This window comes from Xyrauchen texanus, chromosome 8 (assembly GCF_025860055.1).
Source record: "Xyrauchen texanus isolate HMW12.3.18 chromosome 8, RBS_HiC_50CHRs, whole genome shotgun sequence".
NCBI classification, from domain to species: domain Eukaryota; kingdom Metazoa; phylum Chordata; class Actinopteri; order Cypriniformes; family Catostomidae; genus Xyrauchen; species Xyrauchen texanus.
The window spans coordinates 633,535-705,623 of NC_068283.1; the positions used below are offsets into that span (position 1 = coordinate 633,535).

General features: G+C 43.1%; 1 pseudogene; it reads right to left on the reverse strand.

Annotated features, from left to right (window-relative positions):
• Window positions 1–4,321: 4,321 nt before the first annotated feature.
• On the reverse strand, window positions 4,322–33,355 carry LOC127647481 (ras-related C3 botulinum toxin substrate 1-like; annotated as a pseudogene).
• Between the last annotated feature and the right edge of the window lie 38,734 nt (window positions 33,356–72,089).

Below are 72,089 nucleotides of genomic sequence, written 5' to 3' on the forward strand. Positions count from 1 at the left end.
TTAGACTCAGTCTCAATGTCCGCACGTCTCACCAACGAGCGTGCGCAGTCGGTGCTGAAATGCCTCGCCAAATTCAGGCCAGGCACAACGGTCCCTTTAAAACTCTTCCAGAGGCTCCTGGGGCATATAGCATCCTCCGCCGCAACCACGCCACTGGGGTTGATGCATATGAGACCGATTCAGCACTTGCTTCAGACTCGAGTCCCGAGACGAGCATGGCGCCACGGCACGCACCGTGTGACGATCACCCCCGCCTGCCGAAAAACACTACAACCCTGGACAGACCTCACAGGGACACCTGTGCCCCTGCAGCAGGTGTCCCGACGCGTCCTGGTCACTACCGACACCTCCAGATTGGGTTGGGGCGCCGTGTGCAAGGGGCACGCAGCCGCGGGCCGTTGGAGAGGGGCCGCACTGCGCTGGCATATCAATTGCCTAGAGTTGTTGACTGTCTTCTTTACCCTGCGGCGGTTTCTCCCGTTAATTAGAGACAAACACGTCCTAATCAGGTCAGACAGCACCACTGCGGTAGCGTACATAAATCGCCAAGGCGGCGTACGCTCCCGCCACATTTCACGACTCACCCGTCGTCTCCTCCTTTGGAGCCAGCAGTGACTCCGGTCGCTGCGTGCCACTCACATCCCCGGCAAGCTCAATGTGGTAGCGGACGCACTGTCACGACAGAGCTTACCCTGTGGAGAGTGGAGGCTCCACCCCCAGTCGGTCCAGCTGATTTGGGAACGGTTCGGCAGAGCCCAGGTAGACCTGCTTGCCTCCCGAGAGACCTCCCACTGCCCGCTCTGGTACGGCCTAACAGAGGCTCCCCTTGGGACAGACACGCTGGCACACAGCTGGCCCGCGGGGCTACGCAAGTATACTTTTCCCCCAGTGAGCCTTCTTGCACAGGTGCTGTGCAAGGTCAGGGAGGACGAGGAACAAGTCACACTAGTGGCTCCCTACTGGCCCAACCGGGCCTGGTTCTCGGACCTTGTGCTCCTCGCGACAGCCCCCCCTGGCGAATTCCCCTGAGGAAGGACCTTCTTTCTCAGGGGCAGGGCACGCTCTGGCATCCGCATCCAGACCTCTGGGAACTCCACGTCTGGCCCTGGACGGGACGCGGAAGATCTAGCCGGTCTACCACCTACCGTCGTAGACACGATCAACCAGGCCAGAGCCCCTTCTACCAGGCAGCTTTACGCCCAGAAGTGGCGCCTGTTCGCAGATTGGTGTTCTTCCAGGGCCGAAGACCCACAGAGGTGCGCAGTTAGGTCAGTGCTCTTGTTCCTGCAGGAGAGGCTGGAGGGGAGGCTGTCCCCTTCCACCCTAAAGGTGTATGTCGCTGCTATCGCAGCTCACCACAACGCAGTAGACGGTAAGTCTCTTGGTAAGCACGACTTAATCATCAGGTTCCTAAGAGGCGCCCGGAGGTTAAATCCCTCCCGGCCAAGCCTGTTCCCCTCCTGGGACCTCTCGGTAGTCCTCGCGGGCCTCCAGAGACCTCCCTTCGAGCCGCTAGAATCAGTTGGACTCAGGGCCCTCTCCCTTAAGACGGCCCTGCTGATCGCGCTCACTTCCATCAAGAGGGTCGGGGACCTGCAAGCGTTCTCTGTCAGCGACACTTGCCTGGAGTTCGGTCCGGCAGACACTCATGTGATCCTAAGACCGCGACCGGGCTATGTGCCCAAGGTTCCTACCACGCCCTTCAGAGACCAGGTAGTGAACCTGCAAGCGCTGCCTCGGGAGGAGGCAGACCCAGCCCCTTCGTTGCTGTGTCCGGTACGTGCTTTGCGTACCTACCTGGACCGCACGCAGAGCTTTAGACGCTCTGAGCAGCTCTTTGTATGCTTTGGGGGACAGCGGAAAGGAAACGCTGTCTCCAAACAGAGGCTTTCCCACTGGGTTGTAGATGCCATTTCATTGGCTTATCACACCCAGGCGTGCCCCCACTCTTGCAGGTCAGAGCTCACTCGACAAGGGGTGTTGCGTCCTCGTGGGCACTGGCTAAGGGTACCTCCCTGGCAGACATTTGTAGAGCAGCGGGTTGGGCGACACCCAACACCTTTGCGAGATACTACAATCTCAGGGTTGAGTCAGTTTCGTCCCGTGTTTTCTCAGGTCCGAGCCAGTAGAACTCGGTAACACGCTGATGTGCTGGCCGGGTGAATCGCTTGCGTATATGCCCTTTCCCTCGCTTGAGGTAAAACAGTGCGTCTTTTTTCCCAGGAGACTCCACTCAACGTGAATCCCTGGTCGATTCCTCCATAGCCCTCATGGGTCCGCACTTCGGCGGAGGAACTTGCCGACCCAATCCACTGTGGGTACTCAGATCTACCCTGTACTGGAATAGGTGCTCCACAGAGTAAGGGCCTCCTACGCGGACTCCCCCTGTGTGTATTTTCCGCGATACGGTCCCCTTACGAGCAGACCCGCATTTTCCTTGGGTAAGTTTCGGCTGCCCCCCGGTCGCCGTGTGTAGCAACTCCACCCTCGCTGAGGCTGGATCTGCCACCGCACCACTTCCACGTGTCGCCTAAAAACACATGTGACGTATTCACCACCATACCTCCCCAGTTGGGCAGGGGTCGTCTCCGCGGGTCTTTCCCCCCCCTGAAAGATGGGAAGTTGGGAAAGACCCCCTTCCCTCAGTGCGTGTAAGGGCCCCGGATGTCTATTGCTCTATGCAAGAAACATAGAGAGAAAAGAGGCCCAGCCAGGCTTGGCCCGTTCCCAGGTTGGCAAGCGTCGCCTTGTTCCCCTGCCTAGGGTAACCAAAAGGATCCCGACGACTTTTTTGGGGCATTGGGGAAGGGTACGTGCCCTGGAACAGCTGGTCATTTGGCACGTAACAAATACCTGCCCGCTCCTGTGTCAGCAGAACACGTACACGGCTCAGCGCATGGCGGATTTAAATTGGACCCCTAGTGTCGCTTCTCCGACACAACGTGGAGAGAGCGACAGATGGGGAACGTCTAGGTTATGGATGTAACCTCCATTCCCTGATGGAGGGAACGAGACGTTGTGTCTTCCCGGCCACGTCGCTGAGCCGAACCGCTGTAGTGGCCAGAACCATTTCCGGCTCCTCAGAAAAATCCTGAATGAACTCTAGTATTTGCCTCGCCTTTATACCCATATGTCCGGGGGCGGGGTATGCAAATACTGACTGCCAACTTCTCATTGGCCTTTTTTCAATGGATCAGGGGCATATTCGGCGCTCAAGAGAGACCCCTAGTGTCGTTTCTCCGACACAACGTCTCGTTCCCTCCATCGGGGAAAGGAGGTTACATCCGTAACCTAGACGTTTTTTTAAGTAAAACACAATACTTTCAAGTACATTCAGAACATTGGAAACCCTGACTATTACAAAACATCTCTCTGTTGCTTCAGAGGCCATAACAGACCAAAAGTCCAACTCTCAATAACCTTGGCCAAAACAATAAAGAGTTCAACATAAAGTGCCAGTTGCACCAACAACATAATACATAGTTCAACATAAAGTGTCCTTGTACTCGGAGTCGGGCTAACATTATTTCAGGATTTGGTTTACAATATAGGGGGTTGTAAGTAAACCTTTGAAACTTGTAATTGAGTAGGTCATTTGATGTTTACAAAGAATACACATACTTTGCATACAGCATATGGTTCCTGGGAGACACCTGGGAGGGGCATGCCCCTGATAGAATACAGTATTTTACTAAGTTCTTAAATCTTACTTCTGAAAGGGAATGAGACCCTTTTACCATTTGCACTAAACCTCTTGAATGATCCCAAACATGTATGATCATAAAACCTTTACATTACAGAACAGGATAAGTTATAACTTAGTTTTTGATGACTCTAAAATGACCTGAGGTGTGAGAGAGGGAGTAGATGTGATTTGCATTTTATGGTCCTTACTCAGTAGGGTGTGTTGTCTCAGGTGGAGATGCTCTTCTGTGTGAGAGTTTTATGACATTCTTTGACTTTTACCGGAAATGGCGCCTTTTGAGCGTAGACATCCTGGTGCCAGCCTTACACAGTGCTGCGTTTTCCTATTGTAGTGCTATTTGGTAAGATCTTCATTCCTTTCAATCAAAGACTGTAAAAAAACATAATGGGTTCTAAAAGGAAGGAACCAACTTCAGGACTTTGTTAACCTTCTCCATAAGTCAAAGGCTGCAGGTAGTCTAATAATGTCTGTCTAAGGGACATGGGTTGAGAATCCAAAAGTTTGTGAACATAAAGGTGTACTGGTAGTTACATGGAAGGAACTGAAAAATGAAAACATGGTCTGACTTTTAACTTTTCCCCCTTAAATACAGTTTGGATGACAGCAATGTTTCCTCTAGAGCAGGGAGCACCTCCTCTTTCTCTGTTTACCAGGAGAACAACACAGTGCGGCCTCGTCAAACACTGCCATGCTGTGTGAGTGCTGAGCACTCAAGATACTTCACAGCCCCTGAGAGATGAAGACAAGTGTCATTTAGCACAACATTGACACAATTCTAATCTTTTTGGCTCTATACACCTATACATCTATACAATTTGATAAAAAATAACTTTTTTCAAATAGTGATGGTGCTGTTTTTTACATCAGTAATGTCCTGACTATACTTTGTGATCAGTCGAATGCCACTTTGCTGAATTAAAGTACCAATTTCCTTCCGAAACAGCTAAATCTGTACATTATTCCAAACTTTTGGCCACCAGTGTATGTGTGTAAAATATACAGTCAGGTCCATAAATATTGGGACATCGACACAATTCTATACACCTGTAAAATATGATCTCTTATTTTTTTAATGATTTTGAAACTAAATGTGGCCCGGGCATGTTTACGTGAGATTCCCCCATATAAATCAGGAAACAACAAGTTTTTAAAGCGGGAAACAACACAAACCAATCTTTTTAGCCATGGCCAGCCCTTGAGGGTAAGTGATGGGTGTGAGCTTCTTCTCCGTCATTTTTTCTAAAGTGTCTTTTTCATCTCTCAGGTCCAGCTTGGTTCCCACCAGGATGATGGGAGTGTTTGGACAGTGCTGTCTCACTTCTGGTTTCCACTGCACACACACACAACACAATCAACACTTAACCATTCATGAAAACATCAAGTGCAAGTGGATCTGCAACTTCATGCGTGCACTCAACTTGAAGTTGTGAACTTGAGTTACATGAAGTAAAGCTAAAAGGGCACCTATTATGGCATTTAAAATGTTCCTAATATTGATTTAGGAGTCCCCAACAACGGTTTTACATGCATGCAATGACAAAAAACACTTTTGTTGTCTTATAATATGCATTTATGTTTACCTGATTTGCTCACCGACTCCCAAATGATTCGTTCAATGACTCATTTTTCCAAACCCCTCCTTTGCGTGACGCTAATCTGCGGTGATTGGTCAGATGACCCAGTCAGTTGTGATTGGTATACTCTGTGCAGAGATTGTCGGAAACGGAATGCCCATCACCGCTTTGTAGTAAAAAAATCAAAATCAGAGAAGGAATTTGAGTTGATTTATGTTAGCGATCATAGTCCAAAGTTCGGTGGTAAACACCCAATCAGTTATTGTTTGCGTTAGCCCAACGCATAAACATATTGATAAAGCACTGCATTACTACAAGTTATTGCTCTATTCTTTATGACAACTCCAATAACATCGACAAACATTTCACATATTTAAAAAAAATTGACATTGGAGACCTAGAAGCTGCGCTGAGCGTAACGTACACAACACACACAAATACTTATTAAGCATGCTAAAAAACACATAAAAGCAACAATTATTAATAATACTTACAGGTTGTGATTCGGAGGAGGAAGCTGATCCAAATAAACTTGGTACTGAAACTTCCTTCAGTATCAACCGGCTCACGAATCCACACTTGAAAGCATTCATGTTCGTAAAGCAATCATCATTAAAATGACGCAAACACAGCACAAGGTTCGGGCTATACTTGTGTTGTATAGTTGTAAATATAAACTCTAGCCACTGATTCTTCACATGCTCGTCCCTGGGCAGTGGAAAAAAAGGTCGCTTTTGATACGCACTTCAGAACACAGCGTCTTGTTGTCGACATGATGTTTTCAAGTTTTCCCTGGTGTCTGCGCGCGCAATGAGTGGGCGTGGCCAATTTGATAATTTTTCGTCTTGACGTCACAACGAAAAGGAAAATGACTCGTTGGAAAAACGATTCATTACATTGACTCAGAGTCGACTCCTACTTTTGAGAGACAATAACTTTTTTTACGGTGAACTTTAATATATAAAACTTTGCAGGATGTTTTTGTTCACTTAAATCTATGTTACACACTACATGAAAGGTAATTTTCAAAATTCCATAATAGGTGCCCTTTAAATCGATGTATGTTTGCAGAGACTGATGTGATCTTAATAAAGACAGCTCACCTTCGCACGAATATTCTGGAAAGAGGCAGGACTCACAAGGCAGAAGCAGAAAAGAAACACATCCTATCAGACAAAAATAGTTATGATGTAACAATAGTGATATAAAGGTGTTTACACACTATTTACACAGCATCAGCTCCTCCTGATTGTAGCATGGACTGCACTCAGTACTTTTTTCCCCATTAAAATAGTTTTACTCTCAGTAACCATTTTGTTATTGGACACTCACTCTTTGATCAAATTAATCATGGCTGATTGTGAATTTCTACAATGGCATCAGTAACTGAAATCTATTGATTTTGAATGATGCTGCATCTACACCACTAAGTGTCACTGTAAGTCCAAGATAAAACACCAACAAAAAGTTACTGAGAGCACCTTTAAGTAATAAATTCAAAGGGTTTTGTCATTTTACCATGTTTCTGGTTTTCCGCTTTTTTACTGTTTCATCTGTGTGTATTTTACCTGTTGCTGCTGGCACATAGCTCGAGTCTGTGTTTGTAGCCTGCTAGCTTTAGCATTGTTTTCTATCTGTTTTCAGCCTTTAATCCTTAACATCTGCCATTTTTCAGCACGTATTAGGTTTTCCCCCATATTATTCTCTTATCGCGATTCAGCCGCGTGCATTTTCCACGTGCATCTGCTTTCTATTTTTATCACGATTAAACTGCGTGCATTTTAGTGTACACACACCCATTTTCTCCTCTATGTTACACGGATTATTGCATCGATCTCAAAGCACCGCTTATCAAGTACAACCATAACAACAAATAATTGCATGAGTTATTCACATCGATCTCAAACTCTCACTGCTCAAGAACAATCAACAACAGCAACAATCTGCAGTAAGTCATGGCATATGCTCATGTTATTTCTTCCTGCATGTCACATGTATACAATAGCCTCTTCGGTCAGCAGTGAGGGATTCACATGTGATAAATGTAAGGAATTAATCATGCTGATGGAGAAGGTTAATGAGTTAGAGACACACATCCGAACGCTAGTGGAGTTCAGTGAGAAAGAGAAGCCGGTAGATACTTTTTCGGATGCGGAGAGTACAGAGAGCAACACACACACTTTAGTTCCGGCTGTAAACCCCCCACAGCAGGGCGTTTGGGTGATGTCTCGGTGGCATACTCGCTCAGCAAAGCGACACCACTCTCCAGTTCTGTTAGGAATAAACTTGGATCTCGTTGTTGTAGTTCAACACGTCTGCCATCAAGACTTCCCCTGTAGGGATAAACTTGGATCTCGTTGTTGTAGTTCAACACGTCTGCCATCAAGACTTCCCCTGTAGGGATAAACTTGGATCTCGTTGTTGTAGTTCAACACGTCTGCCTTCAAGACTTCCCCTGTAGGTATAAACCTGGATCTCGTTGTAGACTAGAATACAACACTTCTGCCATCAAGAATTCCTCGGTCCCTTTCATTGCATGTCCAGCTATGTGCAGTCAGGAGTCCGTGTATCTGAAGACTTCATGAAGGAAGTAGAAAGAACGCCAACACACAGTTGCTTCTGTTCAATCTACTCAAAGTTTATTACAGCAAGCATAATATTTATACCTTTCATAGAACAAAGAACAACCAACAGCCAATAGTATAGTGTCAGCAAAGCTTGCGAGACAGCCAAGGACAATAAATGTTGACCGGAATAGTACGGGAATGGTAATCATATGAGGTCAAGCAGTCCTAGATATTTGTTATGTCCGACTGAGATATTTAGCTCACAAAAAGGAGTATGTGCTCGTTGGAGCACAGAACATTCCAAGAAAGGATAAGATGAGAGAAACTAACAGCATCTATGAAGGTCATCAACTCTTCTGTGGTTAGCACAGACACATACAGAGTTAGATGTCAAACTAAAGACAGCATGTACAATTTATATTTCTCACACGTTCATTTTAGGGTTTCCAATCGATTCTTCCCACTCATTGATGTACCCACTGAGAATCATGACGAAAGAGCCCTTGTTATTGGCGATTCTATTGTAAGGAACGTGGAAATGGAGACTCTAGACACTATTATTAAATACATTTCCTGTGCCAGAATATCTGACATCAGATCAAATTTACAATTATTGGCTAACGCTAAATGTAGATTTTCTAAAATTATTATTCATGTCGGCACTAATTATGTCTGGCTTCACAGTCAGAGATCAATAGAGATAATGTTAAAGAGGTGTTTGAATTGACAAAATCTATGCTATGGTCCCCTCCCTGCTCGTCATGGCGATGAGGTTTATAGTAGATTAATGTCACTGAATGGCTGGATGTCTGAGTGATGTCTGAAGAATAAAATAGGATTTATAGACAATTGGAAGAGTTTTTGGGGTAGACCTGACCTGCTAAAGAGAGACGGACTCCATCCCTCCAGGGAAGGTGCTGCTCTCCTCTCTATTAATTTGGCTCATAGTCTTAAAAGTGATAGTATTTGACTAACTGGGGCCCAGGTCAGGAAGCAGACAAACTCTTTAATCCGAACATCTGCTAGCTGCCTTAAGACGTCACACAGGTCACATAAACTACAACACATAGAGACAGTATCTCCTAGATATCATATAGAGACTGTGTCTGTGTTCCCCGAACTACCATACACAAAACCCTCACTAAATCATTTAAAAATTTGATTAAGGTCAAACTTGAACAAAACAAAAAAATTAAAGATGAACATTATAAACACCAAATTAATATATTATTTTAAATGAATCTACTCCCCAGATTATTTTTATAAACATGAGCCTCGTCTGAAGGGTCAAGGAGGAGGTGTTGCTACAATTTACAGTAACGTTTTTGGTGTTACTAAGAGGACAGGATATAAATTTAAGTCTTTTGAACTAATGATGCTTAATTTGCATAGCTGAATTTGCAAATTTTATAACAGATCTTGTAGTTACTGTAGATAGAGCTTTAATTGTTGGTGACTTCAACATTTGCAAAAATAATGAAAATGACACATTGGACATTTTCATATTTGAAAAAAGCCCTGCACCATGGTGCAATGATCACACTCATGTTCTCAAGAGAGCAGCTCATAAACACAAGTGGAAAAATACAAAATTAGAGGTATTTTGCTATGCATGGAAGGATAGTGTCTGTAGCTACAGACAGGCACTAAAAGTTGCCAGGTCAGCATATTTTAGCAAACTCATAGAAAATAACCACAACAATCCTAGGTGTTTATTCAGAATTGTGGCAAAATTGCCACAACAGAAAAATATATTTTGTATAAGAGTAATGACTTGATAAAATTGAAATAATCAGAAATAAAATTGGAATTATGCAATCATCTGTCTCAGTACCTCAGACAACAGTGTCTAATAATTTTCCTCAAGTGCAACTTCCATCCTTCTCTGTCATAGGTCATGAAGAGCTAACAAAACTTATCGAAACATCAAAAGCCACAACATGTAAGGTAGATCCAATATCAACCAAGATCTTAAAAGATGTATTCCCTGTAATCTCAGAACATCTTCTTAATATCATTAACTCCTCGCTCGCCTTAGGACATGTCCCAAGAAACTTTAAAATGGCAGTTATCAAACCACTTATTAAGAAGCCACAACTTGATCTTGGAGAACTGGCTGATTACAGACTGATTTCAAATCTCCTGTTTATGTTGAAAATTCTAGAAAAGGCAGTATCCTCCCAAATATGTTCATTTCTACAGAGAAAAAGTATATATGAACAATTTGTAACACTCTCCAATATTAAAGTGGAGTTTACACAATTATGGGATCTTCCGTACCGTTTCTAAAGATAGGAAATGGTGTGGAGAAAATAAATAGCAACACTGATGAAAAATCAATAAACCCAAGTGTATTAACAAAACCAATAATATTTACAATAATAACAAACAAGGTGTATATACAAGTAAAAGTGAAGTCCAGAGTGCACAGAGTTATTTACAGTGTTCAGATCAGCCTCACCGGGTGTTTGTATAGTCCGTGAGCACGATCAAGTGATGAAGTGATGAAGTGATGAAGTGATGAATGACCAAATGTCCTCTGATAAAAAGTAATCCTGGCAGCGAGCCAAACGAAAATACTTCCAAAGAGGAACGGCGTCTCAGCGCTCCCAGGTCAGTCACCAGCGTAATCCAATGTGTATGTATATATGGTGTGAGCGTACTCGCAAATGAGCGCCGACAACCGGCATAGCGGTTCTTTAAATAGAAACTGAAAGTTACTTCCTGTTTACGTGGCAGGAAAACACGTAAGATGAATTCACGCGAAGATCTCGCGTGAACAGAGATCGGGGATAAACACACAACAGCTGAGGGATATAACAGGTTACAGGGGAAAGCAATACAACTAATAGGCAAAACATGACTAAACATAATTAGTTTGATGTCATTGAACCATATATAAAACATCCCCTTATGTGGCCACGCTACATAGATCCCCCAGCCTTCGGCATAGGAGGAGATCGTCCGTACCAGCGTTTCAGGTTAACCACATTTAAAATGTCTGTTTTACATGGGTCTCCCCAGCGAACGGTGTAATTTATTGGCCCCATTTTTTTTATTACTTCAGCTGGACCCTCCCACTTGGGCTTAGCTTAGCAGAGTATTTATTCGAGGAAGACGAGAGAGGGTGAGTTTTAACCCAGACTAGATCACCCGGCTGGAACTGCGCATCTTTCCGTCGGGCATTATAGTATCTAGCTTGTCTAGATTGTTGTACACCTACTCGGTGCTTTACCTCCTCTGCCATAATGGTCTGTCTTTCAACTATATTATATGAGGTTTGGTCAGGAGTGGGGTTTTTGAAGATTAACCTCTCTAGTGGACCATGTAGCTGTCTGCCCATCATTAATTCAGCAGGTGCTCTACCTGTAGTTTCTTGATGTGCTGTGTTGATAGCGAATCTTAATTCAGGCAACCACTGGTCCCATCTCTCATGATGTTGTCCCACATATGACGCAATCATTGTTTTTAACGTCCTGTTTACTCTTTCTGTCAGGTTTGTCTGAGGATGATAGCTGGTAGTAAGTTTTTGGATGCTTCCCCAGGACCTGCATAGCTCTGCGAGCACATTGGAGGTGAATTGGGCTCCCGGTCAGAAATGAGGTACTTTGGCACCCCCATCGGGTAAAGATCTCTTCCCTGAGAATTTTGACAATCCTAGGGTCTTACTATCTCGAAGGGAAACAACTCTACCCACTTGGTGTAATAATCGACTAACACCAGTAAGTAAGCGTTTTGTTTCTTACTGGTCGGGAAAGGTCCCATGAAATCCATCCCCAAGTGTGACCTGGTTCTGTCACTTGTGTATGCTGTAGGAAACCACTTGGTTTGGTATTTTCGTGTTTATATTTTTGACAGGTATCGCATCCTTTGACATTCTGCCAGACATCCTTACGGACAGTAGGCCACCACGCCACCTCCAAGAGCCTCAGCAGTGTTTTTAGTCGTCCCAGATGTCCTCCCAGTGGGTTATCATGAAAGTAATGTAAGAAACCAGGAATTAATGCCTGAGGAACAACCAGTTGGAATTTATTTCCATTGTTCTTGACAGGAACCCGGCGATATAGCACCCCCCGGTGGACCTCAAAGGTTATTTGGTTTTCTTGAACCTTTCTGGTTTTTTGGGCCAGTTGGAGGAGAGACACCGTATTGTCATGTCTTTGTGCTTGTGAGATTTCCTCTAACGTGTGGGGTATGTCAGATGCAAGTTTTGATGTTGTTATGGCCATACAGTGCACACTTTCACTTTCTTGAGATTCACAGGCTCGTGACAAGGCGTCTGGTCCCAGGTTCAGACATCCTCTTCTGTGATGTACTTGGAAGATGAATTGCTGTAACCTAAGAGTCCACCGGGTCAGCCGAGAGGAGGTTTTAGGACTATTGAAGGCCCAAGTTAAGGCAGCATGGTCACTATAGATGTCGAACTGTCTTCCTTCCAGGTAATGTCTCCATTTTTCCACCGCCCAGACCACCGCCAGACACTGTTTTTCAGCCGTTGAATAATTCAGTTCAGGTCCACGCAATGTTCGTGATGCGTAAGCTATTACCCGTTCCCCCTCAGGAGTTTGCTGGGTAATGATGGCTCCTAAGCCCAAATCACTGGCGTCTGTATGAACCTGGAAAGGTTGATTGAGGTCAGGTTGCATCAATACTGGGGGGTTCTGTAATATTTGTTTTATATTCTCCAGGCTGGTTTGGCACTCAGGCATCCAATCCCATTTAACTCCTTTCTTTTTTAGATTGTTTAAGGGAGCTGTGATGTCGGCAAAATGGGGAATGAACTTGTGGTACCACCCGGCTAATCCCAAGAAGCGTTCGAGGGCTTTAATGTCTTTGGGAGGAGGATAGTCAGCAACCGCTCTGGTCTTTTCAGGATTGACCTCCACTCCTTTCTCTGAGACTATATGTCCAAGAAACTTCAGCTGCTTCTTAAAGAAGTGACACTTCTTCATTTTCAGAGTAAGTGATGCTTGGTTTAGTCGTTGCAGGATGGTGTTCAGATGTTGTACATGTTCTGATAAAGACCTTGAGTAGATTATGATGTCATCAATGTACACGAAACAAAACTTCCCTCTCAACTCTGCTAGGACCTTCTCCATCAGCCTCTGGAAGGTGGCAGCGGCATTCCGTAATCCATAAGGCATGGAGCGGAACTGGAATAGACCTTGGGAGGTGATGAAGGCTGTTTTGGCTTTACTACCTCCCTCCATTTCAACCTGCCAGTACCCTGACTGCAGATCCAATGTACTAAACCAGGAGGCGCCTTCCATGGATTCCAAGATGTCGTGGATAATTGGCATTGGATAAGCGTCAGGTACGGTCTTACTATTAAGCCTCCTATAGTCCACACAGAACCTGTAGGAACCATCAGGTTTGGGGACCAGGACTACAGGTGATGACCAGGGAGAGAAAGAAGGCTCGATGATATGGTCTCGTAGCATTTGTTCCACTTGTGCATCAATAATCTTCTTCTTGAATGGGGAGACCCTATAAGCTCTGGATCTCATGGGCATTTCATCGGACAGTGTAATTTTGTGCTGTTCCACAGATGTTTTTCCCAGGACTTGAGAGGTGGTATGAGGCCAATTTTCCATCAGCTTTTTCAATTCCTCCTGATTGTCGGAGGGCCAGCTGGGAACAACTTGTGTGGGTAAGTCAAATGTGGGTGGATTCCAGGTTGGAGGTAAGGCATAATATAGACTCACCGCAGCGGTCGTACCTATGTTTTCACCCATCGGATGTGAAGACAGCATCGGATTTATAAGTGCAGTTAGGAATGGATGATAAACATATCCTTTGCCCATTTTCAGACCATATCTCCAGTGTCCCACGTCCACTATGGCTTCAGCGGCTCTCAGGAAGTCCAGACCAGCTATAAGGGGAAAGGCCAGGTGAGCATCCTTCATAACATAGGTGTCCAACCTGCATATCTTGTCATGCCACTCATAACAGACTGTCTTCCTGTTGATCGCCTGGTGCATTTTTCCATCAGCCATAATGAACCGTTGAAGAAGGCCTGGAGTGTCAGGTTTTGTTTCCCCTCCTAATTGTCTCCACAGGCTTTCCTGAATAAGGGTGTATGTGCTCCCTGTATCCAGTACCGCCTTCACTTCTTGTCCTTTTATTATTATTGGCACTACTAGAAGGGATGTCATTGGGTGGGGTTGAGCAATGGATACCCCTGCTAGACTTTTTGAGGTATGGCGTTCAGGTGGTCTTTTATTTGTTGTTTCTTTGCTGTTCAATTTACCCACTTTCTGCCAGTAATCTTTTGCTCCCATCCAGTCCTTCTCCACCATAGATCCCACCTTCACCAGCTGTTCCACTGATTTCACCGTCCCTCTCAGACAGCCCGCAACCCTTGGGTTGATGTTGTTAAGAATGCGGCTCACCATCTCCTCTTCAGTGATAGCTGGCTTCCATTTGAGGCAGAGGGCTCGGTAATCATAGGCGAAATCTCTCAAACGCTGATTGGGTTGCTGCACCAGTGATCTTAACTTGTCCTCCACTTCAGTGAGGTAATCCTCTGGAAGAAAAGCAGACATGAAAGCATCTTTGAAGGATTGCCAATCTGTTACTTTGTTCCTTTCTGCCTTCCACCAGCTTAAAGCGGGTCCTTTGAGCACTGTACTCAGGGTGCCAACGAGCTCCACACTAGGTAGGGGTCTAATGGCCAGATAATTTTCGACCTGTTCGACGAAATGGAGTACGTCGGATGTCTCGCTAGACTCACCGAAGGAAGGAAATTCCAAACGGATAGGGGGTTTCCCACAGAAAGATGACATACTGGGCATACATGAAGGGTGAGCCAGGTTAGATACTTGTGCTCCAGCAGTGACGTCATAGGTAGCGTTACCTCTGTTAACCGGGGGGACTTTATGTCTTGTAGCTGGTACGGGAGTTTTCAAAGCATTGGCTGTAGATGGGGAAGGAGCAGGTTAAAAAGACTGTATTTGAGATCGAGATGGGGTACTGGTGAATCTTATTTTTTTCATTTGATTTTCCCATCTTGCATCTCTCCGCAGGAAACAATCAACCACCGCTCTCTCCAACTTCTCTATAGACCTCTGGAAATGATCTTCTAAGTCTGCTAAGCTAGTGTCCACTAACTCCCGGAAACTAGTTTCCCTATTAAGGGAACTATCTACAGACTGTTGTAACTCCTGTTCATTATGTTGTATTTTTGCATTAAGAGCCAATAAATCCACCTTAAGTTTATCAATCTCCATTTGCATTGTTTGTACAACATTTATATTCACTACTTCTTTTTCAACATCATCATCGTCATCATAATCAGAATTATATAATGAACTCAAAACAGATGCTATTTCATCTGTCGGGTTATGTCTGGTAACAAACGGGCCCGAAGTGAAATCAGCATCCTCAGTTTCATCAGAGCTACACCTTAACTCATTCACTTCATTCTCAATTTCATCAGTATTTACATTCTGATTAATTCCTCCATTTGCTTGTGTCATGTTTTCCATATTTATGAACACAAAAAAATCACTATCAACAAATAGAAACGGCACGTAGTCCTCGTACGGGCCACCACTATGTAACACTCTCCAATATTAAAGTGGAGTTTACACAATTATGGGATCTTCCGTACCGTTTCTAAAGATAGGAAATGGTGTGGAGAAAATAAATAGCAACACTGATGAAAAATCAATAAACCCAAGTGTATTAACAAAACCAATAATATTTACAATAATAACAAACAAGGTGTATATACAAGTAAAAGTGAAGTCCAGAGTGCACAGAGTTATTTACAGTGTTCAGATCAGCCTCACCGGGTGTTTGTATAGTCCGTGAGCACGATCAAGTGATGAAGTGATGAATGACCAAATGTCCTCTGATAAAAAGTAATCCTGGCAGCGAGCCAAACGAAAATACTTCCAAAGAGGAACGGCGTCTCAGCGCTCCCAGGTCAGTCACCAGTGTAATCCAATGTGTATGTATATATGGTGTGAGCGTACTCGCAAATGAGCGCCGACAACCGGCATAGCGGTTCTTTAAATAGAAACTGAAAGTTACTTCCTGTTTACGTGGCAGGAAAACACGTAAGATGAATTCACGCGAAGATCTCGCGTGAACAGAGATCGGGGATAAACACACAACAGCTGAGGGATATAACAGGTTACAGGGGAAAGTAATACAACTAATAGGCAAAACATGACTAAACATAATTAGTTTGATGTCATTGAACCATATATAAAACATCCCCTTATGTGGCCACGCACAAATTTCAGTCAGGATTTAGGCCTCATCACGGTACAGAGACTGCACTTATCAGAGTTACAAATGACTTGCTCCTATCATTTGTACAAATGACTTGCTCCTTGAAATCCTCATGACCCAAGGAATCCATAGACAATAAACTCGTGATTTTATTAAAAACGGAAATGGTAAACATTTATTGACCCATAGGTGGCGCTATCACCAAACTGTGCATGTACTGTGCATGTACCCTCAGATCAACAATGAAAAACCGTTGGCAAGATAAAGGTTGTGTTTTTTGGAAGGCTGCGTCCTCCAGAAGTCGCATTTATTGGCCGTGATTGAGGCTGTCTTGTTTCAGAAAAGTGAGTAGGACACTTCGAATGCAGCCTTCGATTGCAACCTTCTTTCACGGGAATTCGGAGGATGTATGAGGTGTATCCTTCGTGGGCACTCACAACCCACAATTCTTTGCTTCAACGGAAAATGTGAAAAAACAATGGCGCCAATTTGCCTGTAAATATGATGTTCAAACACAAGGAATGTTAATTCCCAAGTTGAAGAACCTCAGTAGATGGGTGTAGAGTGTAAAATATGTATAATTCTTTTAATATATTATTAAAATAAAGTATTAGACTAAAAGTACACCTGTAAAATCTATTTTCTTTTCTCTTTACATCATTATAACTCTCTTAAAATGTATCCTTTCTCACTCAAAGCATTTGTGCTTGTTAAAGAGTGGCGTGCTGTCATAGCAACCATGATGCATTCTGTTTCCGTTTGTCCTAAGAAGGCTGTCTCATTTAAACGAGGCTTGTTTAAAGGAGGATGCTCGGTATACTGCAGCCTTCAAAGGACGCGTCCTACCTAGCATGCAGCATTCGAAACGAGACACAGCTATAGCCTTACTTCCTGTTCAACCTGTTGATACGCAATTCCCCCGCACACGGCGGTGACGTCACTCTGCTTACGTTTAATTGACAATTTACCGTCTATAAATGTAATAAAGGTTAACAAATGATACATCTTTTCAAAGGCCTGAGGGTTCAACATTGATATCCGATCTCTGTTTCACGATAGTAATGCTCTAGAAACAGCAATTGAGTTATTTGTGCCAGGAGTACAAATGAAAACATACAATATCAAAACGGGACTGCATATCTTTTGTTATGAAAACACGATCGCCAGATGAATCCAGTTCAACACACTTGGGTCGATTGTCCATGACAAGCGTTCATTGAAAAACATCCAATAGCACTTTTTGTCCATAAAAGTGATAAATCTGAGAAATATTGATATATTCTCCATTGTTTACATGAGAAAAAATTACCCTTCATCATAGTTCTTCAACAAACTGCAATCTGAGCAGCATTCATGTTGTAAAACTGTATGTATTAGAGTCTCACAACCAAAATGAGCCTGTCTCCAAAGTCTATTTTTAAAAATGGGGCGTAGTTTTATTCATAATAGCCAAGCAGTGCAGTCAGATTTTGTGTCATCTTGAAAGGCGGAGCCTTAATTTTACCATGTACACTTCCAGAGATTTTACAGAGAAAAAAAGCTGCATGAACCTCATTTTTGTGAGATCATCTTCAAATTTGAAATAGACTTGTGGCTTTGAGAACATTGTATTTCTGGGTTGTCTTGGAACATTTATAATGTTTTTTTAGATTATAAAAACATGTTCAGCACAAAATATTTCCATTTACTATAAACTTCAGCTTCTTTAACTTTAAAAAATAACAACATATATGAATTCTTATAAGCTGAAAGTGTCTTCTTTCAGAAGATACTACAACTGTGTCCAAACTCCAAAGGGTCCAGTAAATACAACCATTTAAGTTCAGGAAAGTCATTTTCATGGTTTGTGCTCAAAAAGGGTGTGCGTATCAACAGGTTAATGCCGACCTCATTAAAATTGTATCAACATACCTTTTTAATAAAAAATGTAATTTGGTATCATTAATTTTGTGTGGATCAGTCTGGAGATTATTTTGAGCCATTGTTTAGGCAAATCGGGCAAAATATGAAGGACAGTAGCGAACTCTTAGTCCTAAATGCCGGCAAATGTAATGGGTGGAGTTTTGGGTACTTTAACACTTGGGTCGATTGCTTGGACCAAACCAGAGCTTGTTTCCTCCCCCTGGTCTCTGTTCACATCATATTATTTGGGTCCGAATCATGGTCCAATTGTGTCATTAATGCGAGTACAAGTGGCAGCCGTTTATCACTGTAACTAGGTGTGTTAGGGACCAGGGGTGTATTCCAGAAAGCTGGGTTAATTTACCATCAGATTAACCCTGAACTATGGGTTGATTAACCCAAAACCTGCTTACTCGTGGTATGTCGGTTCCAAAACACCTGTGTCGAGTTAGTTTAATCAACCTACTGCTAATAACCTCGAGTTAATGCGCGCGCATGGCAAACATATAAAGGCATTTTCAATGGAACGCCGAATTCAGGAGTCACCATGGAAACTAAGGGTGAAAAGTTACGTGCCGCGTAATTCTCCGAAGCGGAGTTAGAAGTTTTAATGTTGGCTTATGAGGAGTTCAAGCCCATTATAATGAAAAAAGCAATACAGCTGCATATGCGAGGGAAAGACAATTGGCTTGGCAAAAAATAACTGACAGAGTAAATGCGTACGTTTTTTTATTTTTATTACATTTTAAATATGCTTGCCTTTCTTTTGTTAATTTGCAAAGTTGAACAATTGTCTTTTTAAGCATGTGGCATGACTGACAAGCATTTACTTTTCTCTACATCAGTTTCTTAAGAATACAGTGCAATGTATATTGACAAGAAATATTTAGGCCTCTTGTTTTATAAGGTGTAATCCTTCTGGAGCCAAAACAGCTCTTTCCCAAGTCAAAATGAAACACAAAAACATTCTCCAAAAATGTAACATTTTATTTTAACTGTTGTAAGATCAATGTTTTAAGTTACTTTTACAGTATTCTTCCTATATAGCTAATAGAAAGAAGGCTGAGGCCCGTCTAACTGGCGGGGGTCCACCTCCACCTCCTCTCACCCCATCTGAGGAGTTGGCTCTTTCACTTAATAAAGGTCGCCCTGTGGTCGATGGTATTCCAGAGGGCACTTCATCAGACTTTGCTACCTCCCACAACAACTCAAGTGACTTGGTACAATGTAGGTATACCATATTAGTACTTATGATTATTTAGTCATACGTTTGGACAAAACTATCATTAACTCTTGTCATTAGGAAGAAGGCTAAATGCTTCCCAAATGCAGTCCTTGTTTCACTTGTGCATTATGCATACATATTCTATTTTACAGCATATGCTGTATACAGTAATCTGTTTTTTTTTATTCTTGCATGTTCCTAATGCCTTTATTCAGTGTCTGTCATACTTTAGTAATTTACACATTGAGTATCTTTTTTTTCTTGCAGTTGCTGATGGACGCATTGTATTATTGGATCCTCCTGAAACCACACAGTCTGTCACAATTGTTAGTGGTGCATTTTAAGAACCAGTTGCTTTTAGATCTTTCACTGTGTCTGCCAGACAAAGTAACCTTGCATATTTCCACTCTAGAATGATGATGAAGAGACCACATCTGCTGTGACTGAATTAGAAAGTGCTGGGAGACCCACAGAGGTATGATGCATATACTGGACAATGCATAGCTTTTTAGGTGGAGTGAAACATGTGTCATTTGTCCTGTGACAGAATCTAGCTGGGGATGTACATGCAGATGAGGGTCCATCTACCTCTACACATAATCGTAGCAGTGTAAGAACTTGTCCCTGATTGTCCTTATTTACATAATGTTACTATGTGGCAGATTTTCTTCTTTAACCATCTTATTTACTTTGCCTTCCAAGTTGTCTGCAAAGGAGCTGTATAAGGTCCATCTATTAAGGCAAATTAAAAAAACAGACATGGACATGGACCTTATACAGCTTCAGCTAGAGGAGAAAAGGCTGGCCATTTAAAAGGCCAAACTTGAAATAGAACTACTGGAGCATCGCCTTAAGGTGAGAAGAATCATATGTGAACATGAATCTGTTATTTATTTATTTTGTGTGTATGTGTGTGTGTGTGTGTGTGTGTGTGTGTGTATAAAGCAATAAATACAAATCTGTCATGTCTCTTATTTCAGGATATGAAGAAATAGAACAGATTAAATAAAGTGATTTTGACAAATCATGTCTCTAAGCATTCTGCCATCTCTGTGGTCTGCTAGATTCAATGGGTGTTGTTCTAGGTCATCGTCATCAGGACAGGGGGGATGCCTCTCTCCTCTTATTGTGGCAATGTTGTGAAGTACCACACAAGCAACTGTGATGTCACATGCCCTATTTGGAGTGACCCTGAGCCCACGCATACACTGAAACCTCGCCTTCAGAATGCCTATTGTCATCTCCACCTTGCCCTGTGTTCTGCTGTGAGACAGGTTGAAGCGTGTCTGTGGTCCGGGCTCAGGATCAGGGTAGGGTGTCATCATATAGGGGAGGCAAGGGTATCCTCTGTCCCCCAGCAAGTAACCATAGAACTGTCCTGTAATGAGGTGTTTTGTAAATGTAATAAAGACTACAAGCATTTGTCTAACAAAACGTACTCTGTTGAAATTTGTTGCACAGAGATGACTCTCTAAATATTCTGGCATCATGTACAGACCCAGGCCATTTTGCCTCAACATTAGTGATGAGGTGGGTTGCATCACATATTACCTGTGGAGAACAATAAGTTTATTATTTGTAACACCAATATTAAGGAGCCAAAAAGCTATTACCTGCACATTGATGCTATGCACAGACTTCCTATTAACATGGTCTCCCTCATTGATAGATGGAGCTTTAATAGGAATGTGGGTGCCATCAATGCACCAAATCACGTTTGGGAACCCTGAAATTAAGATTAATTACAAGTTTAAGAAGTCTGTGTAGCCTTTACGTGTGTGTGTGCAGTCAAAATAAACCTATTAAGAAATGTCATTTAATTGAAGTAGATGACAGAATTAAAAAAAATAATAATTTTATTAAGTTTTCTGCAGACATATAAAGGGTGTTACAACAGATGTAAAATGAAACAAGATGTCTGAAAGAAAATCAAGAAAAATCAACAGAACAGTTCCACACATCAATATAGACCCCTACCAATCAGCCCTCCCACCCCACCCCACCCCTAAAGCCACTTGTAGCTCTCACAAGTAGATATAAAAAAAAAAAATAAAAAAAAAAATAATAATAATAATAGTAGTAATACAAAAAATTATAATAAAAAATATATATATAAATAATAAAATAAAATAAATAAATTATATGCATACAAAAGTTGTCATAAGACACACAGTAAACAAAAGAATACAAGTCTCCCCCCTCCCCACAGAAGTCTAATCAGGAGGTCCTGTCATCTCGATAAGGCCTTCAATAGTAGTCAGTACAGGGCTCCAAGTTTTATGAAATGATCTCAGCGAACCTTTAAGAGAATGTCTGATTTTTTCAAGGTGGATGCATTGCAATACCGCTCTTATCCAGTCGTCATGTGATGGAGGAGAAGCATGCTTCCATTTAAGGAGGATGGCACGCCTGGCCAGCAAAGTAGTAAAGGCAATGATGCAGTGCGCTGTAGCTGGTATACATGGGATTGGGGAAAGGCCAAACAGGACAGTCAAGGTATTAGGGACAAAAGTATAATTGAGGGCCTGTGAGAGAGTTCTGAAAATGTCAGACCAATAGTCTGATAGCACCGGGCATGACCAGAACATGTGAAGATGATCGGCTGGGGATTGTCTGCATCTGTTACAGGCATCACTTCTGTTAGGAAACAATTTAGCCAGTCTGGCATTAGTGAAATGGGCTCTGTGAAGCACTTTACATTGTATTAGGGCATGTCTAGCACAAATAGATGAAGAGTGAACTAAACTGAGAATGTTTTTCCACTGGTCATCGGAAATGTCAATGCCCAAATCTTGCTTCCAGGTTATCTTAAGGGAGTCAATCGGAGAAGGGGTTAAGGAGATTATATTACCATAAATGGTTGAAATCAGTCGTCTTTGACCAGAGTCGAAGGTGAGAATTGAATCAATTTCTGATTCGGGTGGACGATTGGGAAAATGGGGAAATAACTTTTGAATAAAGTGCCTCACTTGAAAAAAACGAAAAAGATGACTATTAGGAAGGTTAAATTTAGCTGATAAGGAAGAGAAAGAGGAGAAGACTTCGTTTTCATACAGGTCGTTTAGGGTAGAGAGACCCTTAGCTGCCCAAATATCAAAGAAGCTGTCTGCAAGGGATGGGGAAAATAAGTGATTATTTGAAATTGGCAATTGAATCGATACTCTATGTAGACCAAATTGTTTTCTGAATTGATGCCAAATCTTAATAGTAATAACTATTGGATTGCTCGAGATTTTGTGTACCCCAAGGGGAAGCTGGGAGCAGATATTAGAAAGTAAATAACGAGAGGAAGATATCTTTATATGCACCCAGGGCAGACTAGAGGCACAACTTTTAAGGCCAACCCAATATAGTAATTTATGGATTTTACATGCCCAAAAGTAGTATCGAAAATTTGGCAGAGCTAAACCCCCTTCAGATTTGGGAAGCTGAAGAACTGACTTCCTGATGCGAGCTGGCTTCTTATTCCAAAGGAATCCATTCAATTGGTGATCTAAATTAGTGAAAAAGGATTTATTAATGCAAACTGGAAGATGCTGGAAAAGATACAAAAACTTTGGCAGGATAACCATTTTAATAAGGTTCGCACAACCTATTTCAGAAAGGGAAAGGGAACTCTACCTAGCCATATCTGACTTGCATTTTTCGAAAAGTGGTGTAAAGTTCTTAAAAAACAAGTCTTTAAGCGAACCGGTGATAAATATCCCCAGATATTTAAACCCATCTAAGGCTAACTTAAAGGGGAATGAAGAATGAGGAAGAGATTTAGCCAATTGTTTAACAAAAAATAACTCGCTTTTTTGAAAGTTTAACTTGTACCCTGATAGGCAGCCAAATTGTTCTAGAACAGATAGTATAGGGGGGAAAGAAGCTATGGGGTCGGAGACATACAATAACAAATCGTCTGCATAGAGGGAAAGTTTATGGTCCAAACCATGGCGTGTGATGCCTTTAAATGCACCATGACTTCGAAGCCAGATGGCTATATTAAATAACAAAGGTGAAAGCGGGCAGCCTTGACGTGTCCCCCGCTGGAGCAAAAAGGGTGGCGATCGAACACTGTTCGTATATACCGATGCAGACGGGGAAGCGTACAAAAGCCGTATCCAAGAAATGAGTTTGGGGTCAAACCCGAATTTTCCTAACACAAAGAACAGGTAATCCCACTCGACCCTATTGAAAGCTTTCTCAGCATCCAATGAAACTATGACTTCAGGGGTATTAGATGAGGGAGAGAAAATAATGTCAAGTAATCTCCGAGTATTGAAGAAAGAATGCCTATCCATTGTAAAGCCTGTTTGATCTAATGAAATTATGGATGGCATTACATTTTGGAGGCGGAGAGACAGAATTTTGGCTAGTATCTTGCAGTCTACATTTAACAGAGGAATCGGTCTGTAGTTACCGTAGGAAGTGGGATCCCTGTCTTTCTTCAAAAGCAAGGATATAGAAGACATATACAGCGTCGGTGGGAGTTGGCCTTCTTGAAATGAATTATTGTACATCCTCACTAAAATTGGAACTAATAAAGTGGAATATGCCTTGTAGAATTCAACTGTAAACCCATCGGGGCCAGGGGATTTCTTATTTTGCATTGAGTTAATCGCTTCTTTGACTTCTTGGGGGGAAATGGGGCTGCCCAATTCCTTAGCCGAATCTTCATCAATTCTAGGAAATATTGGGGAACATTATCGAAGCTGAAGACTGCTCAGTGGTATAGAGGTTAATGTAAAAGTCTAAAAAAACTCTGTTGATTTCAGCTGGGTCTGCAGTAAGATTACCACTAGGGGACATAACTCTTGGAATTAATCTAGAGGCACTGGCCGCAAGGGCCTGTTGGGCAAGAAGTCTACCCGCCTTATCGCCATGTTCGAAAAAACGTTGCTTGGATTGCTGCAGTTGTCTCTCTACAATATGAGTCATCAAGCAATCATATTCTGATTGTAGCAGAATTCGTTTTTTGTAAAGGGCAGGTGAGGGAGAGACGGCGTGAGTTTCATCAAGTTTGAGGAGTTTGTCTAAGATATCCTGCCTTTTAGTCCTTTCAGCATAACGCATGTACGAAGTGAAGGAAATAATCTGACCTCGAACAAAGGCTTTAAGGGCTTCCCATAAGAATCCACTGTTGACCTCAGGGGTATCATTGAATTCAATGTAATTACTAATTTGAGTGGCTACAAAGTTCTCAAACTCATGATGCGCTAATAAATGGGAACTAAATTTCCAGAGTGATGGGGAGATAACACTAAGAGGAAGATTAATATCAAGCGAGGTGGGGGCATGGTCCGAAACAACTATGGGATGATAGCCACTAGCGGTAACCAGATGCAACAATTTATTGTCAATCAAGAAAAAGTCAATCCGGGAAAAGGTTTGGTGTGGCGGAGAGAAAAAAGAGAAAACTTTACTATGGGGGTTTTTAAACCTCCAGGGGTCCGAAAATCCCTAGATGAGATGAGCAATTAAAAACTACTTTAGCAGAATTCGATAGATTAATTTGCTTGGAAGACGACCTGTTGAGAATTGTGTCTTGCACTAGGTTAAAGTCGCCTCCTATCAGTATATGATGATTGTCGCTATTTGGGATTTTAGCAAAGAGGTTAATGAAGAATTGCTCATCGGCCCAGTTGGGAGCATAGATAGAGACTAGGACTACTTTTGATCCAAGATGGCGGCGCGGTAGCACGCAGCGGCCACTCCGGATCCACAATGGTGCTATTTTTGTTAAAAAAGCCCGACTTTTGCAACACATGGACATCGGAGCAACCGGTGTTCGTGTCTACCATCGCCAGACACTACTGAAATATAAGACTCATGCAAAAACCAAGCTGCATGATGACCTGCAGGAGGCGCTACGCGTACTCGGCTTGCTGCGGAGACCAGGCCTCCAGCCCTCGGCGTCGCCTGATGCCGGTGGCCGGGGAGAGGACGTCGTAAGCGGTGTGCGAGAGCGGAAGCGCTGAAAGAGGGCGGGGTCCATGCTAGGCTAAAAACAAACCCTAGCCGGCCGGCTCTCCCGCCTATCCTGCTCTCAAATGTTTGCTCCCTGGACAATAAACTGGACTATATCCGACTCCACCAGGCTACGCAGCGTGAGTTTAGAGACTGCTGCGTCTTTGTTTTCACAGAGACGTGGCTCAGCGACAGAGTTCGGATGCCGCCATTCAGCTAGACGGGCTCGCCTCGCTTCGTGCCGACAGAAATACAGCTCTCTGCGGTAAGACTCGTGGTGGTGGCTTGTGTGTTTACATCAACACGAATGGTGCAAGAACTCTATGCTAGTCTCTAGTTACTGTTCATCGCTGTTGGAGCTTGTGACTGTTAGATGCAGACCTTTTTATCTACCACGGAATTCACCACTGTTTGCAAAACCGAGTTTACATTCCCCAGCGCTAACGCTAAGGAAGCGCTCTGTGAACTGTATGGGGCTATGAGCGAACTGCAGAACGCTCACCCCGACGGACTGTTTATTGTCGCCGGAGATTTCAACCATGCAAATCTCAAGACAGTGCTCCCTAAATTCCATCAGTATGTGGACTTTGCAACGAGAGGGGCTAACGCGCTTGATCTTGTTTACACAAACATCCCAGGCGCTGCACGGGCGGAGCCCCGCCCCCACCTCGGCTACTCAGACCACATCTCTGTTATGTTAATTCCAGCATACAGACCGCTAGTCAGACGCACAAAACCACTTCAGAAGCAGGTGAAAACCTGGCCAGCAGGAGCCATCTCTGCTCTTCAGGACTGTTTTGAGTGTACTGACTGGCACATGTTCAGGGAGGCTGCAACATATGGCTGATTCTACCAACTTGGAGGAATACACAGCATCAGTGACCAGCTACATCAGCAAGTGCATTGATGATGTCACTTTCTCCAAGACCATCACCACACGCTCCAACCAGAAGCCGTGGATGACTGCGTGAAGGTGCGACGCTGCTGAGGTCCGAGACTCGCCTTCAGAGCAGGCGATAAGGCAGCCCTAAGAACAGCTAGGGCCAAACTGTCACGGGCAATCAGAGAGGCAAAGCGCCGACACGCCCAGAGAATCCACAGTCACTTCCAGGACAGCGGTGACACGCGGCGCATGTGGCAGGGCATCCAGGCCATCACCAACTACAGGACAACATCAGTTGCCTGTGACAAAGATGCCTCCCTTCCAGATGCGCTGAACGACTTCTATGCTCGGTTTGAAGTGCAGAACGATGTGATGGCGAGGAAGTCCACCCTCCTCCCAACGACCAGGTGCTCTGTCTTACCACGGCAGATGTGAGGAAAACTCTACGTAGAGTCAACCCACGGAAGGCTGCTGGACCAGACAACATTCCTGGCAGAGTGCTCAGAGGATGTGCAGACCAGCTAGCAGATGTTCTTACCGACATCTTCAACATCTCTCTGAGCAGCGCCGTTGTTCCAACGTGCTTCAAGGCCACCACCATCATCCCCATGCCAAAGAATTCTTCAGTGTCCTGCCTCAACGACTACCGTCCCGTCGCGACTTACACCCATCATCATGAAGTGCTTCGAGAGGCTCGTCATGAGGCAGATTAAGACCCAGCTGCCCCCCTCACTAGACCCACTGCAGTTTGCATATCGTTCAAACCGTTCAACGGATGATGCCATCACCACAACCCTCCATCTGGCCCTCACCCACCTAGACAATAAGGACTCATACGTTCGAATGCTGTTCTTAGATTTCAGCTCAGCATTCAACACAATCATTCCCCAGCACCTGATTGGAAAGCTGAACCTGCTGGGCCTGGACACCTCCCTCTGGAACTGGATCCTGGACTTCCTGACTGGGAGACCTCAGTCAGTCCGGATCGGGAACAGCATCTCCACCACCACCACACTGAGCACTGGGGCCCCCCAGGGCTGTGTGCTCAGTCCACTGCTGTTCACTCTGCTGACTCACGACTGTGCAGCAATGCACAGCTCGAATCACATCATCAAGTTCGCCGATGACACCGACCGTGGTGGGTCTCATCAGCAAGAACAACGAGTCAGCATACAGAGAGGAGGTGCAGCGGCTGACGAACTGGTGTAGAGCCAACAACCTGTCCCTGAATGTCGACAAAACAAAGGAGATGGTTGTTGACTTTAGGAGAGCACAGGGTGAACACACTCCGCTGAACATCGACGGCTCCTCTGTGGAGATCGTCAAAAGCACCAAATTCCTTGGTGTTCACTTGGCGGAGAACCTCACCTGGTCCCTCAACACCAGCTCTATCACCAAGAAAGCCCAGCAGCGTCTCTACTTTCTTCGAAGGCTGAGGAAAGCACATCTCCCAACCCCCATCCTCACTACATTCTATAGAGGGACTATTGAGAGCATCCTGAGCAGCTGCATCACTGCCTGGTTTGGGACTTGCACCGCTTCGGACCGCAAAGCCCTGCAGAGGATAGTGAGGACAGCTGAGAAGATCATTGGGGTCTCTCTTCCCTCCATCAAAGACATTTACAAAAAACACTGTATCCGCAAAGCAACCAGCATTGTGGTCGACCCCACACACCCCTCACACAAACTCTTTACCCTCCTCCCGTCTGGCAAGAGGTACCGAAGCATTCGGGCCCTCACGGCCAGACTGTGTAACAGCTTCTTCCCCCAAGCCATCAGACTCCTCAATACTCAGAGACTGGTTTGACACACACGTGTCCTGAGTTGCACTTTAATAACTGTCACTTTATAACTGTCTGCTACCTCAATCTTCAGAAACTGTCATCTTTTTGCACTACTGAGTACTGGTCGGCGCTGCACTGTCTATTGTCCTGTTCATTGTCAGTAATTTGTTGTACTGTCCTGTACTTTTTGCACATGTTTGCACGTGCACTTTATATAGGTATTTTATTTCCTTGTGTAGTCTCATGTGGTCCTATGTTGGTCCTTTGTTGTTTTTATGTAGCACCATGGTCCTGGAGGAACGTTGTCTCATTTTGCTGTGTACTGTACTAACTGTATATGGTTGAAACGACAATAAAAACCACTTGACTACTGAAAGGTTCTGTAACAAGCCCGATACTATGACACAACAGCCATTGACATCCTCAATAATATGTGCTGGCTCAAACAATATATTCTTGGTAATAATAATAGCAGCCCCTCTAGCTTTGGCCAAGAATTTCGAATGAAACAATGACTCATCCAAGGCTTTTTGATTCGTTGGATATCTGAGGTTTTAAGATGCGTTTCCTGTAGAAATATAATATCCCCTTTCAAATGTTGCAGCTGCGTCATTACCTTACCAATCTTAATGGCCTTATTCATTCCTTTGGTATTCCATGAAATCAGGCGCACACCTTTACTCATCCTTGACGTAACAGCCATCTAGAACGATGCATAATGTTGTAACTGGAACTGCATGGCCTTCTGCACCGGGGAGAGAGAGGAAAAGGAGACAGAGAAAGACAGAAAAAAAAACATTTTGTGGCCTCGAAAACATTCCCCCAAAATACGAACCTTGTCTGAGCAACACGGCTCAACGCGTTACAGCGATACAAGACTTCCAACGTCTCTCTCCCACCACCTTTGAACGTCAACCCCCCCCCCCTTTTGTAATGAAAATTTCAAGTGAACAACGACGAATGGATCATAGTCTAACCCAGTCCTAAGAAAATAAAGAAAAAAAGAAAAAGACGACAAATGTAAACCATATACAAACAAAAATATATACCATACACACACATATCTATATATAATATATAATATAAGCAAACAACAAAAATTAAGTTGTGATCATATACAATGTAGCCTACATTCGACAAGAGAGGAAAAACAAAAATATTTGAATACTCTTTATAACCATTTTCATATATATTTGAATGGGCACATACTAGAAGCGCCACTACTATAAGCATCACTGCAAATTCTTACGAGCAAAGAATAGGCGTGGTGCAATAGAAGGCGCAAAACACAAATCCATTTAGGTTAACACTTATAAGAACCAAACAAAATGAATACAAAGAAAACAAGTGTAATAACCAAGTACTGCCTGTCATACAATGTGCATCATACACAAACTGTAGACATTACAGCTGTAAAACTAGTCTATCAGGCACTTGAATGTGTAAGTTAGTGGCTTAAAAAAAATAATAATAATAATAATAATTATTATTATTATTATTTGGTACGCCTGTAAATGTACATTGATCTAAATTAAATAAATCACTGAAACTAAATCACTGAACTAAGTGGACTCAAGGGTGTAACGTTATACAAAAACAATGCCTCCATAATGCTAAATAAAAGACATCTATAGATCTAGAGTTACCAATTTCATATGCAACAACCAAACGTTATAATATGCATATCTAAGTCAATATGGAAATCCAAGCATTTAACGAATAAGCTTCTTGAGTCAGTCGATCCAGTCCTGCGCAACTCCACAAGTCACTTCGAGTTTAGACCTCAGCAGGATGAATAGATGCAATGTAGTCCTTGGCTTCAGTGACCGATGCAAATCTTCTCCTATCACCATCCTTTGTTACGATAGTAAGCCTGGCCGGAAACAACAGCGCTGGTTTTAGGCCGAGATTGTACAGTTCAGATAGCACCTCTCTGTACTTGGAGCGTTGTTCCATCACCTCCGGCGCGTAGTCTTCGTAAATAGAAATAGGTGTGCTGCGGTAGTGAAGCTTTCCCCTCCTCGCTCTGGCCTCACGGATGATCTTTTCCTTTTGTTGGAATTTATGTAGACGGATGATAACAGGTCTGGGCCTCTGCCCCGGCCTCGGTTTATCGGACAGCGACCGATGAGCTCTATCACATTCCGGCGGAGATTCCAGTACTCCGTCCCCAAATACTTCCAAATACTTTCTGAAAAGAAGATAGATGGCTGGGGCCCTTCAATGGATTCAGGTAGTCCAATAATTCTTAAGTTATTACACCGGCTACGTGACTCGAGATCCACGACTTTGGCTAGCAATTTAGCGTTGCTCTCTGTTAGGATACCACAAGTCGTTTCCAAGGCTTGCACGCGCTCATCCTGTGCATTAGCGTGTGTCTCGAGCGAGGCAATCTTCGAAGCGTGGTCCGTCACGGCAGCTTGAATTTGGTCTAGCTTTACCTCGAGGGTTGAAACGGCAGTATTAAAGTCTGCAGAAAGAGTGACCTGGTGTTCATCAAGAAGCCTAGCGATGGCTGCCATGTTAACCTCTTTGCCATCATCTCCACTCGCCTCAGCTTTCTGATCCTTTTTGCTTTGTTTTGTTGTTTTAGCTGCCATAATTTAATGCCAATATGTATGCAACAAAGATATTGCCAACTTGATAGTGAAGTAGAAGAAATAGTAGGGGTTTAAAATTATTATAGGCAAAAAAAAAAGTGGGAGCGAGACTTAACGTGTGTCTACACCATCTCACCAAACCGGAAGTTCAGATGACAGAATTTCTGAGAGCAAACCTGCCACCCTGTGGAATTCTTCTTTAATAAAGCGCACAGGTTTATGGCCAGGGAACTGTACAAAAGTGTGTAGAAACCGTTTCAGTGCCATGCATACTGTACGAACGGCTCTACACACTGTTGCCACTGTTGAAATGGAATGCATAGACTAACTATTGTCAACAAAAGCCTTCGTCAGCCAATTAACAAGGACAATTGCATCTATGTGAACTTCTGCAATTAATCAAGATGGACTTCAAAGACTTTGGTCATTAATCTTACAGTTCAAACACAATCGATGTTTAAACACTGACCCTTAACACTTACTTAGTTTAATAATTTTAAACCATGATTTTAACTATACACAAGTAATATTTACATTATATTCATGATGTCAGTCAGAGGGGAACTGGACCCCACAGTAAGTCTGGTTTCTCCCAAGGTTATTTTTCTTCATTAATCATTATGGAGTTTTGTGTTCCTTGCCACAGTCACTTTCAGCTTGCTCACTGGTGTTATTAATACAATTATCATTTAATTATTTTTAAATACAATTAACAATCGTATTTTATCTAAATTACACAATGATGATTCATCGACTTTATAGACATTACAGTTTTATCGTCTGTTAATGCTAATATTCTGTAAAGCTGCTTTGAAATGATGTGTGTTGTGAAAGGCACTATACAAATAAAATTGACTTGACTTGAGTTTAACTTAAAATGAACTCTCACCTCCCAATTCTTAAATACAAAATCTTTGAATAAATACATAAGAATGAGTTAAAAACACCAATAGATACCATAAATAAGACAGATAACATTTTTCACAATAAAACGCCAATAAATATTGCAAAAGGGTGATTAGAACAATAAATAAGTCCTTTAGACACATTCAAATCCTGTGATGAGACCAATTCACAGGCTCTCCATCGCGCTAGGCAAAATTTTGTTAGTCTTCCACAGATGCATTGAATGTGCAATGACTGGAAGATAATAAGCATTTGTCTACCGTGAGCCTGTGGATGCGTTGCAAGAGATGTGAATAATGTGAGCTGATCTCTGAATAGGATTTATTTGAATGCAAGAGAATTAATAATTATACCATAATAATAGTGATCAGGAGCCTGCAAAGAAGCAAATTATACGCCATCACGATCGGTTAACTTCTGCGATTTGGTACGAAGTATTAGTGTGAAAGCACCCTTAATTTAAGCGGTCCATTTGTATCATCAGGAGGAGTGAAATTACATGCAAAAAGATTTTCTTGGACCAATGGTTCAAAAGATACGCAAAAAAGAAAAGTGAATTTTTGAAGGCGGTAATTTGCGAAAGGGCCAAAGGGCCAGACCTGCAGAAACACTGGAAAACACTTCTCTTTTGTTGTTGATGCCACAGGTTGAACATCCAATCAAAGTTTAAGGTATTCTGGAAGATTTCAGTCAAATAACTCACTTGGTAGAAGCTAGCCATGTTAGAAAGACATCAAGATGGACAGCTTGAATTACAATCCCTTATCCTCAATAAACAAGAATAGAGCATCTCATAGCAAAAGAAAACATGACCCAGGCCAGGACATTTCTGTACAGGGATGTGCTACAGAACTTACCGTCTCAGGGTAGCTCAGTGGACGCAGTCTGTCATATTCCTCTTGTGCTACAGAATCCCACAGACTGATATACACTGGTTTATCGTCCACCATCACAGTACAACCAATATCATAACCGTATCTGTCAAAATAAACATTAAAACCTAGATTAAACCAAATGACTGCAAACAATACAAATGGCACTGCTATTTAGGTTGAAACCAAATCAAAAGCTATATATATATATATATATATATATATATATATATATATATATATATATATATATATATATATATACAAATATTTTTAGCAATGTATTTTTGTCAACAAAAATGTTTAAGTTAAGTTTTTAAGTTAATTTACAAAACTAGTTGTTCATGTAATTTACAAATTTATTTTAAGATTCAATTCAACTTCATAACAAAGTTCCATCAAATTGACGTGAGTAATCTTTAGCAAAATGACACAATTCAATCTAAATTCCAATTTAAATAAATCTCCACTTTCACCTTTTTGTTTTTATTTTTTTGAATTCTTCATGCATATCTCCACCTACTAAGCAGGGAGAAGAATTTATTCCCGAACCCTGGCCTGAAGGGGAAAGCGGCCCGTAACTCTCTCACACATGCCCCAAGTTTCTTACTGTTGATCCATGAATGTTATAATTATCTCTTGACATCAGTCATCAGAATATTATTTAAGATTTGGAAACATTTAAAGGTTCTTTAAAACATTGCTGTGTTTTTTGAGCATTGTTATTATTTTGGAAAAAGCCATTTGGTGACGCTAGAGGTGTAGAAATCACATACTTCACTTTTAATTGTCATTATCAGTGCACTGTTTGGCGAGTTCTACTTCAGAGCGTGTAACTCACATTCTGTGGAAGCATTCTTCAGGAAATTCATGGGTCATTTGGGTGACCAGCATGGATGTTTTACCCACAGCACTGGAATGAAGACGAAAACAAACATTACACACATTACAGGACACTGGCATTAAAGACAAGCGAACACTACATGACATGAATTCGGCACCTTGCTACTCAGTCTTGCTTTCCAACGTGCTGGTGTGCACATTACAGGTCTGTAGACAGGATTCATCCCCGACTGAGACCATGTGTACGCTGGTGTTAATATGAGTGTACACGCGAGACACGTCACTGTCACACTTGCTCATCTAATGATAATAAAGCAAAAAGACAAAGCTCTAAAAAGCGACACCCAGTTTCCCTTAATTGTACACATAAATCATGTTTATAGTTGAGTTATTTTAGTGCAGTACCTGTAACTTAGCTTCTAGTGTACATGCTTCACATTTCTGTGTCCCTCATGTTGATATCAGACATAATGAAGAATTTTGTGAAGTTATTGTGCATGTACTTTTACATTTTTAGATTGTGTGCTTATTTCTCTTTAAATCTGCACGAAACCAGCAAAGTTTAAACTCTTGTTGTTTTCTCAAAGATTATGTAATCTCAAAACAGTTTCAGCTATCTTTACTGTTGTCCCTTTTCAAATGGATCGCCCAAAATGCATCCATTTACGATAACAAATTTCCTTCATGACCTCAAACAGTTTATGCATGATAACATGTGGCTCGTGGGTGTTTTTGCACTTATTTGCACCATGTTCAAAGAGGAAAAAACCCCAAGAAAAACAGCTGTAAATAATAAAGACAGCAGGTAGAGAGATGTGGGTGATTATTTTTTGTCTCCTGCAACCCAATACATTGCCCTCCTCTTGTGCTCTCTCTGTAGTCACTTTCCAGAAAATGAACTGCAGTTTTCAGTTTAGAGGTCATGTGTGAAAACGACCCCTTCAAAAATACGAAGTTGTAACATTCCCTGAAAAGTTCATAAGATTTGTTAGAATCATAAGATTCACTTTTTGAGCATGAACAAGGTCAGGACGTGCTGACTTAAGACAGAGAGGATTCAGTTCCTAACAGAAAGAGATTTCATCAGAGGATACAAAGATATTTGATATTTTAGAGCCAATGGAAATCGATTGCGCACAGCAAAAGACCACAAAGAAATGGATATGGCAAATGAGTGCTTAAAGTGGAGAAAACATTTAACAACAGTCTCTTGGGTCTTTCCACCCAAATGAGACTCGGAACAGAGATGCAGCAGCGACTTCAACGGCAGCGCTCCTGTACATACATGTTTGTTTGCATCTGTCATGTGTCTCATAGGAGGAGGACGTGTTTCCACATGAGTTTGTGATCGTTTCGACTTAACAGCCAGAGTGATCAACAGTTGTTTAGTGTGTGATTCCAAATTTTTGTCTGTAGACATAGTCGTAAGCCTGATTTTGCACACAATACAGGTCCATTCATCATGAGATCTGAGATTTCTTGAAGCGGACCAGTTGCAGACTCATCACAACAAAGAATACGAGCCTGAGTCATGAGGTGTTCAACCAGTTAAAAAACCAGTCTGTGCTTGTAAACTGATATGATCTTTATAAAAGAGCTCTTATATTGATGTCACTGTAGGGTTGAGATTTCCAGTCATTTACGCTTCTGAAAGCTGGATTGATTTCAGTGAGCAGGAAATACAATGTATTTGTTTCATTTGCACAGGGCAGGTAAATGAGAAAAATGTGTGTGACAAAAGGCTCTTCACAATGACAGTGATGTGCAGTGACAAAGCGACCAGAAGTCAATCATTTTCAATGATAGTTGGGATTTAGAAAAAGATGAGTAACATTGAAAGCTACACAAATGCAAAGGGACGTGATGCAGTGACTACCAATAGATAGTCAGTATTTGAACATGCACTTTCAAAGTTTGATTTTCTTGTATTTAATCAGCCGTATTTGATTCCCTTTCTTCTAATGTTTAATTATGCATGGTGTCATGTATACTTGCACAGGTATATGAAGACTGTAGCTTGGCAATGCAAAAACCAGCGATAGCTCGATTATAAAACTTGTGTGTAGGAATGCCTGCTGAAAAATCTACTGGACAAATACTTCTTCCTTGTTCTATTTTACTTCTAAATATATATATATATTTATATGTTTGTGTGTTTTTGATGGTAGTTGCTCAACTCAGAGATAAGAAGTTTGCTACATGGCCCAGTGCCTTTATTAATCCTTGTAAAGCTGTGATTTAATTAAATAAATACATAGTCTGTATGTGCTTCCCACTTCTAAGTGATCTCTGTCTCTTTCATCTCACACAAACACGCACACACACAAGAGTGCACGTGATGATCATGATGAGGTGTTCCCTTTACAAAAAGCTTCACTATGATGCTGCACTGCTAAGCGCTACGGGGAACAACCCTTGTTGTGACCAAGTTGAATAATGTGTGCAACACGTCAATGAACATTGACCGGAATTTATAGCCTCGGCTGATGTAATCATTAGATGCACCGGCGGCCAGGCTATAAATGGATACGTCACCAGGTGTCGTCAGAAACTCTTTTTACAGAGCGATTCTGTTTCTGTGTGTTTTACAAACCCTGTCAAAACTTTCTTTCCTCTGTTAGGAGTTAGAATTGGCAGTGTGCAATGAACGTTTTTCTCTTTTCTCTTCTGTTTAGAAAATATTATATATATATATATATATATATATATTATATTTCTAAAAAAGAAAGAAAAAAAAAAAGAGGGAATGACTAAAAGCCGCAAACACTGCATACGTTTTTGCTGTTTGTTTGGGGGCAAGAGCACGCTGCTCTTGCGTTGCAGCAGGGCGGGTGCGAGCACTGCGATTTGCTTTAACAGGCAAAGTGCTTCATGCTCGCCTCGCTTGCTTCCGGGAGTCAGCACTCACGAAGAAAAAAAAAAAAAAAGATTGTTTGTGGGGCTCTTGCATGGATTTGGCTGAGGAGCATGAAACGGGTTGATCCCTTTCTCTCATTCTCTCCCCAAACCCAGCTGGTCCTTCACAAGATCTCGAAACGCGTTCCGACGCTTCTTCGGATCATGAGGAGGATTGCGATTCTCTTCCCGCCTCCGAGCTTTCCGTCCGCGATAAAAAAAAATCTACAGAGGAATTGCTCGATGTTGTTACTCGTCTCCTGCTAGGATTGAGTTCATTCAGATCACCCTGAGAAAAGTCAGGCTAGGTCAAGGTTGCACTGTTATCAGTATCAACGATTTCCAGGTCTCAGGGCGACCGCATCCACGGTGATCCCTTTGGACCTTCTGCTCATGAGACCATTTTTGTTGTGGCCAAAAGCCAGGGGATTTTCAAGGGCCAAAACCCCTAGGCTAAAAAGGGTTACGTGCCTCAGGCTTCGTTCCCTTTCTATGTGGTTCAGACCCCGGTTTTCTGCCTTGGGTCCCACTCTAGGTGAGTCTTGTTGTCGCAGGCTGCTAACGACAGACACCTCCCTGACGGGCGGGGTAGCGGCCTTAAGTGGTTCGTCCAGCTTAAGGGGATAGGAGGGTCGTCAGCTCGGTTGTCACAGTCACTGTCTCGGGTTGATGGCTGTATTTCTGGCCCTGAAATACCTCCTCCTGAGGCTGCCATGTCTTGGTGCGGTTGGACAATACAGCGGTAGCCTCTTACATAAATCATCAAGGAGACCCACGTTCTTGTCAGCTGTATTTCTGACACGTCGGGTTCTCCTTAGGGCCCAGGGCAAGCTCCTGTCACTCAGGTCAGTTATATCCCTGGATGCTCGTATATGGGAGCAGATTTACGGTCCAGACAGAAAATACCAATGGGGGAGTTAAGAACGCCACCCTAAGGTAGTAGATGCCCAGAGTTCGCCAGCAAGGGTTTTTGCCTCTTACTGATAGCACCGCGCTGGCCGAACAGGGCTTGGTTCTCGGAGCTAATTTCTTCCCTCGACGGCTCGCCTTGGGCAATTCCGAACAGGAAGGATCTTCTATCTCAGGCACAGGGCAATATTTCATCCCTGTCCCAAATTGTGGAATCTTTCATGTTTGACCCCTAAGGGTACCAACTGAGGGACACAGGGCTCTCTCCTGAGGTTATCGAGACCTTTTTAAATGCCGGGCTTTTTCCACTTGGAACAAGTTTGGGTGAGATCTTAGGGCAGAAGAGGACCTCTTCGCCTCTATGGATAGTGCAATGTCTCCTCTACTTCTCCCTGAAATCACCCAGCCCCCTTGGGTCTGGACGTTAAGACATATACATGAACCAGAATGCGTCTGTATGCGTTTCTTTCCCCGGTTTCTCTGCTCCCGGGAGTCTTGGCAATGTTCACCAGCAAGGGTCTTGCCTCCTATTAATGGCGCTGTGCTGGCCGAACAGGATATGTTTCTTGGAGTTAATTCCTCTCCTTGACGGCTCGCCTTGGGCGATTCTGAACAGGGAGGACCTTCTCATCCTTGGCCCGAATTGTGAAACCTTTCATGTCTGGCCCCTAAGGGTACCAAATGAGGTTCACAGGGTTTTCTCTTGAGGTTATCGAGACCATTTCAAGTGCTAGGGCTCCCTCCTGTTGGAACTGATCTGGGTAGATTTTACAGGGCAGAAGAGGACCTCTTCGCCTCTGTTGATAGCGCAATGTCTCCTCTACTTCTCCCAGAGTCGCCCAGCAACCCTCCCCCCAATCGTAGTAACGCATTCATAGCACAAATGCACCTGCATGCGTTTCCTCCTACTAAAGTTCTTATTACAGAACCAGCTAACTGCCAGTTTGCTTCAGTTCTGGATTTTGCCTCGCCACTGCCAGGCTCTATGTGGCCACTGCGGTTTGCCACGGCTTGGTGGGTGGGGTGGCCTCAAAGAGGCATCCTCATTATTGCCCGGGCCTACGAGGCGCGCGGTCAAGCTTCGCCAGTAGGTTTTAGGGCACACTCTACCAGAGGGCTCTCCTCCTCTAAAACCTTGGCTAGAGGTCTCCCTCTGCAGCAAGTTTGTGATGCGGCAGGTTGTCCTCTCCACACACATTCATTAGATTTTTATAGTTTGGATGTTCTGCCACTCCGGGCTCTTATGCCCTTGAGTCGACATTTCAAACTCATGTCTGGACAAGTTTGTGATGAGGCAGGTTGTCCTCTCCGCACACATTTATTGAACTTTTCTAGTTTGGATGTTCTGCACTCCGGGCTCTTATGCCCTTGAGTCGACATCTCAAACTCATGCCTGAACAAGTTTGTGATGCGGCAGGCTGGTCCTCTCCGCTCACATTCATCAGTTTTTATGATAAGTTTGTGTTGCGATAGGGTTCTCTTCGCACACATTCATCGAACTTTATGGGTTAGATGCTTTGCTACTCCGGGCTCTTATGCCCTTGAGTTGACATCTCAGCTCATGCCTGAACAAGTTTGTGATGTGGCAGGCTGGTCCTCTCCGCTCACATTCATCAGTTTTTATGACAAGTTTGCGTTGCGATCGGGTTCTCTTCGCACATATTCATCGAACTTTATGGGTTAGATGCTTTGCTACTCCGGGCTCTTATGCCCTTGAGTCGACATCTCAAGCTCATGTCTGAGACCTCTCGCATTTTTGGGAGTACACTGCACAACCGTAGGGGTCCGGACAGCCCCAAGTGCGGCAGCATGGGTATTGCGTTCCCCGTAGCGCTTAGCAGCGCAGCATCATAGTGAAGCTTTTTGTAAAGGGAACGTCTCGGGTTACATGTGTAACCCTTGTTCCCTGAAAAAGGCGGAACGAGATGTTGCGCTGCTTTGCCGCACTGGGACGTCCCAGGACTGCTCTTCAAAAAGAAGTATCTGACGACACCTGGTGACGTATCCATTTATAGCCTGGCCGCAGGTGCATCTAATGATTACATCAGCCGAGGCTATAAATTCCGGTCAATGTTCATTGACGTGTTCCACACATTATTCAGCTTGGTCACAACAAGGGTTGTTCCCCGTAGCGCTTAGCAGCGCAGCATCTTGTTTCGCTTTTTCAGGGAACAAGGGTTACACATGTAACCCGAGACGTTTTCAGTGTTTGAGCGGCCGGCTCTACACATTCATTTTGAAGCATGCAGCACATGCAGATTATATATTTATTCAATTAAATCACAGACTTTGCAGTTTAATTGTCACACTAGGACATAGCGCAACATGAATTTGATTAATTGTGCATTTAAACATTCATTCACACCCAAATATGTCATATTCCATGACTTTCTGCATTTTACACATTTTATGTGATATTTGTCCATATTTTCTGCATACTATATGTGGTAACTGTGGTATAAGCAGACTCCGATCATTGAATTATTGAAAATTAATTCACATCATGAGGTGTGAAGGCCAGATCACACCAACTTAAGGTGTGAAAGAATTTTTAAAGATAAAAATCAGTTGTTCAACCGACATCGTTGTCTAACGTTTATAACTCTGAAATGTTTTTTGGTTAACTGCAATGTTGGAACAAAAACAAAAAAAATCACATTTTGTACTATATCAATACTATTATTGTCAATAATATTAATAATAACTATTTTGTTGCAGCAAAGCAGAGATGACATCAGGTGAGCAGAGAATGTATGTGGCACGGATTCATTCACTAAAATATTTTCCAGGATATTTAGGTATTTTTTTTACTTTTCAAATAACTGGAAAAATGCATTGTAAAATTCCAGGTTTTCCAGGATGCGTGGGCCCTGATTTCTTCAATTTCTGATCAAAGTAGGTCTGCCTTTCTTTCCCAAATTTGAATTAATCGTTGTCCAACAGCAGCTTTTTTAACATAATACAGTAAAACAAATGGCTGAAAAAATACGAACACATAATATAGCTGCAAGCAGCGATGACGGGCCCAAGCACCATCCACATATGCATTTAGCATTTTACATTATTCTAAACAATTGGGGTGCTACAGAGGCCATCTTACATGCCCATTTTAAAGGGGGCACTAAAGACACCCTGTCATCCTTTTATGTTAGAATTTAAACAATTCCATTTGAAAAATTGCATGATATGTGCATTGCATATGTGCATTGTTACTGAAACAAAACTTTTTTCTGATTCACATATTCCCAAACATTTTGGCTAATAAATCAGAATAGCCAACAAAACTAATGCACCGACATAGGAGATGACAGCATTTCTCAATCTGGAATGAGGAGCTTAAATAAATTGGCAACTCCTTCATGCCAATTTAATAAAACAATGCAAAAATAAAAATGACACAATGAAAATTTGTCAATCCAAAATGGCTGACTTCATGTTGGGCAGAGCTAATGACTGTGTGTATGTAAGTTGTTAGGCTTTATGAGAACTATATATGTACCAATTTTGGTGACTACTGTAGATGAAAACGTTTGGTTACGTATGTAACCTCCATTCCCCGAGGGAGGGAACGACACGTTGTGTCGGAGAAGCAACATTAGGGGTCTCTCTTGAGCGCCGATATTCACCTCTGATCTACTGAAAAGGGCCAATGGGAGTTGGCAGTAAGTATTTGCATACCCCGCCCCCGGACATAAAGAGGCATCCTCATTATTGCCCGGGCCTACGAGGCGCGCGGTCAAGCTTCGCCAGTAGGTTTTAGGGCACACTCTACCAGAGGGCTCTCCTCCTCTAAAACCTTGGCTAGAGGTCTCCCTCTGCAGCAAGTTTGTGATGCGGCAGGTTGTCCTCTCCACACACATTCATTAGATTTTTATAGTTTGGATGTTCTGCACTCCGGGCTCTTATGCCCTTGAGTCGACATCTCAAACTCATGCCTGAACAAGTTTGTGATGCGGCAGGCTGGTCCTCTCTGCTCACATTCATCAGTTTTTATGATAAGTTTGTGTTGCGATAGGGTTCTCTTCGCACACATTCATCGAACTTTATGGGTTAGATGCTTTGCTACTCCGGGCTCTTATGCCCTTGAGTTGACATCTCAGCTCATGCCTGAACAAGTTTGTGATGTGGCAGGCTGGTCCTCTCCGCTCACATTCATCAGTTTTTATGACAAGTTTGCGTTGCGATCGGGTTCTCTTCGCACATATTCATCGAACTTTATGGGTTAGATGCTTTGCTACTCCGGGCTCTTATGCCCTTGAGTCGACATCTCAAGCTCATGTCTGAGACCTCTCGCATTTTTGGGAGTACACTGCACAACCGTAGGGGTCCGGACAGCCCCAAGTCGCGGCAGCATGGGTATTGCGTTCCCGTGGCGCTTAGCAGCGCAGCATCATAGTGAAGCTTTTTGTAAAGGGAACGTCTCGGGTTACATGTGTAACCCTTGTTCCCTGAAAAAGGCGGAGCGAGATGTTGCGCTGCTTTGCCACACTGGGGCGTCCCAGGACTGCTCTTCAAAAGAAGTATCTGGCGACACCTGGTGGCGTATCCATTTATAGCCTGGCGCAGGTGCATCTAATGATTACATCAGCCGAGGCTATAAATTCCGGTCAATGTTCATTGACGTGTTCCACACATTATTCAGCTTGGTCACAACAAGGGTTGTTCCCGTAGCGCTTAGCAGCGCAGCATCTTGTTTCAGCTTTTCAGGGAACAAGGGTTACACATGTAACCGAGGCGTTTTCAGTGTTTGAGCGGCCGGCTCTACACATTCATTTTGAAGCATGCAGCACATGCAGATTATATATTTATTCAATTAAATCACAGACTTTTGCAGTTTAATTGTCACACTAGGACATAGCGCAACATGAATTTGATTAATTGTGCATTTAAACATTCATTCACACCCAAATATGTCATATTCCATGACTTTTTGCATTTTACACATTTTATGTGATATTTGTCCATATTTTCTGCATACTATATGTGGTAACTGTGGTATAAGCAGACTCCGATCATTGAATTATTGAAAATTAATTCACATCATGAGGTGTGAAGGCCAGATCACACCAACTTAAGGTGTGAAAGAATTTTTAAAGATAAAAATCAGTTGTTCAACCGTCATCGTTGTCTAACGTTTATAACTCTGAAATGTTTTTTCGTTAACTGCAATGTTGGAACAAAAACAAAAAAAATCACATTTTGTACTATATCAATACTATTATTGTCAATAATATTAATAATAACTATTTTGTTGCAGCAAAGCAGAGATGACATCAGGTGAGCAGAGAATGTATGTGGCACGGATTCATTCACTAAAATATTTTCCAGGATATTTAGGTATTTTTTTTACTTTTCAAATAACTGGAAAAATGCATTGTAAAATTCCAGGTTTTCCAGGATCGTGGGCCCTGATTTCTTCAATTTCTGATCAAAGTAGGTCTGCCTTTCTTTCCCAAATTTGAATTAATCATTGTCCAACAGCAGCTTTTTTAACATAATACAGTAAAACAAATGGCTGAAAAAATACGAACACATAATATAGCTGCAAGCAGCGATGACGGGCCCAAGCACCATCCACATATGCATTTAGCATTTTACATTATTCTAAACAATTGGGGTGCTACAGAGGCCATCTTACATGCCCATTTTAAAGGGGGCACTAAAGACACCCTGTCATCCTTTTATGTTAGAATTTAAACAATTCCATTTGAAAAATTGCATGATATGTGCATTGCATATGTGCATTGTTACTGAAACAAAACTTTTTTCTGATTCACATATTCCCAAACATTTTGGCTAATAAATCAGAATAGCCAACAAAACTAATGCACCGACATAGGAGATGACAGCATTTCTCAATCTGGAATGAGGAGCTTAAATAAATTGGCAACTCCTTCATGCCAATTTAATAAAACAATGCAAAAATAAAAATGACACAATGAAAATTTGTCAATCCAAAATGGCTGACTTCATGTTGGGCAGAGCTAATGACTGTGTGTATGTAAGTTGTTAGGCTTTATGAGAACTATATATGTACCAATTTTGGTGACTACTGTAGATGAAAACGTTTGGTTACGTATGTAACCTCCATTCCCCGAGGGAGGGAACGACACGTTGTGTCGGAGAAGCAACATTAGGGGTCTCTCTTGAGCGCCGATATTCACCTCTGATCTACTGAAAAGGGCCAATGGGAGTTGGCAGTAAGTATTTGCATACCCCGCCCCCGGACATACGGGTATTTAAGCGGGGCAAATACGGGAGTTCATTCAGGATTTTTCTGAGGAGCCGGAAATGGTCCGGCCACAACAGTGGCTCGGTTCAGCGACATAGCGGAGGAAAGACACAACGTGTCGTTCCTTCCCTCGGGGAACGGAGGTTACATACGTAACCAAACGTTCCCCTTCTGTCGCTCTCTCCATGTTGTGTCGGAGAAGCGACACTAGGGGACCCATTCCAATCTTGCCATGCGCTGAACCGTGTACGTGAACCGCCGATACAGAGGCGGGCAGGGATTTCATCCAGTGCCGCACATCGTCTGTACCTGGCTGCACGTACCCTTCCCCAATGCCCCATAAGAACATCGGAATCCTTCTAGTTACCCTGGGAGGGGAACAAGGCGATGTTTGCCAACATGGGAACATCAACATCTTTTCTCTCTATGTTTCTCGCATAGAGCAATCACGGCCGGGGCCCTTACACGCATATAGGGAAGGGGATCTTACCCAGACCCTGCGGAGACCACACCTGCCCTTTTTCTTGGGGAGGAAAAGTGGTAGACACCTCACACGGCCGTCTTAGGGCTTGTGTGGAAAGTATGGTGCGGTGGTAGATCCAGCCTCGAAAGGGGGGAGTTGCTACAGCACGGCGACCGGGGCAGCTGTAACTGCCTAAGGGAGACACGGGGGTCCGCTCGTAAGGGGACAGAACCGTGGAATTACACACAGGGGGAGTCCGAGCAGGAGGCCTTACCTGTGGAGCACCTATACCAGTACAGGGTAGCCATCAGGGTACCCGCAGTGGCTTGGGTCGGCAAGTTCCTCCGCTGAACTGCGGACCCGGAGGGCTAGGGAGGAATCGACCAGGGGCCCGACTCGGAGTGGGGCGCCCTGGGAAGAAGGCGCACTACTTTACCTTGATGTCAGGAAAAGGGCGCTGGGCGCAAGCAATCCACCTGGCCGGTCGGTCTACGTGTTACCGAGTTCTACGGGCTTGGACCTGAGAAAACAGGAGACGCAACCGACTCAACGCGGAGGTTGTAAAACCTTGCGAAGGTGTTGGGTGTTGCCCAACCCGCGGCTCTACAGATGTCTGCTAGGGAGGTGCCCTTGCCAGTGCCCACGAGGACGCAACACCCCTTGTTGAGTGAGCTCGGACCCGCAAGGGTAGGGGCACGGCCTGGGTGTGATAAGCCAGTGTGATGGCGTCGACAACCCAGTGGGCGAGCCTCTGTTTGGAGACGGCATTCCCTTTCTGCCGTCCCCCAAAGCAGACAAAGAGCTGCTCAGAGCGTCTGGTGCTCTGTGTGCGGTCCAGGTAAATGCGCAGGGCGCGCACTGGACACAGCAACGAAAGGGCTGGGTCTGCCTCCTCCCGGGGCAGCGCTTGCAGGTTCACTACCTGATCTCGGAATGGTGTGGTAGGAACCTTGGGCACATAGCCCGGTCGCGGTTTTAGGATCACAGACGTATCTGCCAGACCGAACTCCAGGCAAGTGTCGCTGACAGAGAACGCTTGCAGGTCCCCGACCCTCTTGATGGAGGCGAGTGCGATCAGCAGGGCCGTCATAAGAGAGAGGGCCCTGAGTCCAATTGATTCAAGCGGCTCGAAGGGAGGTCTCTGGAGTCCTGCCAAGACTACCGAGAGATCCCAGGAGGGAACTAGGCCTGGCCGGGAGGGATTCAACCTCCGGGCACCTCTCAGGAACCCGAGGATCAGGTCGTGCTTGCCCAAAGACTTGCCGTCTACAGGATCGTGGTGGGCGGCAATGGCGGCAACATACACCTTGAGGGTGGGCGGGGACAGCCTCCTGTCCAGCCTCTCCTGTAGGAACAGGAGCACTGACTTGATAGCGCATCTCTGCGTGTCTTCAGTTCGGGAAGAACACCAATCTGCGAACAAGCACCACTTTAGGGCGTGAAGGTGCCTGGTAGAAGGGGCTCTGGCTTGGTTGATTGTATTCACAACGGTCGCCGGTAAGCCGGCTAGCTCTTCCGCGTCCCGTCCAGGGACCAGACGTGGAGGTTCCAGAGGTCTGGGCGCGGGTGCCAGAGCGTGCCTCGTCCTTGAGAGAGGAGGTCCTTTCTCAGGGGAATTCGCCAGGGAGGAGCTGTCGCGAGAAGCCTGAGTTCCGAGAACCAAGTCCGAGTGGGCCAGTAGGGGGCCACTAACGTGACTTGCTCCTCGTCCTCCCTGACCTTGCACAGCACCGGTGCAAGAAGGCTCACTGGGGGAAATGCGTACTTGCGCAGCCCCGAGGGGAGCCTCTGTTAGGGCGTACCAGAGCGGGCAGTGGGAGGTTTCCTGGGAGGCAAACAGGTCTACCTGGGCCTTGCCGAACCGTTCCCAAATCAGATGGACCGACTGGGGGTGAAGCCTCCACTCCCCACCGGGCAGGCGTTGTCATGATAGCGCGTCCGCTACGATGTTGAGCTTGCCTGGGATGTGAGTGGTGCGCAGCGACTTGAGTCGCTGCTGGCTCCATAGGAGGAGACGGCGGGCGAGTTGTGACATCTGGTGGGAGCGTACGCCGCCTCATGCGGGGCGGAACAGGTAATGCAGCGTCGGGCGGCTTCGTTGCGGCCTGAGGCTGAGGTGCTGAGAATAGACTCAAAGCAATTACCTTGCTCCGCGCACCCGGCAGGGGGCGGGTTCGTGACTGAGGAGGAGGTCTGATGCTGGCGTCCTCTGGACTCGTCTGAACCGGCTGGCCGGGGAACAGTCGTGGGCAGGCGGAAGGCGGGATCGCCGCGTCCGGTGTACCGGGACTGTCGTAATCTGAAAGCGTAATCATGAGAACGGCATCTGCGGGCCAGAGGCAAAGGAAATAGCTCCATTATTGAGAATGTGGAAAATGTAAAAACAAAGGATTCTCCTCCCGGCCCTCCACCGGGGAATGGAGAGGTCTTACCACTTCCGGAGCTAACGTCTTGGTCTCTGGGTCGGTCGTCTCAGGAGCGCCTGGGAGCCTTCCGGGTCCTCGAGGGGGTCCGTGAGACGAGGGGGCGTCCTCTTTCTGCAGGGAGCTCAACGCGGGGCTGAGAGCTAGGCCCGCTCTCGTTCGTTGAGGTGGAGCACCACTTCCTTTCTTCCTTGAAAGCCGCAGGAGGACGCCCTCGGCGAGCAGACAGGGCATGGCCCCTGGCGTGCAGGTTCTGCGGCGGGCAGGACATGTGACCTGGCCTCCGTCTGTTTCTTCACCACTGAGGACTGCTGGGTGGAGTCGTCAGGTGGTGTCGCCGAATGGAGCTGGGAGACTGGAGAGTTTTGAGAAAGCGTGCTTTGTCTACCTCCTGTACTACGACCAGATCCAGTCCATTTGTTATGTTTCTGGACCACGAGGGTGGACATCGCCTGTCCGAGTGCAGTTCCTGCAGCACGTCAAGAACAGGACTACCCAAGTGCAAATCTTGAAGTGCCTTGGCCCGGTAGACTTGCAGGGAGGGGCCATGGCATGCAGGGGGGGAGTGGTCTGGGACCGTTCTACCGCCGAGGGTAGTGAGAGCGGAGGAGCGAGGAAGCTTGGCTCGCTCAGCTCGTCGTGCATGTCCGGGAAGGAACGGGGGGGGGCGCGGCTGTGGGCGGCGCACCAGCCCGTGAATCATCAAGCCCGGGGAAGCAGCGGATCTCCGTGCGTCAGGCTCAGACTGGGCAAGCAGACCCGTAGGTGGCGGCCCAGGCGAGTTATCCGCATCCGATGCCGCTGTGACGCTCTCCGATGCAGCGGTGATGTTGTCATCCAATATCCGTTAGGCAGACCGCGCTTATCCCGAGCTCGTGAGGGGAGCAAGCAAGCGTGCAGGGGGGGCGGGGGGTTTGGAGTGGTTTTTACCCGGCGAAACGCAGCCCGCCATTATCCCGGGATCATCTTCATCGCTCGCGGCGCCTGCGTCAATCCCGTAGGAAGGAGGCGAGGAGCGGAGGGCGGCTGAAGTGGCTTTCTTCCTCACAAGAAAGCAGAGATCGCAACGCTGCTGCAGCTATGTTCTCAGGCTGAAAACATAACCCATTGGAGAGCATGCTCATCCCGAGCCCGGACGGAAAACAGCAAGCGTGCCGGGAAGGCGGGGGGTTTCAAGGGGGTTCACCCTGCGAAACGCAGCCCATCACTGACCCCAGATCGTTTTCATCGCCCGCGGCGCCTGCCTCAATCCCGTGGGAAGGAGGAGAGCGCTGGGCGGCTGAAGCGCTCTCTCTCACTACAAGAGAAAGCCTACGACCGCAATGCTGTCATGGCTATGTTTTCGTACTGAAAACATAGACCATTCATAAAAAACGCTGCCTGCGTGTTTCGCAACCCAGGTACGCCAGGCGGTTTTTATGACCGTCAGAGGTGGGGAGAAATCACCGCCTCCAAAAACTACACGGGGCGGAAAGGCATCTTCAGAAAGACACCTCCTGAAAAGGACGTTCAACGCCACTGAGTTTGCTCTTTTAGAGAAATTTACTCTTTTAAGGAAAATAACTCTTTTAATATACACAGTGTGTATGTGTGTCTGCGCTGTCGAAGCGCTCAGGGGCAACAATGCATGCCGTGCAAAGTGAAGGAGAAAGCCACTGTTGTGCGCCGTCAAGATCCAACAGCATGCAGATCGTCAGAGGAAACAGGAAGGTTTTATAGTGGTGTGTAAACTCGCAGCAACTGCAGACAGACCATCGGCTCTGAAGAAATTTTCTGAATGAACTCCCGTATTTGCCCCGCTTAAATACCCGTATGTCCGGGGGCGGGGTATGCAAATACTGACTGCCAACTCCCATTGGCCCTTTTCAATAGATCAGAGGTGAATATCGGCGCTCAAGAGAGACCCCTAGTGTCGCTTCTCCAACACAACGTGGAGAGAGCGACAGAAGGGGAATGGGGACGCTAAAGAGTGCCCGTTACATGCTCATTTTCAAGGGGCCAAAACTGAGCCCCTCCTGCAACTTTGCCCAGCCCTAATAGCCAACGACTCTGATGTGTGTGCAAAATTTGAAGAGTTTTTGCGCATTTTAAGCACCCTAAAATACTGAAAACCTTGAAAGAATAATAATAATAATCCTTAGACCAACAATATGAGAATATGTGAATCATTACATAAAACAATGGAAACAGCAAAAGTACAACGTCAGAACATGTTACAGTAATGAGAGCTGGGGGGGAAATTTGCCTAAGCGTCCTGAAAATAATGTAACAATGCAAAAAAAATAAAAAAATAAAATAAAAATAAAAAAATACAAGAAATTCCTATAAGATCCTAAATAAGGTTTCATTTTATTTATGCAAAATATTATGTCCATCCATCCATCCATCGTCAACCGCTTATCCTGTGTACAGGGTCGCGGGGGGCTGGAGCCTATCCCAGCTAACATTGGGCGAAAGGCAGGGGCAAAATATTATGTATTTAATAAAATTTTTTGTATTGTTGTGGGGGTTAAAAAATGACCAGAACATTACCTTGACAGGTTTTGTGAGAATCAGCCAAATGTACATGGAAAACAATCAGAAAATAATTGAAGTTTGATCACATCATGCAGCAGTTGGACAGAAACATTGCTTGCCACTGAAAACATTCAGCCACAGTTAGGAGACGGTGTCAGAGCCATTTTAAACAGCATTTCTTATGACTTTTGCTGTTAATTGTTTTTGCAGAATTTTAAATACATATATATGTAGGTATATTTCAAGAAACAGGATGATGATGACTGCTTCCGGATGATCAAGCACAGCATGCTCAATGATTTACATTAGGTTAGAGAAACATTTGACTGGTTCAGTTCATTATAAAGTACAGATCAAAGTCCAGCTATGGGTCTGTATACAATGTGCTTTCATACATACTTTACCAACAATAAACTTACACCGCTGCTCCATTACACTGCTGAAATATTTGGAGATAAAAGGCAAAGGTGTTGAACAAGTTACAGGTTACACCTTTCAGTCAAGTATGTGTAACATAAAAGTGAGCATGACAATTCAATAAGGTTCAAATCAGCCATTAGCCTTCCTAACCATATGACTAGCTCAAGTTTAAAAGCTGCCTATCCAGACAGCACTTTTGGTGGTCACACAGGCATCGCGCATCAACTCGGGTCTACAGCGCCCCCAAACTGCAGTGATGTCACAGATGGCTGCGCGCTCACATCACTCGTCTGGTGAAGAAATGACAATTTATTTTTTTTGTCTTGTACTGGTTCCTGGTATTTTGGGGCCCTCATATATGCTGTTGTAGAACTCATTTCAGCCAATGAATAGATTGACAAACTTGACTCTTGTAGAAATAACGCAGTGGGGTATTCTATATGATGCTATTTAAAGAAAGTGTTAGAGGTGCAGGAATCAAAATGCTAACTTGTGTGTTAATTCTACTGAACTCTGCTCATTTGTCATATTTCCAGATGCCACTATTGAAAAGAAAATGTCAATGCATGTAGAGAGCATGTGCTGCTTACCTGAAAGAAGACCCCTCAAAACTTGTGAAGGAGTAGGGTTATGGTTAAGGTTAGGGTTAGGGTAATTCATTAGTTAGGGTTAGGCTAAGTTATTTCATTTAAATTGTATGTTTCCCTAAAAAAAACTCCCCTTTTCACGCCTGGTGTGTACAAAACTTTTGCCTTGAATCAATTAGCTGACAAGATCAAATCTTTTGCATTTCAGGTGGAGATGCTGTGCAGGAGGAAGAATTGAGAGTCATCTGGAGGATGTGTTAATGTTTGCCACTGGCACTAACAAAATTCCTCCAAAGGTCTTTGACTCGGGCCTATGTGTCACGAACACGGGTGAAGGCGCCTCCTCCTCGAGCCTCCGGAGATCGCATTCACCTGAATACTAATTACTCACATCAGCTGTTGCTCATCACCTCACTCTATTTAACCACGCCAGTTTGTTCTCTCCTTGCGAAGTCTTGTTTAGCCCCCGGCGACATTTCCGAGCATTATTCAGTTATCTCTCTCTGGCTTACCCGTGTACCGACCTAGTTTCTCTCCGTTCCTGTTAGTTCGCCGCCTGCCCTTGTACTCTAGTCCGCCTACTACGTTTGTCTGCTGCCCGCCCGATCTTTAGCCTGTCCCTGACTACTCTTCAGCCTCTCCGCCTAACTCCGTTTGCCTGTCCCAGACCATTGCCTGTACGATCTGAGCTTGCCTTATCAATAAAACTGCATATGGATCCAAACCAGCCTGAGTCTTCATTACAGAAGACTTCGCGCCTCACGATCCAGCGGTAATCACCGCCTATCGGAGGAACTCTCTGCGCAGGCTGAACCAGCTCTCAGCGCAACAGCTCCAGCTCGGACGCCTCGCTTCAGCGATCGAGGAGATAATGCGCACTGTACAGGCAGCACTCCAACCCGCGCCGGCTTCCGCGGCCGCACCCGCGGCTCCTCAAGCAGCAAGCCCGGTGTCAGTCGGCGATTCGCTTCCCCAAACTACCGCTCCACGACTCGCCTTCCCAGAAAAGTTCGACGGCACGCCCTCGAAATGCAAGGGCTTCGTTATGCAGTGCACCATCTTTTTAACACAACAACCAGCTGTTTACCCGACAAATCAGAGCAAAATTCTCTTTGTCAGCTCTGTTCTCACGGGCAGCGTCTCGACTGGGCGACAGCGGTTTGGCACAATCAGGGCTTCACTCAATTCTCCTTCGATTCGTTCATGCGAAGCCTGATCGATGTCTTCGATCACCCAGAAAGTGGCAAGAGCGCGGGTGAGCAACTTCTGGCTCTTCGCCAGGAAATCGCGACTGCGGCGGATTACGCACTCACCTTCCGCACCCTCGCAACACAAACCGGTTGGCTTGAGTGCACCTTGAAACTTCTCTTCCGTCAGGGATTGAACATAGACCTGCAATCCGAGCTGGCCTGTCGCGATGAGGGGACCACCTTGGAGCAGTTCATCTCGCTGGCTATCCGAGTCGACAACCTTATCCGCCCCGACGACCAGCCAGGTGGCTTCCGCAGTCCGCTCCGACACCCCAGCACCAAGCGGCACCAGAACCCATGCAAGTAGACCGCGCCCACCTCACTCCGGAGGAGAGAGAACGCCGCCTATCCAACCGCCTTTGTCTCTACTGTGGCCAGGCCGGTCATGTCCGCTCCACCTGCCCTACGCGCCCGCCTGAACGTCAACAACCAGGGGTGAGTTTATTACTTTCCTCCACTCTACCCAGTTCCAGCCTGAAAGTTCCCATTTCACTCCGCACCCAATCATTTAGCATAAATATACACGCTATGATCGATTCTGGTGCGGCTGGTAATTTCATTGATGAGGGCTTTTGCAAGAAACATGGTATTCCCTTGACTGTGTGTGAACCTCCCTTGGCAGTGGCGGCACTAGACGGACGACCCCTGGGTACCGGTAGAGTGTGCAACACCACCACTGACATCCGCCTGCAGGTAGGAGTGCTGCACACCGAGACCATCCGTTTGCACCTCGTCACCTCCCCTCACTACCCGGTAATCCTTGGCCTCCCCTGGCTCCGACTCCATGACCCTCAGATCTCCTGGCGGAACAATCAAATCACGCAGTGGGGAACCGACTGCTCGGTGAGGTGCCTAAAAAAAATCCACCCCTTAACCGTGGGATCCACCCACGTCCAAAAGGCTCCTGATGACTCCGCTCAGATACCCCCCATGTACGCTGACCTGAGCGAGGCCTTCAGCAAGGCCAAGGCCTCCCAACTCCCTCCTCACCGACCTAGCGATTGTGCCATCGATCTCAAACCGGGAGCCACTCCACCCCAAGGCCGAATCTTTCCCCTGTCTGAACCCGAATCCTTGGCCATGAGGTCTTACATCGAGGAGGAACTGGCCAAGGGGTTCATCCGGCCCTCCACGTCCCCGGCAGCTGCCGGATTCTTCTTCGTAGGCAAGAAGGACGGCTCCCTTCGCCCGTGCATCGACTACCACGGCCTCAATGACGTCACCATAAAATTCAGATACCCCCTGCCGCTCGTGCCCGCTGCTTTGGAGCAACTAAGAAACGCTAAGATCTACACCAAGCTGGACCTACGCTCCGCCTACAACCTAGTGCGTATCCGGGAGGGAGACGAGTGGAAGACTGCCTTCTCCACCACCTCTGGCCATTATGAATACCTGGTGATGCCATTCGGTTTGTCTAACAGTCCTTCGGTGTTCCAGTCCTTTGTCAATGACGTGTTCAGAGACCTGCTCACCCGTTACCTCATCGTTTACATCGACGACATACTAATCTACTCTGACTCCCTCGAGGAACACATAATACATGTCCGAACCGTCCTCAAACGCCTCATTCAGCACCAGTTGTACGCTAAGGCAGAGAAGTGCGAATTCCACCTGAAGTCGGTAGCCTTCCTGGGGTATATCATCAGCCCAGAAGGAGTGGCCATGGATGACCGCAAAGTTCGAGCTATCCTGGAATGGCCTCAGCCCGCCACAGTCAGGGAGCTCCAACGCTTCCTGGGGTTCGCGAACTTCTACCGCCGGTTCATCCGGAACTTCAGCACGGTCGCTTCCCCTCTTACCGCCATGTTGAAGAAAGGAGGAAACAAACTTCACTGGCCAGCTGAAGCCCTCCAGGCCTTCACCCAACTCAAGACACGCTTCACCACTGCACCCATCCTGCACCATCCCAATCCTGATCTCCCTTCGTGGTAGAGGTGGGCCTCGAACACTGGAATTGGCTCGATCCTCTCCCAACGCCAAGGAAACCCACCGAAGCTGTTTCCCTCGCCTACTACTCCCGCAAACTCACTTCTGCTGAGCAAAATTACGATGTCGGCAACCGGAGCTTCTGGCCATAAAAGCAGCCCTGGAAGAATGGCGTCACTGGCTGGAAGGGGCCAGGCAACCATTCCAGGTCTTGACGGATCACCGAAATCTTGAGTACCTCCGCTCCGCCAAAAGGCTCAACCCCAGACAGGCCCGATGGGCTCTCTTCTTCACTCGCTTCGACTTCAACATCTCCTATCTCCCGGGTTCCAAGAACATCAAGGCCGACTCCCTTTCACGTCAGCACGAGACCACAGCCCAAAGCCAAACCGCCGAACCCATCGTGCCGCCCGAGCTTTTCCTTGCCCCCGTCCAGTGGGATCTTATGTCTGATATTTCCCAGGCTCAAACCTCAGTACCACCTCCTCCCGAATGCCCTGCGGGTCGGACCTTCGTACCCCCCAGCCTCCGGGAGAGGGTACTCAGCTGGGTGCACGACTCCCCTTGTTCCGGCCACCCGGAATCACCGCTACCACCGCCTCCTGAGTAACCGCTTCTGGTGGGGACCCTACCGAGGATACCGCAGACTTCATCAAGAGGTGTCCAGCCTGCAACCAAGCTAAACCCTCTAAACAACCTCCGGCCGGCCTGCTACAACCTCTCCCCATCCCGCATCGTCCTTGGTCACATATCGCCGTAGACTTCATAACCGACCTACCCAACTCCCAGGGGCATACCACCATCCTCACGGTAGTAGATCGCTTCAGCAAGGCCTGCCGCTTGATACCCCTACCCAAGCTCCCCACTGCCCTCGAGACGCCGAACACCTATTCCAGTTCAGTGTTCGCTTTACGGTCTGCCCGAAGAAATCGTCTCAGACCGGGGAACCCAGTTCACCTCCAGGGTCTGGAAGGCTTTCTGCCGACTCCTAAATATCAACCTCTGCCTCACCTCCGGTTACCACCCCCAGTCCAATGGTCAGACAGAAAGACTCAACCAAGAAATTGTCAGGTTCCTGCACACCTACTGTCACAACAACCAGCGGGACTGGAGTAGATTCCTTCCATGGGCCGAGTATGCCCAGAACTCCCTGATCAAACCGTCCACCAAACTAACCCCCTTCCAGTGCATCCTGGGGTACCAGCCCCCTCTCTTCCCTTGGTCCGGAGAACCTTTGGAGGTCCCCGCCGTTAACGACTGGCTACAGCGTAGCGAAGCAGTTTGGGACCAGGCCCACGTCCACTTACAACGGGCCGTGGACCGCACTAAGTCACAAGCCGACCGCCACCGCCGTCCCGGACTTGACTACGCCCCAGGCCAATGGGTTTGGCTTTCCACCGAGACCTCCGCCTCCGCCAGCCCTGCAGAAAACTTCGGGCCTAGGTATGTTGGTCCCTTTAGAATCCAAAGAAAAATCAACCCTGTTACCTTCCGTCTCGATCTCCCCACTAATTACCGTATCTCTCCCTCTTTTCATGTCTCCCTATTGAAACCGGCCCGACGACCCGGGGCCGAAGAGGAGGCCACTCTCAGACCCCCTCCCTGATGCGTGGACGGTGAGGAGGCCTTCCTGGTGCGAAGGCTGTTCGACTCAGAGCCACCGAGGCCAGATGCAGTACCTGGTTGACTGGGAGGGTACGGCCCGGAAGAAAGGTCCTGGGTCAGCACCAACGACATCCTCGACCCAAACCTCATAACAGAGTACCATCAGTCCAACCCGGAGACCGGCCCCTCGACCTCGGGGAGACCTCGGCGAGGATCGCACCTTGCGTCAGGAGCCGCTCACAGGAGGGGGCTCTGTCATGAACTACGGGTGAAGGCGCCTCCTCCTCGAGCCTCCGGAGATCGCATTCACCTGAATACTAATTACTCACATCAGCTGTTGCTCATCACCTCACTATATTTAACCACGCCAGTTTGTTCTCTCCTTGCGAAGTCTTGTTTAGCCCCCGGCGACATTTCCGAGCATTATTCAGTTATCTCTCTCTGGCTTACCCGTGTACCGACCTAGTTTCTCTCCGTTCCTGTTAGTTCGCCGCCTGCCCTTGTACTCTAGTCCGCCTACTACGTTTGTCTGCTGCCTGCCCCGATCTTTAGCCTGTCCCTGACTACTCTTCAGCCTCTCCGCCTAACTCCGTTTGCCTGTCCCAGACCATTGCCTGTACGATCTGAGCTTGCCTTATCAATAAAACTGCATATGGATCCAAACCAGCCTGAGTCTTCATTACACTATGCTGGCAGTAAGTGTCTATTTAAGTCATGATAGTAACCGTTATACTTAGATTGTTTTCATTAAACAAGTATTCTGACAACCCCAAAATTCGAATGATTCAATGAGTTTACATTTACATTTACGCATTTGGCAGACGCTTTTATCCAAAGTGACTTACAGTGCACTTATTACAGGGACAATCCCCCTGGAGCAACCTGGAGTTAAGTGCCTTGCTCAAGGACACAATGTTGGTGGCTGTGGGGCTTGAACCAGTGTCCTTCTGATTATCAGATTCCCAGTTATGTGATTAGACCACCACCACCACCCATAAGTGTTGTGTAAGTGTTGAGTTATGATCAACACTTACACTACACACAGTACAAACAGTGCCTTCAAGTGATGACATTTGAAAACAGCAAAATACTGAGAGAACAAGAATAAATTCGAATTTGATGGGAAAAAGACACAATAACGTAAATAAACAAATACATTTGACATGGTAGAGGTTAAAAATGTATAAATATGTGATTTGTATTATATTAATGGTTTTGATAGTTTCTAAAAATCTATGAAATTAGACATTGTGTTTATCATAAGAAAGACAAAAATCATATCTTTGAGAGAAATGGAAAAGTCTTGCACAATAAGTCCGTACTTTTTGGTTGCAATATATTTATCACTTGATATGATCCACATATTAATTTGCTACAGGTGTGTAATGCTTTGTAGTAACATGTAAAAAAAAGGCCAACTTAACCCCCTATTGTCTGACCTAAATTTAGGCAATGTATAGGATCTTCACACGTAAGAGTGCCCACTGACATTTCTTTGCATTCCCCCACACATTAACTTTGTGTGGGGGAACAAAGTTGACTTTGACATTAACTGTCAGGGATACAGTAGGACATTTAATGATAACAAGTAACTGTACTGTATGATATGACATTTTGAAAAGGAACCATGATGCACAAAATTGCTATGCACACTTCAATTTTTGACATTAATTAAGGGTTTAGAGTTAATTAGGGTAACTTTAATGACTGCAGGATCCGTACGTTAATGCGCGCACGCAGCACAGTCTGCACATGCGCACTGTCTTGTGACGTTAGAGACATAATTAGATTTTAAAATTATAATAAAAAAAAAAAAACATTTAATGTAAGTGCAAAGGAAAACTGAATATCAAAATATCTGTTCATTAAAAAAAGCAGCTTGATTACATCGTTTTAAAATGTTTTTTTAAATAACCGTTGCCTGAGGCGCGAATTCCGACCGTGACCACACGCTGGAAGACACAAGGCGATTATGTTCACGTTAATTAAATGGGTGGAGGATGAAAAATTCTCAATTCTGCCCACTGAACATATTAAGACACTTTATGAGGATGAATACACAGCGGATGGAGAAAAATGACATTTACTTGGTGGAGTGGAGCCGAAAGGGGGGTTGGTGGCAGGGCTATGAGGCCTCCATCATCAAGATAGCAGGTGCCTATTTTTATTATGCTATTTCCAATATAATACTCTTATATTATCCTCTATTATTCTGTATACCGCTTGTAGATTTATAACAAGACGTCAGTAAAATATTCATTTTGTTATTTTTTTTTTTTTAGTTAATTGTTAGTATGTAGTTGTGACGTACTACAACAATTAGCCTTTTTCTTAGCATTATTCTACCTCCTCAGAAAGGGAAATAACTTTACAAATGAAACTTAAGGAAACTGAAGAACAGCTACCCAAGTCAGACACTGAAGAGAAAGAGTAAACCTTCAATGAATCTCCTAGACGCCGCAGAGATGAGAGAGGAACCAGCAGATGAGAAAAAGGTTAGTGTTGGTCAGAACCGTGTGTGTGTGTACATATATATATATATATATATATATATATATATATATATATATATATATATATATATATATATATATATATATATATTACATAATTATAATTACATATAATTGTACTTGTTTACACACAATGATGTATGTTTAAGGTACACCTCACAGACCTACCAAATGATCTAAAGGTATGGAATGAAAGAAAAATTCTACAGCGTGTGATAAATCAGCCGAGAGAATAGAACACGAAACTAAATAAAGAGAATGAGAGGCTGAAAAATGAAATACTTGAACGGAAGTACTGTACTAATTTCATTTTATATATATATATATATACACACACTAAATGCCATCATATATTTCCTCACACACCTGTGTGCTTACACTAACCACAGTTTGGTCTTTCAACTGTTTTTTGTTTTGTTTGTTTGGAGTGGAGGAGTGCTACAGAGATGGTTGTTCTTCTGGAAGGTTCTCCTCTCTCCACAGAGAAACGCTGGAGCTCTGTCAGAGTGACCATCGGGTTCTTGGTCACCTCCCTGACTAAGGCCCTTCTCCCCCGATCGCTCAGTTTGGCCGGGCGGCCAGCTCTAGGAAGAGTCCTGGTGGTTCCAAACTTCCATTTATGGATGATGGAGGCCACTGTGCTCATTGGGACCTTCAATGCTGCAGAAATGTTTCTGCACCCTTCTCCAGATCTGTGCCTCGATACAATCCTGTCTCGGAGGTCTACAGACAATTCCTTGACCTTCATGGCTTGGTTTGTGCTCTGACATGCACTGTTAACTGTGGGACCTTATATAGACAGGTGTGTGCCTTTCCAAATCATGTCCAATCAACTGAATTTACCACAGGTGGACTCCAATCAAGTTGTAGAAACATCTCAAGGATGATCAGTGGAAACAGGATGCACCTGAGCTCAATTTTGAGTGACATGGCAAAGGCTGTGAATACTTACGTACATGAGATTTTTTTCATTTTTTATTTTTAGTAAATTTGCAAAGATTTCAAACAAAAAAAAAATTATGAATTTAATCATTTTGTAATAAGGTTGTAACAACATAAAATGTCGAAAAGTGAAGCGCTGTGAATACTTTCCAGATGCACTGTAGACATACAGTCCTAGTGCTTAACACATGCACAGAGCACTAGGTAGAACCAGGAAGTTATTTAATTAATCACGATCATGAAGTTGATTGCTGATGTCAAGCTTTATAATAGAGGAATGTTTTGGTCTGTTCTCATTTGCTTCAGGACACATTTATTAAACTACTGGAGTCTTATGGTTACAATTAAGCCTTTTCTGTCTTTTTCAGAACATGAAACTCCTATTCACTTGCATTTTATGGGTGTATTCACGTCATACATACATCAAAATAAAAGTCACATGATTTACAAGCAGTAATGTTTAGATAGTTGTGCAAAGTTCTGATATTCTGATGCTTCTACAAAGATTTTATGATGCTCAGTGTTATGTGTATTGTTTTTTAATCTATCAATATTCTGCTTCACAGGTGCCAAAGGCTCCATCCAAGGCTTCTCTGTCTGGTTCTGCCAAAGTAAGTATTTTGTTTTCACCTTGCAAAAATACCTGGTGCAGTTACATTAGTGTCATTGATTTGTTAATTCTTAATAAAGTGTGTAAACGTTTGTAGGTAATTTACCAGCAACAGTCTGTCTAATAACATTTAATTTTTTTATTTTTTTGTAATTTTTACTTGAATTAGTGTTGCAGTGATCCTAACTATGTAAGTACTTTTTGCTGAGGATTTAGGTCTGTACATACAGATTTGTTATGCATTTCTGTGATGGGTGAAATGGCTGAATCAAAACTTAAATGAGTTTTAAATAATTGATTTGAAAATAATGTATATTGTAAATCTCTTTTTATATGATCACAACCACAGGTGGAGTTAGCACATGGCACAGGTATAACAATTCTAAAGCATCAATGGACTCAAACAGTCACTTCAATGGCACATGTTCTTTTAATGGCCTCCTTCCCACTGGAGATTCTGATCCACAGCACTTTGAAAGGTAAACAGTTTCGAAGGCCTGGTCATATTCTTAGATATTAATCTGAGTAGTTTAAAAAAGGCTAATTCTACCTCTCCTTCATTTTCTTTACTGTCCAAAACATACCCATAAAAATATCTTTCAAATCCAGAATACCTATAGTTATTTTTCTTCAGTTCCACTGTTAAGATGAACTAAAATATTTGGAAATTTAAAACTAGTTTGAAGACAATGGTGCCCTCTGTACTCTATTCAAATGTTCATGTATCGTGTATTGTCTTTTGTAGGAGGAATGAGTAAAACTGACTGTGGTTCAGAGAGAAAGAATGCCCTTGACAAGGACACCATGGCAGCAATATATGGCAAGTCAAGAGTTGCTGTGCGTCCGAAATCGCATACTGAGTAGGTACTATATTTGTATTTGAATTTACTTCACAACCATTAAAAAAGTATGTTCTATATATTTTTTAAATACTATGAATTCGGACATACTACCATGTTGACATACTGTTTTTCCAGTACTGTATAGTAGAGAAGTATTTAATTTTGGATACAGAGTTGATGAAAGGAAAATGTACTAGAAAAATTCAGTTAAAGGATTAGTTCAACCAAAAAATGAAAACAATTTAATAATTTACTCACCCTCATGTTGTTCCAAACCTATAAGACTTTAGTTCACCTTCAAAAACACAAATGAACATTTTTTTTATTTTTATGAATTAACTTTTTGAAGTCTTAAATTGGTAGTTATATTAGCGTGGACTGTCAATGGAGGGACAGAAATCTCTCAAATTTCATTCAAATATCTTAATTTGTGTTTGGAAGATGAACGAAAGTTTTGTGGGTTTGAAACAACATGAGGACAAGTAATCAATGACAGAATTTTAATTTTTGGGTGAACCGTCCCTTTAAAATATAGCTGTGATTTTTGTCTGTTACAGTGGCAGTGAAGAAGAAGTTAACCAATGTGTCCAGAGGAGCTTTGGGGTTTGCAGTAAATTCTAAAATGGGGGAACTGAGATGGCTTGAAAATTTCATTTTTAGAAATGTAAAGTATGTTTGTTGCTTGATATTTATTCAAATGTGTTGCATATATGTTCACGTTTTAGACATCATATAAAGATTTTCTTCAAATGTTACATGTGTGTATTTTCTTGTATTGAAATATATGGAGGGCAAAATATATTTTTAAATGCTTTTAAAAAAATATATTTTTTGGTCATTTTTTGTATATTTTGAAAAAAGCCTCTACAATAGTTTTGGGCAAATGTCCTCATTAGATTGGCACTGCAAGTCCACCCATAGAATATTAATTAAGATTAAAATGGCCAACTGGTTACCAACACACAACTATTGATTCACGACGTTGCCACGACGTTGCCACGACGTTGCGACGACAAACAGGCATCATCACAAAGTTACATTGTGGCGACGAATCCAGGAATTTCACTTTTCCGGTTGTCACGACGTAACCACTTACGTTGCCACGACGAAAGATTCGTAATATGATTACGTTGCCGTTACGTAATGGTCACGTAATTTGGCTAGCTGGGCTATTAGTTAAACCTAACCAAATTGTGACTGAAAACTGAAAACAAAAAATGCAAAACCTAAAATAATAAGGCTCTAAAATAAATTCTGGCTACAAATAAGACAGGAACTCCAGCCTCCTGAATGAAATAAAAGTCCATGACTCATTCAGCTGTCAAGAAATTTACACTTTCTGAGTTTTGTCGCTGTTTTTACAACCTCAACTAAACCCTTTGGTAGAAAGCTTTGACACTAGCTTCACATTAGGTTGATGTACGTGATGACGTTAGAGTCGCACGTCTATGGCAGCGACATACCCTCCTCTCACGGTAGATAAAACACTCGTAATAGTATGATTAGAGAGTCACTCCCCTGTCCCCCACGAACGTACACTTGATGGTCTTCATTGTGTCCTACTTTTTTTTTTTTTTATTTTTTTTTTTATTGCTTGAACAACAGTTACAAAACTTGAACAAATAAAATTAAATAAATAATAATAATAATAAAATTAAAATAAAAGGGCCAGGGTCAAGTATACAAAAATATATAAGTGTCACGATTCCCTTGTTGTCTGCCCTGGGTCTCACTTGTCTTTGTCAGGAACTACACTTCCCATGATCCTCGGCCCTCATCACTGCCAGCCCTGTGTCATTGTGCTCACCTGATTGTAGTTTGTCTTCATCATGTCTCCAGTGTATATAAACCCTGTTTGTTCTCCATTCCCTTGTCGATCGTCGATGTTTTTGGATGCTTGTTTCCATGCCCTTTGATGTTTATCCTGTCTGTTAAACCTTCGTATGTTTTTCCGTGTTTTTGTTTCTTTCAATAAAGAACCTGCAACTAGATCCTCGCCCCTCGTCTGCCTTCCAGCTCATCATAACAATAAGATACAAAAAATGGTATAATAAACCAAACAGACATTAAAAGGCTTTGACAATTCACAAAATCATAAATGTGTTCAATAAATGAATGGTTTTAACAGCTTTTTTGTTTGTACTGTCCTTAATAGAAACCATATAATGTTCTAATTCTTTCAATACCACAGAAAAAAGAGGTTTCTGATTGCTAAATTTACACCGATGAATATGGAACTTAACAAATATAATCACCAAATTAATAATATATGCTTCATTTTCCATACTTTTTTCATATTTGACAAAACCAATTATTACATGTTCATATAACAAAAGGAAGTTGCAATCCAATTTGTCATTAATAAATTTAGAAACTTCCCACCATAACCTCTTTGTATACTGACAATGCCAAAATATATGAGGTACAGTTTCTGGTTGCAAAAAACAAAATGAACAATTTACATCTATATCTTTGTTAAATTTGGATAGAAAATGTTTAGCAGGGTAAAATTTGTGCAATATCTTAAATGAAATTTCCTTGACCTTATTTGTAATGATATATTTATTAGGCAACAGCCATATCTTACTCCAATTCCTAGTTCCAATAAACCTTGACCAATAGGAAATGGCATGTGGTTTACTAACTAGTTCTTTCTGAAAAAGTGAACGTATAACCTTATTGTTTTTGCTTTTCGAAAAACAAACTTTACCACAAAACGTATCAGCTAGATGCAGTACAGGCACACTTTTAGAGTATGTAATACCTCTACATAAAGAGACAACACCTGGAGAAATAGCACCAATTACAGAAGCAAATTCTTTAGGTGAAACAGGGAAATTGAAGTATGAAAGGAATTCATCATAAGTCATCAAATACCCTTGACAATTCAACAACTGTCCCACCAAAAGGATACCCCTGTCAAACCAAGTTTTCAAAAATATGCTCTTATGTTTGTACAAAATATTACAATTATTCCATATGTAATAATGATGTGGTGAAAAATTATGCTTGTAAATTAACTTCCAAGCCAAAAGTGCTTGCCTGTGAAAAGCTGACAGCTTAACTGGGAGTTTTTCAGTTTTATAATCACACATAAGCAAAAACGGAAGGCCACCAAGTTTGTCAAAAACTGAATTAGAAATCATATTCCACATAGAATTAGTGTTTTTTAGAAAATATTTCAACCAGTTAATTTTAAAGGTGTTATTTAAGATAGAAAAATCCAAATAATCAAGTCCCCCATTTTTATAAGAATTAACAATTACAGATTTTCTAATATAATGTATACGGTTTTTCCACAAAAAGTTCAGCATAATTTGATCAATTATCTTAGTTAATTTATTATCCGTATGTATCGAGGTAGCTACATAAGCAAGCCTAGAAATACCTTCCGCTTTAGCCAATAAAACACGACCTTTGAGTGACAAGTCTCTCTGTAACCAAATATTAAATCTGTTCTTTACTTTTTTAATATCTGGATCAAATTTTTGTGAGATTCTCTCCTTCTCATTTTTAATAATAACCATACCCAAATAAGTTGGAGCATCCTTAACAGGAATATTACAAATTGTTCTGTCTTGGCAGCTTTTTAAGGCAAACAGTTCACATTTATGTAAATTAAGGCATAGACCTGAGGCACTGGAAAAAATTCCAATGAGCGCGACAGCTGACTGGATTTGATCAACATTTTTCAGGAAAAGAGCTGTGTCATCAGCCAACTTACTTATCAGGACACTTCTCTCTTCAACTTGAATTCCCTTTATCTGACTTGATTTAATGAAGTGACAAAACGCCTGAGTAACAACGAGAAAGAGGTAAACAGAAACTGGGCAACCTTGCCTAACTCCTCTTTCCAGATTAAATCTTTGTGTAGTGCCATTATTCAGTTTCAAAGAACTATTTCCACCTGCATAAAGAGTTTTCATGGCATTACAGAAATAAGCCCCAAAACCAAAGTGTTCTAAACAATAAAACATAAAAGGATGCTCAACAGTATCAAAGGATTTGAAAAAGTCTAAAAAAAGTATAAAGCTATCATCTTTTACAAAGTCAGAATAATCAATAAGATCAAAAATAAGTCTGATATTATTAAATATATGTCTATTTCTCATAAACCCAGATTGATTTTCGTCAATAATGGAATCTAAAACTAATTTGAACCTTTGGGCAAAGACATGAGCAAATATTTTATAGTCATTATTCAACAGACTAATGGGTCTCCAATTATCAATAAACAACAAATCTTTCTTTGGCTTAGGAATCAAACAAATTATACCTTGCGTCATAGTTGTAGGAAGTTGTGAGCACTTTAAGCTTTCAGAGTATACTTCAAAAAGAAATGGGGCAAGAATCTCAGAAAACTGCTTATAGAACTCAGTGGTAATTCCATCATTACCGGGTGATTTATTACATTTTAAACGTTCAATAGCTTGCTTAATTTCCGTAATCGTTACTGGGACATCACATAACTTTTGGTCCTCTTCAGTAATTGTTTTAACATTCTCAAAATGTTTACAAAAAGACGTCATATTATGCTCACTGAATTTAGAAGTGTATAAATTAGAGTAATAATTATAGCAAAAGTTAGAAATTGTGTCAAAATTATCTGTAATCAATCCATTAACATTCATTTTAGAAACAGAATTTAATTTAGCCCTCGACTTTTCAAGTTTAAAAAAATAAGCAGACATCTGCTCTCCGTACTCTAACCATTTTTGCCTTGATCGAATAAAGGCACCTTGTGCTCGCATTCTGTACATAATATCAAGCTCATTTTGGAGCTCTGATAGACGCAATTTCTGTCCTTCTAACAGGTCCACAGTGGGAATGTTGGAAATGGCTAAGATTTCACTAACAACTTTCTCTTCCATAAGAGAAAGTTGTGATTTAACTAATGTGCTACTAAATTTCCTCAAATATTTTCCAATTTCAAATTTTAATAATTCCCAATTATGACTGAACAACCCATCCTTTTTGGCTTTAATCCAGTAATGATTAATGAGTTTTTCCAATTCCTGTTTAACTGCATTCAATTTAAGCAAAGAACTGTTCATTTTCCAGTATGAATTATACTTATTACAATTTATGTTTGGAGAAATATAAATTTTAATTAATATGGCCTTATGGTCAGTTAATGGTGTTGCCATAACATTAACACAAATATTGTTCCCATCAAAATGGTTAGAGACAAGCCAAAAATCAATCCTAGAACGTCTAGAGCAGGGGTGGGCAATTAATTTTTACAAGGGGCCACATAAGAAAACTGACTTATGTTGGAGGGCCGAACCAACAATGACTTGAAGTTAATTTTCCCCATTGTAGAAAGCATTGAATAATATATTTTTGATTAGTTACTACTGGTATTCATAAGAATAAGAATATTCTGTAAATATTTGTAAAAATATATGAAATTGTGGTGTAGGAAAATACTCCTATAGAAGTAATAAACAGTAAAAACAATAATTGCATCAGTGTTTCATTTTATTATTAACATGTTAATCTTCCCAAATACTGAAAAGGTGTTTTACAGTATGTTAAAGATAAGCAACTGTCAACTTCATGCAAAAAGCAATAAATACTTTTAATGTTTTACAGTTCATTTTACTTGTTCAGTGGGAAAAATCCAGCCTGCTCTGGGCTTGAATAAGTGCACTGAAATCTGGCTGAATGTCTGAGGTGGATATGCTGAAGGACAGCTGAGAGGTGGTCATCAGTGATAGAGGATCTGTATCTGGATTTGTTGAACTTCATCACTGAGAATGTCTGTTCACATACGTAGGTAGATCCAAAGAGGTCTAGAATCTTCTGAGCATGCCTCCTCATGTGTGGAAAGTTCTCCTCTTTGAGGGAAGAGTAGAAGTCAAGCAGTGAGACTGACCTAAAGTGCTCTGCCAGAAGTGTGTCAGACTGCAGGTCAATCAGTTCCATCTGAACATCACTGGGTGCATTCTCCACACTGCAGGTGAAGGGAGAAAAAACCATGTGCATTTCACTCTCAACTGTTTTAAAGTCCTGAAATCGCCTTGAAAACTCACCATGCAGTGCTTCTAACATAGATGAGTACTTGTCGAGGTGATCAGCTGATTTTGTGGCTTCCTTCAGTGTTGGCAAGTGGGTGAGAATGTTGTCCTTCATTTGGCTTGAGAGAAGCTGCAATTTCCTCATGAAACCCTTTACTGCGCTGTACATTTCATGTACAAAAGGCCTCTGCACTGCAGTTTGACATTTAGTTCATTCATTAGTGCCGTCACATCTACAGCAAAACCAAGGTCTGCAATCCAGTCTGCATCAGAAAGATGTGGAATGTCATTTCCTTTCTTCACACAGAACTCATGTATCTCTTCTCTCAGGTCCCAGAAACTTTTCAGTACTTTGCCCAGGCTGAGCCACCTGACAGCTGTGTGGTAGCCTATGTCACGATGTTCAGTCTCGCTTTCCTCCAAAAGTGAAACAAACTGTCTGTGATTCAATGCTCTTGCCCTGATGAAGTTAACTGTTTTAGTTACAACATCAACAACATGGTTCATTTTTAACACTGACTTACACAACACTTCCTGATGTATAATACAATGCAAAAATGTCAATTTCTGCTCAGGGTTCATTTCTGTCACTTTATCCTGCATTCTCTTCAAAAGTCCAACATTTTTCCCCGTCAGATTTGGACAACCATCTGTTGTCACACCTGCCAGCTTGTCCCATTTTAGTCCCAACTTGTCCAAACATGCATTTACCTCCGTGAATAAATCACTCCCGGTTGTTGTCCCTTTCATTGACTGCATGGCTGCCAGCTCCTCCATGATTTTAAAGTCCGCAGATATCCCACGTATGAAAATGAGTAGCTGGGCAGTGTCACTTACATCGCAGCTCTCATCCAAAGCAAGGGAAAAATAGTCGAAGCTGACTGCTCTGTTCTTCAGCTGAAGTTCCAGATTCCCCGCGATGTCCTCAACCCTCCTCGTTACAGTCTGTCGTGAGAGAGGCACGTTCTCAAAAGCTCCCTTTTTCTCCGGGCATATTAGGGCAGCAGAGTCCAACAAACACTCCTTAATAAACTCCCCGTCAGAAAACGGTTTACTTTTTCTAGCTATTTTGTGGGATATGACATAACTTGTCTTGACAGCTGCATCTCTGGATGTGCAAAGTTTAGTAAAAAGTCCTTGTTGGTTTTGCAGCTTAGCTAGCAAAGCATCCGACTCCCTTGCGCGCTCTTGATCAGACAAGTTCTAGTATTTCTCCTCATGTTTGGTCACGTAGTGGCGATTCAAATTGTAATCCTTGAACACAGCGACCTGTACACCACAAACTAAGCACACGGCTTTACCTTTGACTTCTGTAAATAAATATTTAGCAGTCCATGTCTTGTTGAAAACGCGAAATTCTGTATCGATTTTTCTCTTTTTGCCGTGGACTGACATGTTGAGGGCTAGCTTACCAGCATCACATGTACCTGCGCCTACGCATGTGCGCCACTACGTAAATATATAAAATAGATAATATATATAAAAAATATATAAATATATAAAATATATATATATATATAAAAAAAACAATGGCAGTCTTTTCAAAATATAAGCAACACTGCCGTATTTCATGCACAGCATAAATAGGCCTATTTTTTGATTTATGTTTTAATTTACTTGACCTCACGTGGGCCAGACAGGGATAGCCAATGGGCCGGATGTGGCCAGCGGGCCGTAAAATGCCCAGGTCTGGTCTAGAGCCATCCTTGTTACTCCAAGTATACACAATATCATCTAAATTTCTCTCTCTCCATATGTCAATCAGACCAAATCTGCCCATAAACAACTTTAAGTTAGCATTTAAATTTGAAGGTGGTCTTGGTGGCCATCTATCTATTGATTCATTTAAAACAACATTAAAATCACCCCCTATTATTAAATAGGAATCCGGGAATTTGGATAACCAATGTTTAAGCCTTTCCTCCAACAAACATAATAACCGGTCATTGTCAGATTTACAATTATATCCATAGATATTAACTACTAAAAAAATTACACTAAAACATTTTAAAATTAAGCATATAAAGTGGCCGTTTTCATCACAGTCCGAATGCAAAACCTCACCTCTATAATTATTTTTCAGGCAAGAAACGCCTGCTGAGTGTTCGGTTCCATGAGACAGCCAAATATCACTACCCCATTGTGATCTCCAAAAATTAACATCAGAGGCAATAGAGTGTGATTCTTGAAAAAATACAAAGTCATTATTAAACCGCTTAGTAAACAAAAACAAAGCCTTACGCTTAACGCTTTCTCTTAAACCCCTGGCATTCAAAGAAATAATAGAAAATGACATCAACAACTAACTATGAAACAACTAAACAAAACAACAGCAACAACAACAACAAAAAAACTTTTAACCTCTTATAAACAGTCAGTTATATAAGGTTTAGGTTGGCAAAAAAGGTCAACCACATAATAGCACCATATTTTTTGTAATTTGTGCAAATAAGCGCCTCTAAAATAAAAAATTAAATAAACTTCCTTCAACTACTTTAACAGCTCACTGTCCAAAAGTAGGCCTACAGATCTGTATATAAGATCACGCAAAAACACTTCTTGTTACTTCAACTCCATTCGAAAGTCAAAACAATACAGGCTCATAAAAAAAACAATACAAATCAGTCAATATTAGTTTTCAGCTCAGTTGACAGTGAGGATAATTTCACCTTGCCCTTGCACAAAGGCTCTGCCTCCAACAAAATAAGCAGTTTTCCCAGCCGCTCGAGCTTTTTGAACTTCCGGCCACAACTTCATCCTTCTTTCGCGATCTCCTTTGGAAAAGTCCTCCCTGAACTGCAAGCCCCTGTCCCGCAGTTACGAAGAACTTTTGGCAGCCTTCCAAACTGCATCTCTGTAGGAGCGCGTGGAAAACTGCAGTATGGTTGCTCTAGGCCTACCGCCGCTCTGTTGCGCACTCCCGAGACAGTGAACAACATCAATGGCACCTGGAAGCTTATCGCTTTCGCTGGGAAGAACAGCTCGACAAATCTTGATAACTTCTAGATGAATATTTTCATCCGCTGCTTCTGGAATGCCTATGATCTTCAAATTGCGCCGTCTCATGTAGGTTTCTAGATCATCCATTCTTCTTTCCAATTTGCTAATCGGCTGTTCAATTTGATCCACGCGCCGCTCCAAGCACACCACCTTTGCTGTAACAGTCTTTAAGTCAGACGACACAGCATCCACTTTTTCTTTCAAGTCGGATATCTTTCTTTCTATTGCGTCAGAGCGACTGTTGATCAGCTGGGTTATGTTTGCCAGCTGAGAAGAAATATCAACACTTGTATTATCACTGGCCTTTTTCTTAGCAGCTGGTGGCTTGCTTGGAGTAGCAGGTAGAGCTGGGAACTCCTCTTCTGCCAGGCTAAACGCATCCTCTTCGCTCATGTTGACAAAATAATCATGCCCGCTGCTAACCACTGAGACCGTGCTTATTAAATCACCCGGTGACCTTTTCAGAACTTGCCGAGAGCCCTCGTTTACGAACCATAATGAAGCAAAAAGTACTTGTCAAATATGTAACAGGCTGTTGCAACTTAAAAAAAAGGACCAGAAAAACTAATTACTGCTTATAAGCAACATTTATCGAACAACTTGGTGCAAGCTCTCAAAATAGCGACCGTTCAGGCTGCCATCTTGGTCATGCCTTCACTAAAAAAAAAAAGTACTACGAGCACAAACAACAGTGTGACGCTTATCTGAAATCAGCTTCCTCCTCTCATCCCTGTCCACGATCCGTTCCACCTGCAAGATCCGTTCTACGCATGCGCATAAATACGTAGTAGAAAACGTCACGGTTTTCCTACACTATCGGTACCACGCATGCGATGAAACACTTGACGGCCAGGCGGCACAACTTGCGGCATATTTGTGTAACGTTAGTTGTATTGTGTTTAACATTTCACAGCGGGTCTATTTTGATGCTTTTAAATGTAGCGTACGCAATGCATTACGATGTGTTTACGTGGTTGCCAATCCACAATAATAAAGGAGTTGTGAGTTGTTACATGAACATACATGACCTGTTTCCTCCATACTCTCCTTTGCGATTCATTGCTGTATGGTATTAGGCTTAACTTACCGTGTTTTGGTCTGAGGTCAGTAGTATTGTCAAAGACGGTTTGTGTCGTTTTTTATAATTAAAAGCTGCTAGTATTAGTTAACTTTTAAGTTGAGTAATTTTTTTATTAGTATGGGTCTATATAGGCTAATATCTATATAATCTAAATGATGAAAATAATCCCTTCAATGTTGTTTACAGAAGACTATAAGAAACATAATATGCATTTCTGCCTAGACTATCTGCACTTACATGAAGAAAGAACTACAAACAAGTCTGGGGATACGTTATAGAGTATTTCAAACTGACAATGGAAATGACTTGAAAGAAGCATGTGTACACACAGAAGTGACATGAGACCAGCGGTGAACAGTAGTGAAGTACACTTTTTGAGTATCTTTATTTAAGAGTAAAAAATTCTCTCTCTCTCACACACGCACACACAAACACACGCAGAGTGTGGGGTGCACAGTCACCCAGATACACTCACACTAACAAAATGTAAATGGGTGACTCTGCACCCCAACTCCAGCATTTACTCTCAGGTTGAGGGTGTCTTTGCAAAAAATCATGAAGGTTTCCATGTCCTGGATGTTTTCAAAAATGAACGTGAAAGGCTCCATGGCATAGCACTTCACTGACTCCTTCAGCACCCTCCACGCTTTCATTCGGTCATCATGATCCATCAACATGGATGTATATGGTTGAAATGACAATAAACCCACTTGACTTGAACTGTTTTTTACGATCTTCTATTTTTTAATATATCACGTGACGTAACATGTTGTATAAATCTATATAATATATCAGTTTCAAGTTTTTACATGTACATTCCATTTGCGTGGAACAGATCGTGCAGTGTCGTATATCAAAATCAGCGTCGCAAAACAGAATGATCATTTGCGCAAGTGCGTTTTCTACTACGCATGTGTAGAACGGATCTTTTTTCTTTTTTTTTTTAATAAGAACATTTGGTTTAATCACGAAAACACGACAGTATGGTCTTTAAACTATCAGTTAATTCAATAGCAAACAATGCAATATACATCTTCAATATCACCCTTGGTGCTGAATAAAGAAGTTACTCTACTACAATACACATTCGTCAGAATGGGCATTACACTTAAATGATCTAAAAAAAAATGACAAAATCCATTATGCATAACATAGTTATCCAACATATGATCAAAGAAAACATTCAAAGTAATTCATGCAAATATATATGTATATTACATGTAATTCACAGTTTACATCATTACTGTGGTTGCATTGTGAAACAACAGAAAAATATTTAAACGTATCAAATTTTAAATAATGTCAAATAGTAAGGCCTTTGTTACAGTAACCACAAGGTGAAAAATGATGGCCCAGACCTCATTTGAATTGCCAGTATGCTGCTTCCATCCCTCTGATGTCTACCTCTCTGACCCCTCCGCAGGTTTCCTCTCTCTTGCAGTCTATCCTGCTCCATGTTTGCACATTGCAAATGCTCTCACACAGTTCTACTTACTGTATATGGTAACCAATTGTGATTACCAGGAGAAATAAATGAGTAATAATTGTGATTTATTATGTTTGGTCTATCCTGATTGAAAGCTCTTAGAAATTACAGTAGTTGATACCTTACCAACAGCCAATAACCAGACCAGTTGAAAATCTATAGAAATGCCAAAGGATTCTTTGATTAACCATTAAGATCAGTTGGATTAAATGATAGACACATGTATTCAACTAAAAGAGAACAGATGCAGATGAAGTTTATGTAGTGAAAAAGTTACTTTGTGATTTTGTTTAATCTATTGTACTAAAACAATTGAAAATATGTTGAAATGTTTGGAAAAAAAAGTGCATTTTGTGAAAATAGTACCAAAGCTTAAACCAAAAAAAAAAAAAATCACAGTGGGACATCATAATGGTTTTTTTTTTCTCTCTTTTGTTTGTCATGTCCTTTCAATATAAACATTTATGAATAACACTTTACCACCAAATGAGTTGTTCTCTTTATTCTCATCAGCAAAAGGCAGCTACACCCATGAATAACTTTATTTTTTATTTTTTACTAAGTGCAAATTATTATATGGATTTTTAATATTATTTTAGCCACTTGTAATTTAAAATGTAAAAATTTACTTGTTATGGTAAGCTCGTAGACTAACAAAGTTCTGCAGTGTTACACATCTCACAACTTGACCAACATATATTTGATAGTTCCATTCAGACCCAGTTCCAGATCAAAATCACTGAGGGTGCTTCTAAAAAAAGTGGGGGTGCTCAGTTTAAAGTGGAGATGTATCATAATTACACTATTTTTAATAGATTAAATCATGTTTAAATGCTACTAAAACAATGTAGCTAAAGATTTTTTTATAAATGTACAAAACATTTATTGCTTTGTTTTTTTTTCTTCACACAATGTGTTGCTGAAAATGACACGCGTATATGTTTAAATCTCAAATACCATATATTTCTGAAATGTAGAACGGATCTTGCAGGTGGAACGGATCGTGTACCGACAATCCCCACACACAAGAATGACGTCGAGTAATAAAGTTTGAAGCCACCACCCAAGACAAGGGCTGTGTCTCGTTTGGAAGGATTTGCATACCAAGCGTCCTCCTTTAAATAAGCCTTGTTTAAACGAGACGGACTTCATAGGACGATCGGAAACGGAACGTAACATTGATATGCATACCTGTCAACCCTCCCGTTTTTCCCGGGTGTCTCAAGACTTTTGAACAAGTGATCTCTCGCGATCAATAATCAGCACTGCACTTTATTAATCTATTATCTCACTCTGGACTGTCATAATTATAT